Genomic DNA, 60,948 nt, shown 5'->3' with positions numbered 1-60,948 from the left:
TTCTCTTAAATAAATAATTTTCTGCACATAAGCAGTTATCTCATTCAGAAATTCAAAATAAAATATTGACAAAATACTCATATATTACAAGTTACTGGAATAAGTTAAGAGAGAGAAATATCTTCTATAATTAATACTGATATGAGCAAAGTCTGAGGTACTGTCACCAAAGAGTCGAGGAGCCAATTTGCAATCTGCCAAACATGCCAGTAATAGTGAAATGTTTGTACTGTAATGCAAATTAGTTAAGTAGTGTCAAAAAGTTCATGTTTCAAAGCTGCCTGTCGATCGCATATGTCGAAGTCATTAGAAACTGGAGTGTTTACATTCGATTACACTGAAATTGTATGTATTTAATGTTCCTTTTCTTTATATATAATTATAATAACACAGACTGTATAGCACTGGGACAGATGTTTGAATCCAGACACTCTCTTCCTGAGCCACCTGATGTAATAAGCACCCATTTACAGTAATAGCTATTTCCAAACTCATGTCCAGAAAGTACAATTCCACCGCAGAAAGCACCTTAGGAGCCTGCTTGCACCTATTTCTGATAAAAGTGTGTGTTCTTGGGAGGCGGAGGTTGATGTTTGAAGAAAAAAAAGTGTAGGAAACAGGGACGTATGAGGGGCCTCATCTAGGAAAAGGTGGAAGATGGGATGGTGAGCCAGCGCCTGAGGAGGATCGATGAAGCGGTGATTGGTTGGGTGACATTCGTGGGCTCAACTCGCCAGTCTGCAGTCGCCAGAGCAGCTCCTCATTAGTGCGACTTAATCGCTTCTTCTCGTTACTCTCCTTTTCCACATATTCCTGCAGGTTAGCATTGTCTTCTGACAGTTGCCTGAGAGGATAAACAGAATTATAAACTATTATATTTATTATAATTTACAATTTATATACTTATAAACATAACTAAAATTATCCTTGAGCTAATATTTTTTCTAATTCGTAAGAGGTGTAAAAACCTGGACACTGCAAGGTTAAGGTCTATCCTGGCTTTAAGGTCCTCATTCTGCTGCTGTAGAACCTGAACTCGCTCCTCTAACATGACATTCTTCTGGGCCTGGTAAAAGAATACACAGTTAGCTTTTCATACATTCAGTCCTTTAGACATTGACATGTAAAGCCACTTGAATTGTGCACTAAGGCTTCAATTCACTAAGATCCCAAATAAAGTGCAAAATTGTACAGTCCCCTTCACAATTATTGGCACCCCTTGTAAAGGCGAGTTTCAAAGGTTACAAGAAATTCACATTTTAGTTACTTAGCTTAATCACAAACTCAAACAACCTTTAATTAGAGTAAATTTGTATTCAATCAAATTATTCTCCAGCCCACCCAAGGAGGATGTAGGTCCTTGCCGAGGCTGGTTCCTCTCGAGGTTTCTTCCTGTAATTTTAAAGGAGTTTTTCCTCACCACTGTTGCCCTTGGCTTGCTCAATTGGGTTGTCTGCTCTGTTGGTTCTAGATGCTGTAAAATTGCTTTGAGACAATGTCTATTGTAAAAATTGCTATACAAATCTATTTGACTTTACTTAACTTGACTGGGAAAAAATCTCCTATAAAAAAATCTCTAATCCCTCATTGAAAAATAACTGGTTTTTTTTACCAAAATCACATGTCACAAATATTAATACCCTTGCATTTAATACTTTGGACTTTTACTCTGCCATTTTATAAGGATAGAGAATACAGAGCAGGGACTAGCTCACCCCACATGTTTTATTGGGTTTAGATGAGGAGACTAAGATGGCTATGGCAGAAGCTTGATTTTCTGTTTAGTAAACCATTTTTGTGTTGATATGGACTGTTGTGTGTTGATATGGATGTTTTGGATCACTGCCCTGCTTGAAAATCTACTGATGATTAACTTCTAGTTTCTTGGCAGAGGCAGGCAGAATTTAATTTAAAATGTCAATTTTAACCTTTTTTTCAATAATTTAGATTTCTCCATAAGGATTTTTTTTACAAATCAAAGCATAAATATTGACAGCCTATTTCTGATATAGCCTGCACCTTAAAAAATAATAGAAAATCAAGTTTCTATCAATTTTCTGTTCCATACAATAACAGACAATAAAACAACATCTAATTTATGAAATGAATATTTTTTTTATAATGATAAGTGTTCATATAGGCAACCTATCAGGCATACGACTGTGATTTTGTATCTCACATAAATTCTGGTCTGCTACTTACTTCAAAACCTGTAGTTCAATTCCAAACTTCATACAATTTTACTCATTTAAAACAAAATCTAGTTTGTCTACAGACTCCATTTGTTATAGCCGTGCAATCTAATTCCCTTTCACCCTGTTTTTGCACTGACCAGTTTCTCCAGCTCGGATATCTTCACTTCTTGTTGGTGAATCTGCTGATTCTTCATTTCTACAACCTCTTTGAGACTCTTTAGATCCTCCTCTATGTGCTGATATGGGGCCAAAGCTTCCTGGATAAAAATAAGCACAAATATACATACACAACAATGTGTTAAATATGAAAACTACACATCACAGAAGACTTTTTAATACAATTATAATGTCACAGACAAGTCCTATATACGTATAAGTGAAGGTCAGTACCACAGTCTGTTCATCTGTACTTCTGCGTAGTGCCTCTTCAAATCGCTTAGCTCGATCTCGCAGACTGCGGTTCTGAAACGTCAGAGTGTCTACCTGATCCTGAACACACCACAACAATTATTATTACTACAGACATCTAAAAGAAAAGGTGAGGTAGTATATGTTATTTTCCTTTTTTTACCTGCAGTGACAGTCTAAGTTTCTCAAAATCTTCCTCCAGGGATTTCTTTTGCTGTTCATGTGCCATCTTTAAGTCTGCCAGAACAGCCACAAGTATTCAATTATTACGCTATTTTAATTATTATAATAAGGGTAAGTAACCCCTTTTATTTAATATTACTTACAATGCATATATTCATATTACATTTACACATATAATGCCTTTTAACTTTGCACTTAGAAATATCAACAAAATGTGTGTGTAAAGAAGGATATGCCTAAAATACACAAGTACTGTAATAGGAAAAAAAATATTTATCAACATTATTAAAAATGTCTTTATGCTAAGGTTACAAAACATACTGTATATCAGGTGTCAGGTACTAATTCTGCAAATAAAGAAAATGTAAACATTCTCATCCAAATTGCACATGCTTTTGCATCTGTCTTCCATAAAAAATGTATGGTGCGTCATAAAGCGTCATAAACACGCTTGTGCCAAACACGCTTGTGTCCCAGATTTTTTGAGTGTGTTGCAGTCAAATGGCAAATTAACAAATAGAATTGAAATAAAGCTTCAAGTAAATTAACAAATCTAAGATTTAAATGTCTGAACTTTTCTGAAAATTGGGTTTGTATTTCCCAAAAAAAAATTAAAAAAAATTGTGAAGATCCAGTAGATCGGAAGTACAATTTATATTTTTTAGTCATGTAATTTTGGAAGTTCTTCTGGAGAATTCTTATCGTACAATACACTGCAGCTGTTTCCTCATAAAAGTAGCATTTTTAGCAAATAGCCACAATTTCATTAATGGTGAATTTGGTACCAGGCACAGTGGTAAATTATGCTAGCCCACAACCTCTGGGATCCAGGGTTAAAATCCCTAGCAATGCTGTCGGACAATCTGGCGTCTACAAACAGACATGATTGGCTGTGTCTGAAGGGGGGATGGCCCTGTGATAGATTGGCTATGTATTTAGGGCGTTTTACTGCAATGCACCCAGTGATACTGGGAAAACCGGGACCAGAATAAAGCGGTGGTAAAACATAAAGATGAATAAATAAATGTATTTGGTAACAAAAAACTATTTACTATTTGTTATTCAGGAAATTGCAAAGCATTCAAGCTTTCTAGTGTTACCTGGTGTGGAATTCACATTTACACAGTTTATGCTTCTGTTTAAGAACCTGTCTCATTTATTCCACATTCCATATTACAGCTCATGATTTGTCTAACGATCTCATGGTCAGTCGCCACATACTTTTGATCGTACTGCATATGAGTTAAAGTTCTCGCTCATTACAGGCATTGAGTCTGGTATTTGGAAAAGTGACAACCTAAAGTGCTTAACTATGTCCGAAAAAACTTAGTTTGTAAATATAAATCAGGCTTTAGAAGGGACTCACTCTTGACCGTTCTAGCATGCTCGTCCAGTAGAGTGGCCAACGTGGCGTTATGAGCTGCCTCCATTTCCTGTATGGCAGCCTCATGGTTTTCACTCATTTCCTCCACCTGAAAGAGCACATAAATATGACACTTGACAAAAAATGAGGATTTGTAATGCTTGTCCGGCTGAAAAGCAGCGCTAAATTGTAAGGCGAGTCTCTCTCAGGGTGTATTGTAGGTGCTTGGGGGGATCGGATTTGAACATTTCCAAAAATTCTAAAGTTTTAAATGTATCAAAATTATTTTTAATATGCAAATTGAGTCAAACCAGATGGTTTATAATATCTAGACTTCTGTATCTTCCCCTCCACAGCGGAGGAGCTGAGCTCTGGTGAGCCTTTGACCCTTCCAACTTTACAGTCTGTCATTCTTGATGTATAAAAATGCTGATCTTGCTTACTTGACATTGATTTTGGATTAAGTAGGCAGACGGAAAAAATCTTAAGTGAGTTTAGTGGTGCAAATCCATTACTGGTTTACAGAGATGTAAAAAATAAAGGCTGATGATTCATCTGTTACCAAATTCTCAACAGAAAGGTGCGTGCATATGTGGTGTGCACCAAGAGAATAGTTTTAGCTTGAATAATTGACCCCTACAGATCCTTAGGTGGGTTCCAAATGGGTACAGATACTTGGAATGGGGTGGTCCACTTTGTTTTTGTCCAACCATCTGATCACTACAAGTAAAAAAGTCAGTGCTAATAAGCGAGGTACCATTTACAGGGGGTAAAGGCTTGATAAATAGTTTAATAGGTAAGAATAAGATGACGATCATATTCTAAAGCTTTTACAATCAACAGATCTGTGTTAGCACTCCCCACAAACATCATAAAAACCAAATCTTTTGGAAGACTGGTATTCAAAATATATGCATCTCAGTTCCTACTGTTAAAAATGTCAGAATTAGCCAGTAAAAATTTTAATAGCATTAGCTTGGAGGGGAAAGAATTTGTTAAATAACTGCTGTATTAGTTTCTGACCTGCTGTTGGTGCTGGGAGCGGAGCTGCTGTAGCTGATTGCTCTGCTGTTGCTGCAGACGTTCTGTTTCCTTCTGCTGCTCTTCTGTCAGTCTCTTCTCCAGATCCTGCAGATCCTTCTGCTGTTTCTCCTTAAGCTCCTTCAACTGCTGCTCAAAACTGCGCTCCAACTCGGCCTTCTCACCCAGCAGTTGCTTCCATCGACCCACACTGTCCACTGCACAAATTGATAGACATGGAGAGAGGGAAGTGGTAGCTTAGTGGTTAAGATACTGATCCAGTGATTGGAGAGTCGCTGGTTTAAGCACCAGCGCTAGGGTGACAATTTTGGGCTCCTGAGCAATGTTCTTAACTCTTAACTGCGTGCATTGTATTTAATCTCTGTTAATAAAAGTGTCAGCTAAATGCCATAAATGAAAGAAGTTAAAACAGTGAAATGTACAATAAGTTGAAGTCTAGTTACAGGGTTACAACTCAGTATGACCACGTCTAGCTACATCACCAGTGGGTTGATTTTCTGTATCAGTCTGCATAATTACAATGGTTAGCAGAATATATTAATTAAATCCAGATCAGTAAAACTAATAAATTCAACAACAAACTGCATGTCCTCTTTTTTTCTATTTATTTATGCATATTCTCCCATTTTTCTCCCAATTTAGTGTAGTCAATTTGTCTTCGGCTGCTGGGGGATCCCTGATTGCATTTGAGGAGGGTATATTGCTGCTCACGCCTCCTCCGACCTGCACGCAGCCCCAGCAGACCCCTTCTTTTCGCCCATGCAGTCTGCACAGACGCCTCTCTATCTGCTAATCAGGGTCCTTACACAGCGTTTGAAGACCCCACCCACATAGTCCAGCCATCCTGCCCTAGCAGACACGGTGGCCAATCAGTATCTGCTGCAGGCACTGCCAATTATGCCCGCTATGGCGCCCAGCCGGCCGGTGGCAATGGCGAGTTTCAAGCCGAGGAGTTCAAAATCTCGGAGCTCGTGTGCTAGCAAAATATCCCATTGCGCCATCTGGGAGCCGCATGTCCTCTTTTTAAAGAACACAGAGCAGCGTGTTTCACTTAAATTCATAAAAATATAATAATTGTTAGTATGGAACACTAGTAGCATTGTTAGTATGGAACACTCTGCCTTTACTGCATTGTACTTATAGTTAATGCCCAGTGCATTGTTTACTGGAAAGCCCAGTGGTGTATCATGGTTCCAGAGGATCTGGCTTTCAATCCTCACCTCTGTTTAATATATTTGAGGAATTACCAATTTTCTCTCTGTGTCAGCTTGGTTTTCTCTCAAGTCCCAAAAACATGCAGAGGGTTAATTTAATCATTTTAAATTTCCTCACAATGTCAGTAAATGTGTGAATATGTGTTGCTCCAGGATGGATTGGCACCCTGTCCAAGATGTATTCCTGCCTTGTTCACAGTTCATTTCAGGTAGTGCCAGAGTAGTGCTGAACTTGCAGTTCATACAAATGAATAAATGAATGAACACAGGTTACATATATTTGATTACCCTACATAATTTCTAAATTAATCTGTAATAATGTCTCGTGAAATCAACCCATACTACAATTTTGTTTAACATTTTAAAAACAGAGACAGTTTCCTGTGTAGCATATAGGTGTTTATTTTTTTTGTAATAGATGCTTGACATATTGGCAGCATGCTAGCATTTCTAATGCAGTACCTGATAAGGGAAAGTGAACAGGATGAGTCAGATCAGTCTCAGCACCACTTACCCACTTCATCTCTGATTCTGGAAAGCTCCAGGGACAACTCCCTCTCCTTCAACACACCATCCTCACTCTGCAATACACATGCATACGTCATGAACACAAAATAATTTTTATTTTGCTTTAAATAGAATAAGGGAATCACAAAAGTTTTATTGGACAAAGCACCAGGATGGAAAAACCTCTGGCTAAACAGATTTTTGAGATAGATGAAAATTTTAGAACAGACACCAATGTGTATATTATAATGTAAGCTTTGCAGGTAAGAAAACAATTAGGTCACAGTAAGTTCACAGTATTTCATACAGTTCAGTTTTAAGTTTTGTATAAAGTGAAACTGTCTTCTCCTTTTGGTAAGCAAAAGAACAAAACACACAATGCAGTGCTATTTATTTTAACTTGAAACCTTCATACTTCACCAATCTGCAAAAACAAAAAATGTCTCAACAACTCCGTACTGTTGCACACCTTGTGACTTGTTTGCAGGAATAATGGGATAAATGAACACCTGAAACACTTCATTGCTTGGTATCATCAGTGCCAAAATGTTGTGAGAATAAATAACAACATTACAAAGGGGTAAAAACTTTACTGTACCAACTTTTTTGGAATGTGTTGCAGGCCTGAAATTCAAGAATGGTTGTATATTAACACATTAAATTACGCTGACTAAAGAAAATATGAAATATCTTGGGTTCATACTGTCTGCAATGAAATAAAAGTCAAAGTAAATGTAAGAAACATTAATAATATACAAATTAATGATATACTGTAACATTTATTAGAGATATCTATTAGATCTAAGATGTAACATGTCCAGAGATATCTATTAGACGCACATTAGTATGTTTTAAGTCAACAGGTTTTCTGTTGTTTTTTCTTGACAAGGAAAAGCAAAAATTGTCTTAAAATGGTAATTAGATTTACGCTGCATATGAAGTAGACAGATTTGATTAAATATATTGGTTTTTTTAAGCATGGTTGTACATGCATTTCTCATTTAAGGAAAATCTTTACAGTTCTTTGTGATCAAACATCAGTGTGATTTGATATTTCCTTTTTTTAATTCTATATTGTTGAATTTGCTATTTCTAAGTGTGAGGTTAATCAATGTTCTCATCCAATCAGATCTCACCCATATATGCTGAGACTTGTAGTTCTCTGGGGAACACTATTCTCATGAGAATATTGTCTTGTACCTCACCTAATATCATTTCCTGTCAAGGAACATGTGTATCTTCCATTGTGGGGACCACTTCAAGGACACGACCCCTGTCTTTTACTCCATACATACATCCAGTCCCATAAAAGGATTACACCAGGGTCTGTCCACAATAATGAATCAATTACAATAAAGTGATGGCAGGGAATATGATTATGCTGCAGGTTTGTTGAAAAATGTATGACTTTATGTCTCTTTTTGTTTGAGTTCAATTTTGAATTCCATTAGAAAACATTTGGACTCATTTGGTTTGGTGTAGCTGTGTTTTTGGACTATAATTTTAATCACTTGTGTATCAAACCACATATTACATTTGCATACCCACAAGTATTTAAAATAGTACATATAAAATACCTCTGCTGATGAAATAATTAAATACACAGTATATTTACATTAGGGCTGGTCAATGTAACGATATATCCTATCTGACAACGTTTTTACAGATGGAGATCTTTCTATACTGTTTAGAGATTACAGATACAGTATATGGTCAATATAGTTTGGCTAAGACTCTTTCCTGTTTTAGCACATTAAGAGTCCTTGTGCATGGAGCAAGGTCTATAAAAATTATTTGACAAGGTTGATGTGGAGAAACTCCAGTGGCCCAAACAAAGCCCTGACCTCAACCGCAATAAATTAAATTGGTGATTACATTGGTGCGTGACCTTACATATAGTTTTGGAATAGGATGTCTAACAAGCTTACTGTCAGGTCTTCACAAACCTTTGGCTGTACTGTTTGCAATGTCACAGATTACACTACTGTTCTTAAAAAGACTAGACAAAACAGTTTTACAACTGCTTTACAATTTCTTTGTGAAAGAGATCAGGAAATGTGTTCCTAGTGCATAGAAACAATTTAAACAAGTTTTCAATTAAACCCCACACTTGATCTGTCATTTTTTTTTAAATGCCAAAACACAATAAGTAAAATGGAAACAGTGGTTTATATAAATAGAAAAAAATGTGTCATGAATGTCTCTAATTAAGACAAATAACATCTTAAAGATTAGTATGATGTGCATTATTCACAATTTTCATTAGATTACTATATTCTGATATGTATATACATACACATATGAGCCAAAACACTAGAACTTCCCCAAAAGTGTGCATGGGATGCCTATTTTATAACAACTGTTAAACAATATGTTGGGTTAATGGTGTTTAAATGTAGTACATGTCTTGAATGCAGCAGCTTTGGGCAGCATAAGTGACTTTGATAAGAACCAAGTCGTTATGGCCAGACAAAGCATTTATTAACTGGTGTACACTAAAATAAAAAGGTTTTGGCTATACTGTGTTGTGTAGCCCATAATAGTTATATAATTACAATATTGTATTAAGTACAGCAACAGAAAACAAACATGCTGGTCATAAAATAAAATCCATGAATTAAAAATACAGGGTTTCTTTTTACTCTAACCAGTTATATTTCTTTGATATTAGATTAATCGGGTACACAAGTACCAGACTTTTGGATTGTGCAGCTTTTAATTAGGTAACATTCAAAATTCTTCTGAAAAGTTCTATAAAAACTATAAGACTGACATATACAATACATGCCTAGTCAAAGATGATTTCTTTTTTATTTGAGTCATTGTAAAGACATACATCACAAATGTAAAACATTTTGTCTCTTTACAAAATCAGCAAAATTAAATCTGCTCTTTTTAATGAAAAAGAAATAATGTAAAAAAATCCAGTAATGATTAGTCGTGTACCAATGTGTAAATGGTTCATTACAATAACAGTATGCTGTTAGGAATAAGTTCTAGTAATAAAACAATATGCATTTGCTGTTTGAAGGTAAACATGGGGCGTGACTCTGGCCATAGACATGTTTTAAAGCCATCCACACAGACACACACACATAATTAAATTTCCACAGTCTAGGCTTCTACTCATTTAGTGCCAGATAACCTATAAATAGGAATGCATTAACCTTTGTTTTCATTTCTAATACAATAACATTTCTGAACCGTAACTGTCATTTTTAATCAAGTCTTTGCTAGCAACTTATAGAAAACGTTAGAACCATAATGGATATGCTTGGTCAAGTTTTGCCTGCCAATGAGACATATATTTGCAACATAAAATACAGTACATTAATAAATGGGATGGGGTAAATATGGCAAATCTGACACTACACTACACTTATCTTGTAAGCATTTGATACCAGTACCAGCCTATTATACTCAGCATCCCCTCGGTTAATTGCTATATAAAGCTAATACAACAAACACCAGTACACACAAACACATGTACACACACCCTACTTGAGAGTGCAGCTAAGGCTGCAAGTGCTCTACCCGTATCTTGTAAGCATCCAGACAGCAGAAAGGGGGTTGGGAGTCAGAGCAAGAGAATGTAGCCAGCTTGACCCATGCTAACACAGAGAATAAAAGAGAAAAGGTGGGGAGAGGGCAGCAGCAAGAGAAAGAGAAAGCAAACATCCTTACCTCATCCCTGGCATCATAGCACGGCAGCCACAGCAAGAGCTACAGGCAAACGCCTGGGTCTCAGGCTCTTCTACAACCCCCTGCCTCCCTCCCTCTAACCCTCTGTCACTTTTCTCTCACTCTCTCATTCATTCCTCTCTCACTCCATCATCCTCACTGTGTCTCATCCAGCACGGTGCACAAGGTCTCGTCAGTCTCTTGGACAAATCAAGCCCGAAGAGCGGAAGTGGATATAAAAGGGGGGAGGGATGAAGACATGGGAGGGTGTGATCGATAAATGGCTAGCTTAGCACCAAGCTCGGCCTGATTCAACAGGGTCCACGGGGAAATCAGACACATACAAGCCATCAATTAAAACACAATGGGAAAGCAACGAGGCTGGGCTCAGGATCACAATAGAATTAAAGAGTTATGTCATTCAACCACAGTTCACTAATTCTCAGAATTAAACTTGTCATTATACAAAACCGCTTCTATAAAATATATAATAAAATATAAAGTGAAAAGCAAACACATCCAGCAAAACATTAATGGAAATATTTGAAATTTAGTATAAGGCATCAGTGGTTAATAAATATTTCACAACACTCTTATTGTAGGAAAGAATAATCTAGTGTATGACTGATGAAGGGTGGCACGGTGGCGCAGTGGGTAGCACTGTTACCTCACAGTAAGACAGGCCTGGGTTCGATCTGTGTGGAGTTTGCATGTTCTCCCTGTGCCCGTGTGGGTTTCTTACAGGATGTCCAGTTTCCCCCCACAAATCCAAAGAAATGCAGTCAAGCCAATTTGAGCTACAAAAATAGCTGTTAAGTGTGTGTTTCTGGCATGTGATGAACTGGCAACCTCTCCAGGATGTTTCCTGCCTTTTGGCCAATAGATTAGACCCACTGCAACCCTGACCAGGACAAAGCAGTGGTAAAACAGACAATGAATGAATGAAAGAACAATATGAGGTAAGCAGAAGTGGAAAAGATCGTGAAAGTATACTGTTATTTTATATCTCAAGTTGTTGTTTATAAATATAACTAATTTTGAGCTACTAATTTCAGCATCATAAAAAAATTAAGAGCTTGGACCAATGCAACTGACATTTATAGTATTTGTTGTTTAATGTATTTACTCAAAAATCCTGGAACTTAGATTTTAGATATTAGATGCAATTTTTTACTTATTATCTGTAATGCATTTCTAATAGCACTTTATAACCATGCAGCACATGTCTCAGTGAGTGGTAAGATGAACACCAGTGTGTATCTGAAGGGTGTTACCTTTTTGCAGAAGTGCTGAGTGGTGATGGCCAGGACAACCGTACAGAGGGAGTTCTTTCCCAGTTGAGTCTGTAAGGAAATTATCTGCTTGGCCTGATCATCACAACGTTCTCTGAGCCGCTGAACCGCCAGGCGCTCACGCTCCGCATCTGCCCACTCCATCCGGCCACCAAGACGTGCCACGCATGACTTTTGACGTACTGACAAAGACAGACATACACATTTAGTAAATTTACTATAATCACAGTAATATTTACATGTACTGCATTTAGCGGATGCTTTAATCCAAAATGACTTACACTTCTGACTAAATATAATGTTAATAATTGGAGGTTAAGGACTTTGCTCAGGGGTCAAACAGTGGCAGCTTGGCAATGTTGTGGCTTGAACTTCTGATTAACAGTCCATTATTATAACCAACATTATAAACTAATACTGCATTATTAAAGCAATTACATTATTGATTGAATTTGCAGTGTAAAATATCACTTGATAATTGCTAACACAAAATATGTTTTTGCTTTTCTCTTACAGTTAGCATACATAGCATACAGATACAGCTACGGCTAGCATAACTTACTGATGTGCCACCTGAGCACTGCAAAATGAATAAATAACTATATAAAGGAACAAAATACCACAGAACTAGACAGCCAAATGAATTCTTGTAATAGGTATAATAATAAATGTAAGCACATTTTTATATTTACAATAAAAAATGATAGTTCATAAATATGACATTTACTTGTGTCAAATGTAATATGGTAGTTGGGAATATTGTTGACAAATGTGTCATATGTGTTAAGATAAATAGGGTTGAGATATGCAGCAGTAGGGTGGGACGTGTGTTGGGGTATGTGAGCATGAAATGTGGACATTGCTGGAGCAGGTAGGGACAAAGTAGGGACAACTTGACCTCACTGAACAGTTTCCCAAATGTATAAACGCTTTTTCATTACTGTCTGTGGCTGTTGGTGGGTGTGTGATATGACTAAACCAACACTGCTGTGCGTAAGCCTTACACACACGGCCAGGCACGCACTCACATACTCTCTCTCTCTCTCTCTCTCTTGAATACACACACTAATGATGATGTGATACACACAGATCAACTTGCAGTAATATGACCAAAGCAAATCAATAAAACTATGTCTTACACATACATCACTTCATAATATGACACACTCCTAAGCACGTTAGTACCTATTAAACTTGATGTCTGATTTGTATAGATTTTCTGTACAGTTGTTTTCTGTCTCATTTCTATGTTTTTTGTTAAATAACACAATCATTTATATGAATAATTGTTATTGTGTGTCCACAAATTTACACTTACAAAAAAACCACAAACCTAAACGACACGCAGAACAATTGCTTGTTGGATACTTTAAGGTTTTCATACACAACGTCACACACAAGCCTATAATTACCTTATGAACTGTTAAACAATGGCTGGAGTGACATGAAGCACACTGCTACTGAGCTTTAAGAAGTGGAAACAAATCCTACAGAGTGATCTTGGTTTGGTGGCTGTCAGGAGGACGAATAATAATTTGTTTATTATTTACCCACTGTACATGCAATATAGTGGATAATACTGTGTGCTAATAGTCACTTCTTCAAAAAAAAAAATTGCTATGATAACCCAGTCAGCTATGCAGTGAGTAATGAGATATCAACTGTGTGGCTGGGAGTGGTAATCATAATACTGCATGCAAGCACACAAATATCTACACACACTCACACTTGAATAATATACTCACCAGGGGACTGAGGTTTGGGCGAGACCACTGCAAATCTCTTAGGAGAGGAAAGAGGAGGTTGAGTGACATTTCCATCTCTCTGGAGCTCCTTTCTAGATGCTAGAACAGAAAAACATTAACACACTACTCAGCTACTGATGCTGTATATATCTCTTTGACTTCCATGTGTTCATCTGAAGCAACTAACAGTTGAGCTGATAATTTAAGGGTTAAATGCATGCATCAAGGATCCAACAAAGGTAGTTCGATAAATCCAAATTTATTGGCCCTGTGCCTTTTCAACTGGGCCACAGCTTTCCAGATTTGCCCAAAATTGGTCCAATTCCACCAGAAAAAAATACAAGGCACAAGGCAGGTATACCCTGGACAGGACACCAATCCATTGCAGGGCTTCAGTGATTTCTATTTTAATAAGTAATGCTGATTTTGCGGTTACAATACATTACTGTTTCTAGCTATAAGTGGCATAAGCAGAGTCACCATAGGGCCCCATTAGAATGCAGGGTTTTACCCTGTTCATTTTAAAAGGGATGGTGAGTCCATGGTAGATTTGTCCTCCCAAAAAAGGTTAAATCTTTAGCGACTTGGTAGACTTTAATAGCTGCACCAACAAGTGCTTTTTTACTTTTATTTAAGTTAATCTCTTCTGTCTTTTTTTTCTTTTGTCAGTACCAGGCAATGTGTCATTTTTTTTTATTTGTAGTAACTCTCATTTTGTAATAATAATAAATTTGATAGAAAACACACCTGTCCGAGTCAAAGTGCACTTAGGTATAGGTTGGAAATACACTCCCCAGTCAGGTCTCCAGTCAATTGCAGGATATTAAACATTCACTTAATTATTTAAACTTGGTTTAATACCCCTATTACATTGTACTTTGCTGTACTTATGACGCTAGAACACTAAGTCACCACTAGATGGAGCAGTTGTACTAAACTATTTAAATCAAATGCAAGCATTTCAGCAACCGTACTGTAAAGTCTATGTTCTTGCTTATTTCACCACCAGATGGCGCTGAGTAGCTTTCCACACCCGTTTAGGGGACAGTTGGGGATTCCGGCGTCAAACCAAGCACAGGCAAGGACGGATTAAGGATAGTCTGGGCCCCTTGGCAAAGAGTTGCCCAGGACCCCCCCCCCCCCACCCCGCGCCCCCCCCCCCTCTCCAAAAACATAAATAAATTAATACATTAAACAACCTATCAATAACTAACCCTAACACAAGAATCTATTTTATATAAGTTTCTTTCTACTCTTCTTTCTTGCAAAGTCATCCACTAATTCATCAAAATTAAGCTGTCTGACCAAATCTGATTCAATGGCCAGAAGTGACAGTGAGTTCAGGCGGTTTTGGCGCATCCTAATCCTGAGTTCATTCTTAATACGAGCCAGTTTTGAGAATGAACACTCCCCTTCACAATTTGTGATAGGCACAGTCAAAAAAAGTCTAAGTGCTATGTAGACATTTGGAAAGGTTGACTGTAAATTCAAATTTATCATGGTTTTGAGCATTTTACTAGGACATTTTTCTTTTTCTGTTATGAATGATTTGTATTGTATCAATTCATCTGCCAGGCTCATGTTCAGAGCTGAAGGATATGCTGCAGCGAGTGAGTTAGCCGTTTAAAGTAAGCTCACTGTTGGACATATTGTCAGGCATGAAAAGAACATCAAATAGCTCAGTTAAGTGTGTGTATGCATTCAAACGGTGGTTGAGACAGGACACAAGTTTGTCAATGACAACATTGAAATGCTACACCTGGCTCTGCACTATCATCAGACATAATTTTGTGTTTCTTTGTACGCTGGAGGTCATGCCTGTACTCTTGGGAGACAGCAGTGGTGACATTTAAAGCTGCCCCTTCAAACACCTCAAAGTTATCTCTCTGTGCTGCCACAAAGTCTCGTAAAGACAAGAGAAGTTGTGTAGCTGTACATATGTCAATATCATGCTTCTGCAGCTGCAGGCTTGTGGCTTGGAACCTCTGTAGTATTGTGTCCCAGAAGTATGCCATGAAGGCCATCTCCAACGTGTCCAATTTGTCACAGAGTGCAGAGGCTTCACTTCGAGTTACACATTTCTCCTCCATATCTTTAGACATATCATTCAATGCCTCTCTCAGTTGTGCATAATATTTCCAAAGAGCCTTAGTTGACTCAGCTCGTGCGCTCCATCGAGTACCTGACAGTGATTTCAGTGTGAGTTTGATATCAGTATCACGGAAAACCTTTCCCCACCTGTGTGTAGATGATGCACAAAATGTGTACATTGCCTGTACAAAGTCAAAAAAACGTCCAGCTTCTGGGCTACTGTCAACAGCATTGACACCAACTAAATTCAGTGAATGTGCTGCACAGCGGACATAACAAATCAAAGGGTTTCTTTGTTTAAGATGAGCTTGGACTCCATTGTACTTTCCCGACATGTTACTTGCATTATCATATGACTGGCCCCTACAGTTGGATAAGTCTAGGCCCAGATTCTCCACCATAGCAACGACACACTCTGCCAAACTGTCCCCACTATGGTTTTCAATAGGCTCAAAAGCTAGAAAACGCTCAACTACATGTCCGTCATTATTAACAAACCTGAAAATAAAAGTAAGTTGGTCCACATGAGCAAGGTCTGGAGTGGAGTCAACTATAACAGAGAAGTATTTTGGCTAGGGCCCAAAAGCATGGCTAGGGGCCCCAAAAGCATGGCTAGGGCCCCCAAGAGGCCCTGGGGTCAAAGTCCATAATAGTCAGAGAATACTTAAAATGGAGGGCCCTCGGAAATAAAAATATATTGTATCATAAATGTTGATAGGCATCGCAAAATGTTTTGGGCCGGGGCCCCCCGGAGCCCCCTGACCTCAAGGGCCCCTGGGCGCTGGCTCCACTGGCCCGGTCAGTAATCCAGCCATGAGCACAGGTGCTGTACAATACGGCTCACTTGTCATTGTAAACAACCACTAAATGTAGGCTGGCGAATTTGGATTAAAAAAATGTACCTTCCTATTATTGTGAATAGAAAAGCGGCACCAGATATTGGAGCTGTGCTTTATTTACACTACCTTTTTTGCCAGCATTGCAGCAATCCTACTGTGAAGTTCACTTATTTCACCACCAGATGGCGCTGAGTAGCTTTCCACACCCGTTTAGAAAACAGTTGGGGATTCCTGCGTCAAGGTACATGTGCTGTACAGTACAGGTCACTTGTCAGTGGAAACAATCACTAAATGTGGGATCGCGGATTTGGATTGAAAAAATGTACCTTCCTATTATTGTGAATGAAAAAGCGTCACCAGATATTGGAGCTGTGCTTTATTAACACTACCTTTTTTGCCAGCATTGCAGCAACCCTACTGTAAACTTTATGTTCTTACTTGTTTTGCCACCAGATGGCGCTGAGTAGCTTTCCACACCCGTTTAGGAAACAGTTGGAGATTTCTGTGTCAAACCAGGTACAGGTGCTGTACAGTACTGGTCACTTGTCAATGTAAACAACCATTAAATGTAGGCTCCTGAATTTGGATTTAAAAAACGTTTTCCTATTATTGTGAAATGGAAAAGCAGCATAAGACTTTGAGACTGTGCTTTATTTATACTCGCTTTTGCACTGTCCCAAAAGAGTCGTTGCTGCCGAGAGAGATTTTCATGTTAACCAGATTGAAGCTACATCTGGTCCAAATGATTATACAAGTGAAATCTGGTGAACCTTCTGGTTATGCTTGGTTGGTATGAAAACCTTCAGAGACACCAGACATTTAAGAAGCTTTTGGCATACCTGGTTTAAAATAATCAACTATATGTTTAGGGTGGCCAGCCGTTTAAAGTAAGCTCACTGTTGGACATATTGTCAGGCATGAAAAGAACATCAAATAGCTCAGTTAAGTGTGTGTATGCATTCAAACGGTGGTTGAGACAGGACACAAGTTTGTCAATGACAACATTGAAATGCTACACCTGGCTCTGCACTATCATCAGACATAATTTTGTGTTTCTTTGTACGCTGGAGGTCATGCCTGTACTCTTGGGAGACAGCAGTGGTGACATTTAAAGCTGCCCCTTCAAACACCTCAAAGTTATCTCTCTGTGCTGCCACAAAGTCTCGTAAAGACAAGAGAAGTTGTGTAGCTGTACATATGTCAATATCATGCTTCTGCAGCTGCAGGCTTGTGGCTTGGAACCTCTGTAGTATTGTGTCCCAGAAGTATGCCATGAAGGCCATCTCCAACGTGTCCAATTTGTCACAGAGTGCAGAGGCTTCACTTCGAGTTACACATTTCTCCTCCATATCTTTAGACATATCATTCAATGCCTCTCTCAGTTGTGCATAATATTTCCAAAGAGCCTTAGTTGACTCAGCTCGTGCGCTCCATCGAGTACCTGACAGTTATTTCAGTGTGAGTTTGATATCAGTATCACGGAAAACCTTTCCCCACCTGTGTGTAGATGATGCACAAAATGTGTACATTGCCTGTACAAAGTCAAAAAAACGTCCAGCTTCTGGGCTACTGTCAACAGCATTGACACCAACTAAATTCAGTGAATGTGCTGCACAGCGGACATAACAAATCAAAGGGTTTCTTTGTTTAAGATGAGCTTGGACTCCATTGTACTTTCCCGACATGTTACTTGCATTATCATATGACTGGCCCCTACAGTTGGATAAGTCTAGGCCCAGATTCTCCACCATAGCAACGACACACTCTGCCAAACTGTCCCCACTATGGTTTTCAATAGGCTCAAAAGCTAGAAAACGCTCAACTACATGTCCGTCATTATTAACAAACCTGAAAATAAAAGTAAGTTGGTCCACATGAGCAAGGTCTGGAGTGGAGTCAACTATAACAGGGAAGTATTTTGGCTAGGGCCCAAAAGCATGGCTAGGGGCCCCAAAAGCATGGCTAGGGCCCCCAAGAGGCCCTGGGGTCAAAGTCCCTAATAGTCAGAGAATACTTAAAATGGAGGGCCCTCGGAAATAAAAATATATTGTATCGTAAATGTTGATAGGCATCGCAAAATGTTTTGGGCCGGGGCCCCCCGGAGCCCCCTGACCTCAAGGGCCCCTGGGCGCTGGCTCCACTGGCCCGGTCAGTAATCCAGCCATGAGCACAGGTGCTGTACAATACGGCTCACTTGTCATTGTAAACAACCACTAAATGTAGGCTGGCGAATTTGGATTAAAAAAATGTACCTTCCTATTATTGTGAATAGAAAAGCGGCACCAGATATTGGAGCTGTGCTTTATTTACACTACCTTTTTTGCCAGCATTGCAGCAATCCTACTGTGAAGTTCACTTATTTCACCACCAGATGGCGCTGAGTAGCTTTCCACACCCGTTTAGAAAACAGTTGGGGATTCCTGCGTCAAGGTACATGTGCTGTACAGTACAGGTCACTTGTCAGTGGAAACAATCACTAAATGTGGGATCGCGGATTTGGATTGAAAAAATGTACCTTCCTATTATTGTGAATGAAAAAGCGTCACCAGATATTGGAGCTGTGCTTTATTAACACTACCTTTTTTGCCAGCATTGCAGCAATCCTACTGTAAACTTTATGTTCTTACTTGTTTTGCCACCAGATGGCGCTGAGTAGCTTTCCACACCCGTTTAGGAAACAGTTGGAGATTTCTGTGTCAAACCAGGTACAGGTGCTGTACAGTACTGGTCACTTGTCAATGTAAACAACCATTAAATGTAGGCTCCTGAATTTGGATTTAAAAAACGTTTTCCTATTATTGTGAAATGGAAAAGCAGCATAAGACTTTGAGACTGTGCTTTATTTATACTCGCTTTTGCACTGTCCCAAAAGAGTCGTTGCTGCTGAGAGAGATTTTCATGTTAACCAGATTGAAGCTACATCTGGTCCAAATTATTATACAAGTGAAATCTGGTGAACCTTCTGGTTATGCTTGGTTGGTATGAAAACCTGCAGAGACACCAGACATTTAAGAAGGTTTTGGCATACCTGGTTTAAAATAATCAACTATATGTTTAGGGTGGCCAGCCGTCCGGCTTTAGGTCTGACAGTCCGGTTTTTCAGCTGCCAATCCTCCGCCCATGCAACAATAGGACGGACACTTAAAAATCTAGTCTGTGATTGGGTGGCTCAATTTTGCCCGCTCGCTTTGTCAATTAGTCAGCTCTCATGCTCAGGAACGCTGTGAAAATGCCAAATATATCAAAGGTAGACACAACATTTGGTGAGTAAAACAGTAATTTGTTATAGAATTCTTGCTTAAATTGGTCAAAAACTCTGTTATATGGGTTATGGTTTCATTCTGTGTGTTGCAGTATCATGTCCCCCTGTTCCTGGTATGACGTCCTCCTTTTGGGGGTGTAATGTCCTCCTTTTTGTAACTATGAATGTGGCCACCCTATATATGTTACATATTCCAACATATATTATCAGAATAAACAGAAATAGCTTTTAAAAAAGTGTTTTGTAGTTTTTTGTGGTTAGTGGTTTTTCACTTTAGCATGAGCAATAAAGCCCAGACTTACTATGTTAGTAACCAGTGTTACTTTATGCCATCTTTTCAATATAATTACTAAAACGAGTACCAATGCAGAATCTTTTCCAACACTACATAGTGACTGAATTCAAGCAATTCTCCATGACAAAAAATACATGTATTATTGTTCCAAAATGAGATCCTATGTTTCAGACAAGTAGATGTGTAACAATCTCTCCTGAATGTAAAAATTACCAAGCTAAGTTAAGCACTGTGAACAAATATATATATATAAATACAGTATATATATATATATATATATATATACAGTGTATCACAAAAGTGAGTACACCCCTCACATTTCTGCAGATATTTAAGTATATCTTTTCATGGGACAACACTGACAAAATGACACTTTGACACAATGAAAAGTAGTCTGTGTGCAGCTTATATAACAGTGTAAATTTATTCTTCCCTCAAAATAACTCAATATACAGCCATTAATGTCTAAACCACCGGCAACAAAAGTGAGTACACCCCTTAGTGAAAGTTCCTAAAGTGTCAATATTTTGTGTGGCCACCATTATTTCCCAGAACTGCCTTAACTCTCCTGGGCATGGAGTTTACCAGAGCTTCACAGGTTGCCACTGGAATGCTTTTCCACTCCTCCATGACGACATCACGGAGCTGGCGGATATTCGAGACTTTGCGCTCCTCCACCTTCCGCTTGAGGATGCCCCAAAGATGTTCTATTGGGTTTAGGTCTGGAGACATGCTTGGCCAGTTCATCACCTTTACCCTCAGCCTCTTCAATAAAGCAGTGGTCGTCTTAGAGGTGTGTTTGGGGTCATTATCATGCTGGAACACTGCCCTGCGACCCAGTTTCCAGAGGGAGGGGATCATGCTCTGCTTCAGTATTTCACAGTACATATTGGAGTTCATGTGTCCCTCAATGAAATGTAACTCCCCAACACCTGCTGCACTCATGCAGCCCCAGACCATGGCATTCCCACCACCATGCTTGACTGTAGGCATGACACACTTATCTTTGTACTCCTCACCTGATTGCCGCCACACATGCTTGAGACCATCTGAACCAAACAAATTAATCTTGGTCTCATCAGACCATAGGACATGGTTTCAGTAATCCATGTCCTTTGTTGACATGTCTTCAGCAAACTGTTTGCGGGCTTTCTTGTGTAGAGACTTCAGAAGAGGCTTCCTTCTGGGGTAACAGCCATGCAGACCAATTTGATGTAGTGTGCGGCGTATGGTCTGAGCACTGACAGGCTGACCCCCCACCTTTTCAATCTCTGCAGCAATGCTGACAGCACTCCTGCGCCTATCTTTCAAAGACAGCAGTTGGATGTGACGCTGAGCACGTGCACTCAGCTTCTTTGGACGACCAACACGAGGTCTTTTCTGAGTGGACCCTGCTCTTTTAAAACGCTGGATGATCTTGGCCACTGTGCTGCAGCTCAGTTTCAGGGTGTTGGCAATCTTCTTGTAGCCTTGGCCATCTTCATGTAGTGCAACAATTCGTCTTTTAAGATCCTCAGAGAGTTCTTTGCCATGAGGTACCATGTTGGAACTTTCAGTGACCAGTATGAGAGAGTGTGAGAGCTGTACTACTAAATTGAACACACCTGCTCCCTATGCACACCTGAGACCTAGTAACACTAACAAATCACATGACATTTTGGAGGGAAAATGAGAAGCAGTGCTCAATTTGGACATTTAGGGGTGTAGTCTCTTAGGGGTGTACTCACTTTTGTTGCCGGTGGTTTAGACATTAATGGCTGTATATTGAGTTATTTTGAGGGAAGAATAAATTTACACTGTTATATAAGCTGCACACAGACTACTTTTCATTGTGTCAAAGTGTCATTTTGTCAGTGTTGTCCCAGGAAAAGATATACTTAAATATCTGCAGAAATGTGAGGGGTGTACTCACTTTTGTGATACACTGTATATATATATATGTGTGTGTGTGTGTGTGTGTGTGTGTGTGTGTGTGTGTGTGTGTGTGTGTGTATGTATATAGTGATGACACATCATAACAGCTGTAGAGAAATGATGACGAATAGGAGGAAGCAGTCTGGAATGGAACAAGACAGATCGAAGCAAAAAGTCCATATGTCTGCACACCATACATTCTTAAAATTTTATAGCTGACTGCTTAACATTGTGTAAGAATGACACCTGCACAAAATGCCCTGTAGACCAAATATATGCACTTACAGCAAGGCATTACAGACAGGACTTAAATTACAGGCCTCAGTGCTAACAAGATAGCTGTCCAGTAGCTTGTAAAAGAAGGGTCACACAGAGTGCCTCTTGAGTGCTGTTTTAATCAGGCAGTGTGAAGTGTGAATTCTACCATGAGAATGGCATGTTTAGCACCAAACCACTCCAACTGACACATGCCAGCTGTGTGATTAACTTAACACAGCCAGCCACAGCAAAGAACAGAGGGTGGAAAACCACTTTTCATGGCCCTTACACTCCAGTGCACCTGGGTTTATGTCTAGCTTTGACATGTTTTGTTCCTCATGACAATTCCACCTGTGCTAGTCATGTTTTCTAGGTTTGTCTGATTTCTGATGGATCTGAATATGCCAAGTCGTATTGATGGCAATAAAATAAAATTTTCTTTTGTTTTTTACTTGAGCCTTTGTTTACATCATGTTTTGTTTAATGATTTAAAAATCTAAGTAATTCAGTGTTACAAATATTTAATAACAAAGCCAATCTAAATAAGAGAAATTTCCACAGCAAATAGTAGATAAACCAAAATAGCTGACCAAGTAATTTGGTCAGAGCACATTCAGATAACTATAATGATAACCTACACTTACATGTGAGGAAGTCTTCTTTTGGAGAGTCCCTTTGAAAAACAAAAGTCAAAAGTGGTACAAAGTATCCCAGTAAAGTAAACATTTTAAAATCAATCTTCCCTCATCCATCAAGAAAGATGGAAGTGTCACTTAGCATCAGCTCTTTGTTACCTCCTTCACTGTACCAAGTTCACTCAGTGCCAGCAGTTGTGCTGGATGCTCCAGTTAATATCAAGGTTCATGTAAAAGAAGGTAAAAGATCTTCCTACATGTCAGAAACTTTACAAGTGCAATTATGTTACACTACAGGCAGTTCGCAGTGGCTCTGTCCATGAACTAGACCATGTCGAAAAGCAAAAGTAGTAAAAGGCTTGGGCAGCTCGGGTGTGGACAACAGCTGCCATTTTATTTCTTGGCTCCATTTGTGCCTACTGGGCTCAACATCAGCCAAAAATGCTACACATACACATTTAAATAACAAGCAGACGAGTAGTAGGTATGTCAGGAGGGTCATAAAAGTCCATAATGCTGGGAGGAGTCGCTTCTGACCATACAGCTGTCTAAGGGACAAATGTATCCTTACTATAGTATCACACAAGCTTGAACTTCTCCCAACGACATGTGCCAGGGGTGACAAATTCTAGAGATGAAGAACTCCAATAATGCTCAGCTTTAAATTACAGAACACAGTAGAGTGTGTGTAGAGTTTGTGTTTGGTGTGTTCATGTTGTGTCTGTGTGGGTTTTTTAAAATTTCTTAAACATGCTAATAAATAAAAACAATACATCTAAGCTGGGGAGGCACAGGTTTGATTCTTGGCTCCTGTAACTAGGGCATGTTTCCTATGTGTCTGACTAGATTGGCTTTAGATGCTCAGGTTTCTTTCCAACTTACAAGAACACGCAGAAGACAGGTTTGATATTCTACAAAATCCCTAAGTGTAAATAAGTGATACATGTCACATGATGTAAAAGATGTAATTCATCAGACCATGTTCCATGGTCCAGTTCTCACATGAACGTTCTATCATAGCCTGCATAATTTTTCTGCTGCCTATACTAGCTTTTGAATAACCCTGTTGCTGGGTCACTGATTGTCTTTCTGTTGATTTCTTTTGGTAGGGACTAACCACTTGGTTTCTTTTGGCCGGGAACACCCCAGAGGACCTGCCGTTTCAGACATGCTTTGACCCAATTATTTAAAATCACAATTCAGCATCTGTCAGTCTCTTAGATCCTTACACTGGCCCATTTTTTCTGCTTTCAACACATCAACTTTAAGAACTGACTATTAACTTGCTGCCTAATATGTGGTTTTAATGTTGTGCTTGATGTCTGAATAATCATCAGCATTATCATCATCATAAGTGTTATTCATAAACCACAAAACAAGGGTGCATCATTTAGAAACAGTAGTTCAAAAATAGAGGCTCAGTGACTGATCCAAATTCTAAGTTAAAAAAATTCCTATGGCTCTTTTATCCTTTCTTACTAAACAATCTGTGTTCTCCTTTATAACCCTGCTAGCTGCTGGAGCAATTCGAATACAATTATGCCTCTAATCCTTCCTTCTGAGGAAGAAATTACTGAGAGAAGAACAAAACACTTAGAGATTAATGATGGGCATATTTCCCTAGCAACAGCAAGCTGGAAGTGAGCAAACGAAGAGGGTGAAATCAAATCTGACAAAATATGAGGGACTGATCAGCCCCACAAGTCCCCGGAGAGAATTAAAGACAAACCGTGTGTTAAAGACAAAATGTATCTTCCCTTCTGCTTCCTGCCATTAAAAAGGCAAAGTGGCAGAATATCGCTGACCAGACAGACTGCTAACACTCTCTAATGTGTCCACGGTTTAACACCACTATGCTTTTTTATCTACATTTCATTTCTTTTATGACCCTATTCCATCTTTCTGTTCACCCACCCCCCAAGTAGATACAGTTGGACAAATGTGTTCATCACTAAAAATGTATTTTGATACACTATCCTGGTCAGTAAGGAGAAAGTGAACAGTGAAAATTAAAAGCTTAAAAGAAATTACACAGCGACCATAAATACAAACATAAAGAGGACAAAAATGAGCTCAGCTCAGTACAAATCCTATACATTCACACAAACACATTCTTTCCCCTTCTATACACGTGACAATTCCTTCAAACAAAACTACTACTACACTTTTTAAACTGTTGCCACAAAGCTGAATACATAATATGAAATGTATATATTTGATTTTATACACCTGTTAGCAATAGGTGGGGATAAAACACCTAAACTCAATAATTAGAAGGCTGTCCTCTTACTTTTGGCCATCTACTGAAACAACAGGATGTAGGATGCAGATATTATGTCTTTCCAGTAGAACTGTAATCAGTTTTAGAGACCATTTCCAAAACCATACACACACATTTCTCATAACTTTGGATTAAAGAATAGAACTATAAGCAGTACGTAAAGGTTATGACCTCTCTAATACAATTTTCTGTCATTCAAGCAATCACATTAGCATAACATAATCAGTATTGGTCTGTTCCCATCCATCACAAGTTTTACTGAATTATCTCTGGGTGTTGCTAGTGTACTATTATCGCTAAATGCTTTTAGGTGACTAATAGAAGCCCAAGAACCAGCTTGACCAAGTACAGACTCATTGCATAGAACTAGTGCATAGAAATAGATGGAACTATCCTGGCTGCCTGGCTGCCTAGAAAGCAAATCTGTCAGCAGCAACAACAACAGAATACACCTGAAACACCTTGGCAGAACACAAAAACCACAACAACTCACCTGCCATTGTAAAAGGACAGCAAGTGACCACATACACATTGATAAACCTCATTGCTAGTGTTTTACTGTTTCTATAGATTATAGTATTTTTCTTCTTACTTTCTGCCTCTTTTTGCTTTTTCTTCTTACCTTGTACAGAATCACTCACTGTTATTACCTTATTCTGTTTCATTATATGGGTCTTAAGGATCTATATTTTGCAACTTAAGCTTTGACAGTGCATATGTACCATTGTTTAACATGCCACATACATGAAACAAACAGAAACTCTGACCAGAGACAAGAATAGAATCTAGGTCCCCACAATCCATAATGTGGTGTGGCACCTAAATACCAGGATCACCACTGGTGCCACCCTATTTCAAATGTAGGCACATAAGAGAAAATACATATAGCTAAAAAATAACAGTAACAGTGTACCACGTTGCCATCGTTGCCCAAGCAAATGCTTCAAGTCCCATCTAAAATAAATTAGAGTACTGTGATGGCTCATTAAGTAAATAATGAGAGTGATGAACCTTAACTCATTTCTGTGTTTAATGAGGTTGCTTTAAATCTGTTTACCAACTGATATTTTATCTGCAGTAATAAGGCATAATAACTCCATTTAATCCTAAGTCTTTTAAAAGGAACACACTATTATGATGAGTAAAAATTTTAAGGACAATAATTTTAACAGAATTACCTGTACTGAGAAAAGAACAAAAAAGTAACATATTCAAACCTTACAAACAAAAACATCAAGTAGTGCTGTTGAAACATAACTTCGGTGAACACTTTTGAGTAAGTATCAATCCAATAATCTTTTCAGAAATAGGTCTACTTTGTCAGAAAGTCAACTGGATTTGGAATTGGATTAGTTCCCAACCTACTGGTCCTGTATTACAAATTCGGTTAATTTTTCTGTGCATGTGTCCAAAAAAAACTATATTTGGAGTTTTGCATTAAGCTTAGGGGCGTCTTATTTAGGTCATTTGCTTTAGAAGAATAAATCAAGGCAGGGGAGGTTGAAATGAAAGATCACTTCAGATCATAGTCTAATAATATATACATGAAAAAAGGGAGTTTACCATTTGGGGGTCGACCATCATTGGAATAGCTGCTGGATGTGGAGGACACACTGGCACTGCGGACAAAACCAAAAGCAGTGAGGCGAGCAGCTGGTAGGTGCGAGAAGCCTGGTGGGCATAGGCCAGACTGACCAGATTTTGGCAGGAAAGACTTGGGAGCCACCTCTTGTAGTGGCTTTTTCAGGTCACCTGCTAAAAAATGATAAATTATTTTGTGTAGATTTCCATAAATACATGTGTATTGAATGTTTACATTTAGGCATTTGGCAGATGCTTTTATTCGAAGCAACTAATAATTCATAAGATACAATTTAAACAACTTGGGGTCTTGCTTAAAAGCCCAAGAACAGTTGCTTGGCAGTGGTGGGCATTTTAATAGCAATCACATCTGATTGCGTACAGTATTCACCAGTTTTGTCAACCAGCACTGTGTCAGTGTGAAAAGACTTTTGTATGGGTGTGCATTTCCAAGATAGTAGAGCTGACTAACCAGTGGGTTCCTGACAGTAGTAGGCAGGTTGCACCACAGAAGCTGAGTGGCTTAGTGGGGAAATTGATCTCTGGGCTGGCATCATCATCCTGTTTCTGGTTGTTGGTTGCCTTGTTACAGCTCCAAGGCCAAGCTGAGGTTTTAGGGCTCTAGGTGAACGATAGACACCAGCTATTTCATAGGCACCAACCTGGACACTTTTTCCCACCTAGAAAAAGTCAAATATGTCCATAAATCCAGCCAGCATGCCACAGAGTAAACATGATACATTGAACAACTGTGAAATGTTAATGAAATAATCATTTTAAAAATGATTGAGTCTTTCATTCTCACCTCTTTTAAATACGTATCTCGAAGCTCTTCATGGAAACTTTCAGACTTCCCCACCATTTTGTGAGGGACAGTTTGACTTGAAGGTCTAATTCCAGAAACCATTACAGGAGATGGATTATAACATCCAGACTTCTGTGTCTCCTGCCCAAACTTGTCATATGGGCCAGTATAGGAGCTCAGCTCTGGTGAGCCTCTGGACCTTCCAACTTTCTGATCTGTTGTTGTTGATGTGCTACTGCTTGGTGTAATCCTGAAAGGCAAAGTAGATGCTTCATATGGACTCTCCGTTGTATGTGGTTTAACCGGAGAGCTTCTTCGAACGTAGGTTATGATCTTTGGACGGATGTTTTTAGGCTTTTGAGGGGAGGAAGACTTCAATGATTCAGTTTCAGTAGATGGCTGTTGAGGAGGAATAGGTTTTGGGATGCCACTACTGAAATAGCTTTTACTTGGTGGCTTAAGTCCACTAGTAAACCTCTGCGGAGAACCTGAAGGGTCATGGGCTGGATTTTTTGTGCTGATAGTCCGGGCTGGTGAAGAAGGTGATTGTCTTCTTGGGGAGCCAGTGTGGTTGGAAGATGGAGGAGTAGCAGGGCGTGGTGAACTGCACCACGGTGCCCGTCCTTCTATGCTGGATGGGCTGGCATTGCGAGTTCTTTCCAAAAATGCCTGTTTTTGGTAAAGCCTGGCTTCAGAGACGGCACACTGACTGGGAGTTTCTGTTGAGTCCGGTGTTGAGGATTTGAGAACTGAATCTGAAGATGCCTCCCTTTGGAACTGGTTACCTTTCAACTCTTCACTGACATCTTGTGCAATCTTGTTGTGCATGTCATCAGACTTTTGCTGTGGTGTAATAGTTTTTGCATCTGGAAGCTCATGTTCTTCTCTAATTAAAATCTGGTGCCCCTGAGCAGCATCCACAAGATGCCCTGCATTGTCTTTGCTGGCATATTCTAAATCATTGTGCTCGTCTTTACTGTTTTTAAAGCTGCCGTTACAATTTGTTACAGTGTTTTTTAACTGATCAGGCATTTGAACAGGTTGGGTTTCTTGTGCTTCTAAAATAGGTTCCTCAGAGGAGGTATTGTTAAGGTTGAGATCAACATGAGTTCCATCAGTGTGAGGAAAATGTTTGCTCTTATCAGAGCTAGTCAAACAGGACTGAGAAGCAAGGCTAGACATTGTGGAGTAACAGGAAACAAATACATCATTTTCAGAGCTGTTCTCAGTCTTAGACACACATGCCTCAGTGTCTTTGTTGATAACTTTAAAAGTGGTTGTTTCTTGGACCCTTTTCTCAGGTTTGGAGACTTTATTCTTTAGACCTTTTTCAACACCAATCTCAGCTTGAAGAATTTTGTTGGTTCCTGGAATGGCTCTTTCTTGTTTTACATTACTGTCTCCGGATTCCACAAGGTATGCTTCCAGTTCCTGGCATTCCAACATCTCAAACTCTGCCAGTTCTGGGTCATCATACTGAGAGTCTGTGCCCCAGATAATGACCTTGTCCTGTTCCTCAATCTGAGAAATCTGAAAAGACAACAGAGTACCAGTGTCCTCCAGGGTTCTAGAATCTTTGCTGTGGACCTTATTTCCATTGGTATCTCCATTCAAGGAATCTTCAATGCACCTGTTGTTGTTTTTTATTTCCTCATGTCCATGCTGAACATTAGATCCAACAGATTCATCAAGCTTGTCGCTCATGTTTATGTTTGATCGAGAATCTGAGTCTCTAGGTTCTCATGTTTGTCATATTTATTTTAGCATAATTTCTTTTCAAAGTCTTGCTTTTGCAGCTTTACAGGCTTGAGATTAAAAACATTTGTGCATCTTTTATGAAGAAGATGGAATCATTCCACTAGAGGGACACCAGGAGACTTGCTGGAAAGACAGGAAAGACAGGACATTACAGAAAGAAATGCCAAGGTTTTAGTAATTGTTACTTAAAACACTAAATTATTTTAAAACATTGACCTATATTAAAGTGCTATGGAAAAATGACCAATATGTCTACATTTACATGGAGATTTTTGCTTTGGCATTGCTGTGTGGTCCACCAAGGCATCATTCTCATTTAAAGAAATGGCGTCAATGTTTGCTAAATATGTTAATGCTAACCATATTCATTCTAGCTTATTGTTAAAGGAAATCCAGTGCCTATCCTAAATTGAGCACCAATTGATTGCGGGGCATCACACTTACCTATTTACCTACTCATATATACAGTGGGGTCAAAAAGTATTTAGTCAGCCACTGATTGTGCAGGTTCTCCTACTTAGAAAGATGAGAGAGGTCTGTAATTTCATCATAGGTACACTTCAACTATGAGAGACAAAATGAGAAAAAAAAATCCAGGAAATCACATTGTAGGATTTTTAAAGAATTTATTTGTAAATAAGTATTTGGTCAATAACAAACAAGCAAGATTTCTGGCTCTCACAGACCTGTAACTTATTCTTTAAGAAGCTCTTCTGTCCTCCACTCGTTACCTGTATTAATGGCACCTGTTTGACATCGTTATCTGTATAAAAGACACCTGTCCACAGCTTCAAACAGTCAGACTCCAAACTCAACCATGGCCAAGACCAAAGAGCTGTCGAAGGACACCAGGAAGAAAACTGTAGACCTGCACCAGGCTGGGAAGAGTGAATCTACAATAGGCAAGCAGGTTGGTGTGAATAAATCAACTGTGGGAGCAATTGTAAGAAAATGGAAGACATACAAGACCATTGATAATCTCCCTTGGGGTCAAGATCTCATCCCGTGGGGTCAAAATAATCATGAGAACGGTGAGCAAAAATCCCAGAACTACACGGAGGGACCTGATGAATGACCTGCAGAGAGCTGGGACCAAAGTACCAAGGCTACCATCAGTAACACACTACGTCGAGAGGGACTCAAATCCTGCAGTGCCAGGCCTGTCCCCCTGCTTAAGCCAGTACATGTCCAGGCCCGTCTGAAGTTTGCCAGAGAGCTTATGGATGATCCAGAAGAGGATTGGGAGAATATCATGTGGTCAGATGAAACCAAAATGGAACTTTTTGGTAAAAACTCAACTCGTCGTGTTTGGAGGAAGAAGAATGCTGAGTAAACACCATACCTACTGTGAAGCATGGGGGTGGAAACATCATGCTTTGGGGCTGTTTTTCTGCAAAGGGGACAGGACGACTGATCCGTGTTAAGGGAAGAATGAACGGGGCCATGTATCGTGAGATTTTAATCCAAAACCTCCTTCCATCAGTGAGAGCATTGAAGATGGAACGTGGCTGGGTCTTCCAGCATGACAATGATCCCAAACACACCGCTCGGGCAAACATCACTGCTCTAGAGGAGATCTGCATGGAGGAATGGGCCAAAATACCAGCTACAGTGTGTGCAAACCTGGTGAAGACTTACAAGAAACGTTTGACCTCTGTCATTGCCAACAAAGGTCATGTTACAAAGTATTGAGTTGAACTTTTGTTATTGACCAAATACTTATTTTCCACCATAATTTACAAATAAATTCTTTAAAAATCCTACAATGTGATTTCCTGGATTTTTTTTTCTCATTTTGTCTCTCATAGTTGAAGTGTACCTATGATGAAAATTACAGACCTCTCTCATCTTTCTAAGTAGGAGAACCTGCACAATCAGTGGCTGACTAAATACTTTTTGACCCCACTGTATCTACTGGTAATTTAGAGTAGCCAATCCACTGACATCTATTTAGGATGTGCCAGTAGCATTTGAGCATGCTTACACAGTAACTAGGGGATGCATTCAAATTTGCACTGCTGGAGCAGCAATACCAGCTTTGCCACCATAGCCTTTATCTTACCAATTGTACATCTATTTTTTTTAATTTTAAGAAAATTAAAGAATTTTACCATCATCCATACACTTGACTACTCTAAATTTTCCATAAAAGAGAGTAAATAAGCAGGTGATGGTGTGGTGCCAATGGGGCAGTGTCCTTGGTGTATTCCAGCCTTTTGCCCAATGTTTCCGGTAGGCTATGGACACAGTGTGATCCATAGTGACCATATAGACAGTGTATACCCAGAGTATGTTATTTATACAGAGCAACAGAGGGGCTGCCGTCAGTCATTGTATTCCCAATGTTTCGTTTATAGGGCAGCTGTAGCTTACAAAACAATCACGAATGTAGGTACCAGATAGGTGTACCTAATAAAGTCATTGTTAATTGTATGTGTCTGTTAATATTTTAAAAGATGCTTACGGCATGTTAAGTGTGTTGGGTTTTATTATAAAATTTTAAGCTGACTGGACTGAATAATTATTTTTTAAATAAATGTGATGTTATCTATATAACTTTTTTTTTTATTATCTTTTAGACATGTTTATTCCAGATTGTATAAATAGATAGTGACAGGTATCAGAGAATGCAGAACACAAAACAGCAGTCAAGCAAAAATAGTTGCACCATCAGCAGTAGTACTGAGAGGGTAATCAATAAGCACTACCCAGCGTAGCTTCTTCTCTGTCACAGATTTTGAAGGGCATCCTGTGGAATGAAACTAAACACTAAGTAAATACTGCTCTTACCAATAACGAGGAATTAAATTAAGTAAACTACCCTCAAATAAATGGTAGGGATGTCCTCACATCAACCGATAAGACTTTCTACTGAAAGAAGTTAAAAGCAAAGCAAAAACAATTTTTTCCTCCCTTTTCCTCCCAATCTAACTGCATACAAATACCCATTTTCCTTTAATGCTGTAGACCCCTACCCTGTCTTAGGTGGGCTGTACCTAACACACCCCCTCCCAGTAGCCAACCACTTCTTTTCACCTGCATGAAGCGAGTTCACACAGGGATCAGTGTAGTGTATGGGTGTATGAAGAGTCACACACTGATCTCCATTATGTCCATCATTATTTATTAGTATGAGGAGTGATGATAGAGGCAATTCCTGTACACTCAGCTTTCTCAACTCATTAAATATTAACATAGGTAAAAGTCACTAAAGCAAATTTCTTATGAGCTTTTTGTCCAGGCAGAAAATATATATGAATAAGCAGGAAAAGTTTGGTCATAATGACCATGCCAGGTCACGGGTGAATTCGTTCATTAATATGTCTTATCCTTTGATCAGAGACACAATGTAAAGGACCTATAAACAAAGACAAGATCATTAAATTCAACTGTTTTTTTCTGACATTAAAGCAGTCCCAGCAAACTAGACAAAGGGCTAAAGAATACAGCATGAATACTGTAAAAAAAAGTGGGTGGCATGAAGGCACAGTGGGTAGTGTTGGTGCAACACAGTCGCTGGTGACCATCTATGCAGATTCTGGCATTTACTTTTAGAAGGATTAGAGATAATGATTTGGTTTACTTATAGCTGAGATTATTAATTATGGCTGTCCATATCTCATTACCTCACGTAAGTAGTCTCTAAATAAACCCATAAAAACATGCCTGCACATTACACATTTCATTACATGCTAAATGCCAAAATTATCACAGCCAAAAGTATGTGAACATACTCATGTTGTTTTCTAATAGGTGAAATTAACTTATAGTAACCCTCACTTAAATGTAAAAAAACAAGCCTCTATAGACAGTAGGAACCTTTTTAAATGGTCAGATCCCTAATTTTAACCATACTAGAGCTGCCCTAAACAACAAAGGAGGAATGACCATGAGCAACAACATCTTAGCCAAACTCAGTAGAGCACAAAACCTTGCAGAGCCTAAAGCTTAACAATATAGTGCAAAAATATAGTGCAAAAATGCCTGTGTCACTATAACATTCCTAACTAATCCCAGAACCAGCTTTCCCACACAAGTCCAAATTCACTATGCACAGTGCCATGCACTAGCTGGAGTGGTGTAAAGTCCACCATAATTGGACTCTGAGGCCATTAAAATTTGTGTTCTAACATCATTAATCACACCTCCTCAGCTCAGTGCAGAGCATCACATGCACACACATACTGTACCTAGGGCCAATTTAAAGCAACCAATCCACATTGCAATAAGGGTGCCTTCCTTAGTGGTGCAGCTGCTAGAGTGGTTGCCACTTAGCCTCATGGGTCCTGAGGACTTGGGTTTGATTCTCATCTTTGGTTTCTTTTGGTTACACTGGGTCCTTACCACATTATATTGTTTGTTTGTTTATTAGAATTTTAACGTCATGTTTTTACACTTTGGTTACATTCACATCCACGGCCCATGAGCTCCTAGTTACGCCACTGCCTAGTGGTTAAGATACTGGACTAGTAATCAGAAGGTTGCCGGCTCAAACCCCACCACTGCCAGGTTGCCACTGTTGGGCCCTTGAGCAAGACCCTTAATCCCCAATTGCTTAGACTGTATACTGTAAGTCGCTTCAGATACAATCGTCCAGGGTGCCTTTGCATGCCTTGCACCCAAAGACCAGGATACAGAGGTAAATGAACTACAATTACATGATGGTTACAATGGAAGCAACCAGGGCTTGGAATGCAGGTACGACCCCACCAGTGCGACAGAGACCATGACTTCAGCTCCTGCGTCGTCACACTGTTATGTAAGCGCAAAAGCCCTTGGAATCAGTAGGAAAAAATGCACACACACACACACACACACACACACACACACAAACACGATGCAGCGGCATACCTAATGACAGTCACACATATAGAGATCTTATTTTTCAGTATAATGAAATTGCCCACCAGACCTCCCAGCTCTCGTTCACCAAATCACTACCTTGTTCCAAACAACATGCAGTGCACCAGGTTGCAACGCAGCGTGTTTTATTTCACTGCATTACATCAGAACGCCATGCTGCAGGTGACCGGTCGTACCTGATTCACACAGCCAGCATCAGTGACAAAAAATATACCAGCACCAATCCGAATATCCGTCAGCAGAGATGTTTACTCACTCAGCATCACGATGAGAGATACGGTGAATAAAATGCAGTGCACCAGGTTGCAGTTGCACTGAAACAGAATGACATGCTGCAGGTAAAGCAGGTCATTAATTCACGCTCAGTACACAGCACACACGATGTTCGTACCTGATTCATATGTCCAGCATCAGTAAGGAAATAGCACCACTAATCCATCCATATGCCCGTTAGCAGAGATGTTTACTCTGCATCCTCAGCACCACACACAGAGAGAGAGAGAGAGAGAGAGAGAGAGAGAGAGAGAGAGAGAGATGGCTGAGAGACAGATGATGCTAACAGCGACATCTAGTGGTCACCTGTCTACTAGGCATCGGAATCTCAATGAATCACAGGGCAGACCAGGTTGTTGGGCAGCCAGAGTAGCTTTATTTATTTATTTATTAAAATGTTTTACGCCGTGTTTGCAGGAAAGGTTGGTAATTCTCATATTTTATTTTATAGTCCGTATCAAGTGTTGTTGGGCCTGTGGTAGCCTAGTGGGTAGGGCTTTGGGCTATCAACCGGAAGATTGGCGGTTCAAATCCTGGCTCTGCTATGTAGCCACTGTTGGGTCCTTGAGCAAGGCCCTTAACCCTGTCTGCTCCAGGGGCGCCATACGATGGCTGACCCTGCGCTCTGACCCCAGCTTCCAACACCAGCTGGGATATGCGAAGAAAGAATTTCATTGTACTGTACATCTGTATATGTATATATGACAAATAAAGGATATCTTTCTTTCTTTCTTTCTTTCTTTCTTGTTCCTGTTGTTCCAAAAACCTGAAGACTGTTTTCATTTTGGCTTGATTAAAGATTTTTCTCATAGTCTTATGTATTGCTATAGAATAGATTGTCGTTGCTGTAGGTATTTAGGACATTCAGTTAGTATATGTTTAATTGAAATGGGTATATGGCCAGTATCACAGTAGAGTGTGTTAACTGTGTGTGTCCAATGTAGCATCTGGTATAATTTATTTTATTTATTAGGATTTTAACATCATGTTTTACGCACTTTGGCTACATTCATGACAGAAATGGTAGTCACTCATTACACAAAATTCATCAGCTCACAAGTCCAATGTCAAGCACAGTCGGGGGCAATTTTTTGGGAATCGCCAATGTCTTTGGACTGTGGGAGGAAACTGGAGCTCCTGGAGGAAACCCACGCAGACATGGGGAGAACATGCAAACCACACAGAAAGGACCTGGACCGCCCCCCCCCCTGGGAATCGAACCCAGGACCTTCTTGCTGTGAGCCACCATGCTGCTCGCATCTGGTATAAACCACCAGATCAATGTTTTTCTTGCTGTGTTTTTATTTTGGGGGAAAATGTCCAGACATATCTCAAAGTTTATTTCCGGGTTGTGTGTTCCATTCTATTTGCGACAAATTTGTTTATGTAGGCAGATATTAGTTGTTTGGTATCTGATGGGGGAAGTTTACAGTCTATGGTTTGTTCTCCGGTTGTGCTTTTTGCTAATCAGTCTGCCTTTTTATTGCCAGCAATGCTGCAGTGTCCCGGAATCCAGCAAAGTCTTATGTCCAAATCCATACTAGTCAGTTCCTGGTCAGTTTATGGTCAGGTGGTGGGGTAACAGTGTTCCCATTGCTTGTATGCAGGACCTTGAGTCAGTACATATCAGTGCCCTGGAAAGGCATTCAAAATCAATGTAATTCAGTGCAATTGATCAATGCTATAGCATCTGATACGGATACTGAACTTTGGTTCAAACTGAAGATTTTAATACTGCAGGCTGCAGGATAAGATAATAATCACCTGTCAATAATGGTCGTCAAATAAAATTTTTGCTTATTAGCTCACTAGTTTAGCACAATGATCCACTTCTGTATCAAGGTTTGATATTTAAGTGTCAGTTAAAATATCAAGAATGGAACGGAAGAACAGAATTCATCCAAACAAGATTTCATAAGAACATGAATAATTTATTTTTAAAAAAAGAAATATGATAAACAGTTCATTTACAGGTGGCATAGTACAGAACAAATTGTAGTTTTAAACACACTGCAATTCTAATGATGTTTTCAGCAACAGTTCATTTTGGATTTTCTTGAGTAGTGTTTGATTTGCATGGAAGCCCACAATGTAAAGTAACAAACACACTTAAAACGGATTTTGACAGACTGACCTAATTAAACATTTCTTTAACTATTTCAACATTTGTTCACATGAAAGTTTTTCTGGAGGATAAAAAAGTAACTAAAATTTTATTTTCCCTTTGTGATAGCAGTACTGTTAAAAGTTAAAAATATTGATAAAACATGACACATTGACCAGTTAAAACTGCCCTTTTTTAGAACATAATGTAACAATTACAGTATAACTGCATGAATAATGATTTATTACAACTTGGGCTCTGGTTTGATTTTTGATGTAAAAATTTACTTTTAAAATTTTGACAAATACAATCTAAAATATCCCACTATTGGTGGTCAGTGGCACAGTGGTAAATTATGCTAGCCCTTTATGGCTGGAAATCAGGGCAGGTTGAGCATCTACATACAAACATGATTGGCTGTGTCTGTTGGGAGGTTGGCAGAAGCCCAGCACTGAATTGGAGTCCTGTTCAAGGTGTGTTACACCATTGCGCCCAGTGATTACAGGTAAGCTGGACCCACCACAGCCCTGACCAGTGGTAAAAACATAAAAATGGAATAAAAAAATAAAAAAATCATCTTACTGTCCCTTATCTACTCTTGCTTACTGTCCCTTATCTACCCAGACCCTGAACATGTACCAGCGTTCGTGAGGCGCTAGACTATCCCACGGATTAAAAGGCGCCGTTTCCACTTTGACTTGACAGCTGTTGTGATTGAGTGAATCTAAAGCTGGTAGAGCATCAGTAATATGATTGTATTGCCTCATTTAGGCTCAATGATTTTTAAATTCAGAAATTCTGACAAAATAATGTGATTTTGCAAAACCAAAAGCATCTGTATTTACGTCATTGTGTACATAAAGGGTTGGTTTCACAGACAGGGATTAAGCCTAGTCCTAGACTACACAGCATTTTAAATAGAGATTCTCCATTTAAAGCAAAATGTAGTCCTGGACTAGCCTTAATCCCTGTCTAGAAAACCTACCCAAAATGTCTAAATCTACTCAAATTTATAGACATACTCCTAAAAGCGGCGGCATGTAAAACACTCCTAGGAACAAGCTACATTCTTCAAAAAGACCAACACAGGCTTTTACCTAGCTCTAAATAACAACAGGGCAGCATAAATAATTGAATTACTCAAACCAAAATGAGCACATATAAATATATACACACAATCTACCCAAAAAGGCACTGCTGTATATTGTGAAATATTATTTAATGATAAAGATTTACTTTAATGCTTCTTCAGTGGAGACTTATCTCTCATGCCTGTTTTTAATGCTTCTCAGAAGGTCCTCTATCTGACAAATGACCTTCCTAAGTTTCAGATAAAGCAGCATGTACTGCAAAACTATTTTAATTTTGATTTTTAATCCAAAACTCAGTCTAATCTTAAAAATGTGTTGTTGTTGGGCTTTTCTAATAGTGCAATTACTCCTTTATATACACAAGCAAAATGGCTATTTACACAATCAAGCATTCACATAAAAAAATGTAAAAATCAGCAACACAGCTTTTTCACAACCCATTTTCACTTAAATAAGTTAAACCTTGACATTTTGGCAAAATAATTTAAAAGGTTTTTTTGGCTGATTGCAAAACATCTCTTTAACTTGTACTCGTCTTCATGAGTACTGATGAAAAGGTATCAAATTGGCAACTAACCTCCACATTCATCATTACTGCTGACAGTAAATATGACAATAAATAGTACTGGATTTGTTAATGCTGTAAACCTGGCATCCCAACACGAAGATTGCTGAACAGGCTAAATTAGCCCAATGTTTTCACTTCAAGTCAATCCACTTGTACGACTAAATAAGGGTTTAAAATGCACTTAAGCATTCTTAAGAGTCATTCTCCTCTTCTTTTTCATGTACTTGCTCCTCTACAACATGATTAGAGAGGAATGCCTCTTTCTCCGGTGTAGAAGGTCCATCTGTTTTACTGAGTGGTCCGTCTCTATTAAAAGAGACATAATCTTCAGTGGTGTTCCTGTCCGATTCTGTGCTGTTTCTGATCCCATAGGTGAAGTAAATGAAGAAGCCTGGGGGGAAAAATGAAATGGACTTAAAAGCGTGCTTTGTACTCATTCACTCAAAAAGCATTTGTGAGGTCAGTCACCAATATTGTACTGACAGGCCTGACTGGCCAGTTTGAATCCACTGCTCTTTGAAGGCCACACACCAAACCATGTTCTTTGGTCATGTATACTCCATTTGGAACTGTATATCCAATGGCTGCTGCTATGCATATTTGCACCTTAATACAATGTAAACAACTTAAAAATAACTTAATGCTGCTTTATTCTTAAACTGCACAATTTTTTCTGCACCTTAAACAACTGCTATGTGCCTCTTTTTACTACCTCAGTTTACTTATTTCTATTTTTACTCATTGTACATAAGTTTTTATAGTTTAAGTTTATACTTAAAAAGTTTTTATACAAAGTTTTTATTCTGTTAGTTTAATTTTGTTTATGTATAATACTTATTGATGTTTGGAGGACGTACAAAGTAAGAAATATTGTAGTATGGGCTGTACTATAAGTTTATTAGGTGCATCAGTGTTGTTGGGATTTTTAACACTTCAGTGACACGGTATAATTGTTGCATTAACAGTACATTTGAATGAATCTGAATGAGTGAGACATGTTGACTTATTTAAGACACAAATAACACTGTTATTTGTGCTCTGGCCCCTTACCGATTCGACCCAGTGGCGAAACCTACAGCAGGTTGTTGTCGCTGAACCGCTGGATGTCTAAATGGTGCTCAGAAAACTGCATCGATTTTGTAGATAACTGGTCCACCTTTGAGGGAAGGCCTGGTCTTTTGAAGCGGGATGGTGTCCACCCCACGTGGGAGGGTGCTGCTCGCATTTCTTGCAGCATAGGTGACAGGCTTTACCACCGCGTTAGTGTAGCGGCAGATAGTGTTAAATGACTATCCAGAGCCAAGACCAGGCAGCAGACTAACAGGCCTAACCGACTGTCTGCGAGTCGCCATCGGACGTCACCCGGAATCCTTAGGTCACAAACCATTGAGACTGTGTCTGTTTACCGTGGCAGGTGTAAGCCAAAACAAAATCAAAAAGTATGTCATAATAACTTAATTAAAATTAATCTAAATGAGCATCATGAAAACCCTAGTAAAGTTAAACTAAAGTTAGGACTTCTAAACATCAGGTCACTTGCATGCAAAACAGTAATTGTAAATGAAATAATTACAGATAATTGTCTTAGTGCCCTGTGTTTAACCGAGACCTGGGCTAGACCTGATGAGTATCTAGGTTTAAATGAAGCATCTCCTCCGGGTTACAGTTATGAACATAAGCCACGTCTTAGCGGTCGTGGTGGAGGAATAGCCGCAATTTATGATAAAGACATAGGTCTTACTGTAAAATCAACTCCCATAACAAACTCGTTTGAAGTTCTTATCTCTGACATAACCAATAAATGTTCATCTGATAAAAATAGTATGTTTAAACTGGTTACTGTTTATCGACCCCCTGGTCCTTACTCAGAATTTCTTAACGAATTTGCCGATTTTCTTTCTAAATTAGTCTTATCAACTAAGAAAGCTCTAATTGTTGGTGACTTTAATATTCATTATGAGGATAAGTGTAATCCACTCAAAATTGCGTTTGATTCTATTTTAGAATCCTTAGGCATCACCCAAAATGTAACAGGACCCACTCACCGCTGTAAACATACCTTAGATTTAATACTTACTTATGGTATAAACATAGACAACCTGGAAATTATACCACAGAATGACTTAATCTCTGATCACTCCCTACTAATATATGAAGTGTCCCTGTCCAATAATATACAGCAACCAAATCGTTTTAAATGTAAGCGCACTATTACATCTGCAACTGCAGCAGCGTTCATAAACTGCCTACCAGAATTACCAAATATATCAGCATCAGAACCTAAAGAACTAGATCAGGCAACTCAAAACCTAGAGACCGTACTGCGCACAACCTTAGATAACGTAGCCCCACTCAAAACTAAACTGATTAGGGAGAAAAAACTTGCTCCATGGTACAATGACCACACATGCGCACTTAAACAAGCAGCACGGAAATTAGAACGTAAGTGGCGTCACACTACACTGGAGGTGTATAAGATTGCTTGGAAAGATGCTCTAACTGAGTATAAACATGCACTTATAAAAGCTAAATCTGTATATTATTCATCCCTAATAGAGAAAAATAAAAACAATCCTAGATTCCTTTTTGAGACAGTGTCCAAATTAACTAAAAACGTCAATGAAACTGAATCTAATATACCGCCTGACTGTACCAGTGATGATTTTTTAAAATTCTTTAATGACAAGATAGAAAAAATACGACTTCAGAGTCAGAGTGTGTCACTTGCCAATGTTAAGTATGGACTCACTCCGAGCAGCATTGGTGATAATAGTAACGAGTTAATCCAACTAAATTCCTTTAATCCAATCTCCCAAAATGAACTAACTGTGTTGATTAAATCATCGAAGTCATCATCGTGTATACTCGATCCTGTTCCAACTCATTTACTTAAAGATTTACTCCCAGCTATTGTAGAGCCCCTGCTTACATTAATCAATGCATCCCTTAGCCTTGGGTATGTACCTAAATTGTTTAAAAGTGCTGTTATTAAACCCCTGATTAAAAAACCTAATCTTGATCCACATGTTTTATCTAATTATAGGCCAATTTCAAACCTTCCTTTTGTCTCAAAGATATTAGAAAAAGTCGTTTCCAAACAGCTATGTTCTTATTTGAATGAAAATTGTATTCATGAAAAATTTCAATCAGGATTTAGACCCAACCATAGTACCGAAACCGCATTAATTAGAGTAGTTAACGAGTTGTTAATGTCTTCTGATAATGGATGTGTCTCTTTTCTTGTTCTATTAGATCTTAGTGCAGCGTTTGATACGGTCGATCATAACATTTTACTGGAGAGGCTAGAAAATACAGTAGGTGTTAAAGGACTCGCACTCTCTTGGTTTCAATCATATTTGACTGACCGCTCTCAATTCGTTTATGTAAATAATAAATGCTCAGAAACTACAAAAGTAAAGTGTGGTGTTCCACAGGGGTCGGTACTTGGACCGCTATTATTTACACTCTATATGCTTCCACTAGGTGAAATTATTCATAAACATGGCATAAACTTTCACTGCTATGCAGATGACACACAGCTGTATATATCAGCCAAACCAAATGATACTGACACAATCAGTAAGATAGAAGATTGTGTAAACGACATAAAAAACTGGATGTCGTGTAATTTTCTTTTACTTAATTCAGATAAAACTGAGGTTTTACTTGTTGGCTCTAAAGCTGCAAGAGACAAGTTGTCTAACCTGGTGCTAAACTTAAACACGTTCTCTGTTACTCCCAGCCCAGATGTAAAAAACTTAGGTGTCACAATAGATTCAGATCTCTCCTTTGATACACACATTAATAATATTACTAGAGTTGCTTTCTATCATTTGCGTAATATCTCTAAAATAAGAAATATACTATCTGTTAATGACGCCGAAAAACTGATCCATGCGTTTATAACTTCTCGGTTAGATTATTGTAATGCTCTTCTAACTGGATGCTCTGGTAGATCCTTAAACAAACTCCAGTTAGTTCAAAATGCAGCAGCTCGAGTGCTAACTAGAACTAAAAAATTTGATCATATCACTCCTGTTCTATCATCTCTACACTGGCTGCCAGTTAAATTTCGCATTGATTACAAAATACTTTTACTAACCTATAAAGCGCTACATGGTCTGGCTCCACAGTATCTGAGTGAGCTTATTAATCACTACAGCCCAGCACGTCCACTTCGTTCACAAGATGCAGGGTTACTTATAGTTCCTAAAATTAAAAAGACCAAAGCTGGTGGAAGAGCATTTTCTTACAAAGCTCCACAACTTTGGAATAATCTTCCTGCCTCTGTTCGGTATTCGGACACAGTCTCAATGTTTAAGTCTAAACTGAAAACATATTTATTTTCTCAGGCTTTTGATTAATATAGACAAAGGCGCAGAGCTTGGGGGTTCTTGGTCATAGAAACTTGTGGTGATCAGGGATGTTGGGTCGCTGTCGTTCTGCCTCTCTTGTCCAATCACTCTGGTTTGGGTAGGAGAGGTGGGCGCTGATGTCCTGTGAAAGCCTTCATGACCTTGTTACCTGCTCGCTCTCCCTTTTAGTTATGCTGTAATAATTAGGGCTGCCGGAGTCTAAAACTCTCTGTAAAACTGTTTGTCAACTAGCATTGTACATTATTAACTACATTCTCTGTTGTTTTACCCCGAGGGCATTCTGATGGAAACCTGTTTACCCGCCGAGGTTAAGGATTAAAGTCGAGACTGCCGGGACAACGATGCTGCTCCTGTCAGATGTGACGGGTCTGGAGTAATTGCAACGGCAAGAAATCACTACAGACTTTATTGAAGACTAGAGCGGATAACAACTCTATTATTATTTAATTGTTTATTTATCTATTTATTACCACTGTATGACTTTTAGATCATTCAATTCTGTGTTTGTATGATTTGTGTAAATCGTGTATTTATTTAAAGTATCCTCCAGACCACCCAAGAAGGATGGGCCCTGTTGAGTCTGGTTCCTCTCAAGGTTTCTTCCTGTAATTTTCAGGGAGTTTTTCCTTGCCACAGTCGCCCTCGGCTTGCTCAACAGGGGTTTTTGTATCTGTTGGTCCTGGATTTTGTAAAGTTGCTTTGAGACAATGTATATTGTAAAAAGCGCTATATAAATAAACTTGACTTGACTTGACTTGACAAATATAAGAGTAATAAAGTTACCGATCAACATCCAGATGGCAAAACGAAACCAGGTTCCTTTATCCAGCTGCATCATCAAGTAGACATTAATAAACATGCTAAGCACAGGCAGGAAGGGCAGAAGAGGAACCTGAAACAACACACACGACAATAAATGTCTTCCTGTATTCGTTGCAAAGCCTTTTTAAGAATGCACCTCAGCAATTGGCTGCATTATATTTTGCTGGGGGAGTTTTGTGACATGGGACATTCAGACTGTGACTAATTTAATTTAAGTGACCTGTATCTGCATATCAATATTTTTAGAATGGAATGTCCACAACTTCATGGTGTCCACATCCGACTGGCCATAGTCATCTCAGTGTATATCAAACACTTGTATAATTGTATGGGAACCCAAATTCGGCTTATTATTTACTTCTACTGTATCCCCTATATTGTAAACAGCAAAGGTCTTACCTTGAAGGAGAGCTTGGTTTTGCTCTCTGGCTGCCGCCAGATTAGGAGGGTGAGAAGAAGGCACATAACAAATAGCACACACAGCACATAAAGAGACCAGGCTTGAAATGCACCCTGTACAGCTACAACACAAAACAAACAAACCAGAACACCTGCAGAGAGAGAGAGAGAAGAAAGAAAAATGAGAGAAAAATAGAAACCTACACATTGAAACCTCACCTACATTTAATGCAACTAATAAACACTACATATTTTATTACTGTCTCCTTTTATGGCCTACATAGGATTCAGTTATAATGGCTTTTACAGAATATGTAGTGCACTATGTGGACTAGCTGACGTTATTTATGATTCACTTTGCTGGGTCATGGAGCTAACATATCTGTTTTTATTGCATATGTTTAGGAAATTTTATTACTACATACAGTACTAATACAGTAGATGTGAAAGTAGATAATGCTTATTACCCCATATGCAAACTTTAAAAACACTATGTATGTATAATATGTACCCCGTCAGTGCTCATTTGTTTCAGTGGGGGTTGGCTGAACCGGCTAGCCATTGGAAGGTGCACTTGTCAGTGAGCTCTCAGTGCCAATCCCAAGCCCAGACATAAGTAGGGTTGAGTCTGGAAGGGCATCTGGCATAAAACGGTAACAGTTTAGGTATTTAGACCAGAATGATCTGCTGTGGTGGACCTTTACAGGGGAGCATCCAAAAATAAATAAATAACTAGTATACTATTATACTACAAAAGAATGTCAAGGCAATTCATTTCCATAGCTTCCATAACTTCTTTTCTAACATTATTTTTTGGCGTTAGTGTTTGGGACAATGATCGTTCTAGTTACGCTTCGCCACCTAAATAAGCTTACTTAACACCAGGATTATAGACTAGAAGTTACACAAAGCACCCTGAATTTCATATCTTTTAACAGAATGCAGTCTGGTGGACTGCATAAATTACTGGGGTGGGGCACATTAGGCTGTTATTTTGTTTTATAACCTTGCTCAACAGGAACAGTGTTTTTAAAATTCTTCCTTGTGGCTGTTTAAATTTTATGAATTTGCTTACAGTAAAGAACATTGATGAGGAGACAGATTGCAGCAGAATGGAATGGTTTTATTTCAAATAATATAGTTAATATAGAATTTAACTGTATGGAATGGAACTGAAGACACTGATTAGAAAATGTAACCCTATATTATATTTTCTGGGTTCTGTCGGTAGTAAGTGCCTGCTACTGACATTTTTTATTTGACTTTTTTCCTTTACACCCCATATAGACAATGGTTTTTGGTATTTATTATATATTAATATATAAACTAAATAATTAATCAGAAAAATATTGCTTAAATGATTAATTCATACTGTAGGATTGCAACTAAATACCAAGTTTAAATTTCACCTGCATTTATAGAACAAGAAATTCATGGCTACTGCATGCAAACAGAACGGCAGCATCTGAACACTTTAAAAGTGGAATGTTAATGCTTTGTTGGTTCGTGCCTGTATTACACTGACCTATTACACTGGTGCAAATGTTGACAGTAAATCCAGACAGATGTGAAGGCTCTGTGTTTTTAGGGAAAAGCAGGTTGCCGAGTGTTCTATTTTCTTGAGATTTAGTAAGAAAGGCTGAACTGCCCTCGCTGATGGAGTCGGGCTCGGCATCCTCCCGAGAGGCAGCAATCTGATACTGCACTGTCACGCTGGGCTGCTCCGGCTGGTACCTGAATAAAACACAAACACACATACAAAACAGGATGGATGAATTTATTTAATGACACCAATCTAGGACCTTTAACAATTTCTAGCCAAGGGTCAGTTTAATCTCACAACTTACCTTAAAACTAAGACACAGGCAGCCACTAGGGTGTATGCCAACAGCGTCCCGATGGACATGAGGTCCACCAGATCCTTCAGGTCGAACAAGAAAGCCATTAAAGCTGCAAATAACAAAGCTCAGGTCATATATTTTAGTACTACTATTTTAATCTGGATCATCATGTAAACGACAAATCAACAAAAATATTAACATTTTACTGTAATGTCAAGCATCAAAGGAAACCAATAAATCATGTACTAAAAATGCTTTCCCTTGCCACTACAATATTTTATCTGCTGGACTGTTCAAGAAGTCACATGGCTGTCCATATGCGTTACGGCTCTCTGTGAGAATTGAAAACTGGCGGATGATAAGAAGTAGCCGCAGATTGAAGGGGCGCATTTGCGGGGGCATCTGCAAGGGTTTTGCAAGCAGCAGCAAATTTACAATTGGGGATTGGAATTAATTAGATTGTGAGATAAAAGGAGGGGATCCAGAAAAAAAAAACTTTAAAACTGAAGAAAGATTTTATTTTGTTCATGACGGCTGGCATGCCAAGTTTTTAGACCCTCACAGCTGTTAGCGAGTGCATGTTTTTTTTAAAGTCCATGTATACAGGAACATTACCACAAAAACTATGGAATCTCTTATCAGACAGGAATACAAAAATAAAGCTGGCACACATCTAACAACTCCGCTTTGCCCTTTTCTCCTCTGAGCTTATCAGACAACAACCCAGCTGCCAAGGTAGAGACAGTGGGCGTCGTCTTCTCACTGAGGTGAGACAGGAAAAAGCAAAGCAGGCCAGCGTACGACAAAGAAAAGATAACGTGCGGCAGTGTAAGTATGTGGCCCAGCAGACTGAGATGATTTAAAGGGGATTAAGGGAGTCACCAGGTAATTCAGTCAACACGTTTTAATCAGCCTAGGATCAAATAGCACCAGAAAAATGTAAACGTCTTTAAAGCATGGTGAGGGTTTATTAAGAAAGCATGGGAAGAAACAAAAAGCATGCTTGAAAGAGTCTGGTCCAGCAAGATCTCTACAACAAACCAGTCTGTTAGTGTTTCTCACCTGCCACAATGCCTGAGGTCAGAGTTGCCATTACAGGTGTTTTGGATTTAGCGTTGACTTTTGCCAGGAACTTAAAGAGCAGGCCATCCTCTGCCATGGCCCATATTACTCTGGGCATTGGAAACATGGAGCCGAGTAAACTAGCAGGGAGAGACAGAGAGACATGTGGTCATGACACATAAGAGTATTCAGTTCATTTATATTAAACAAAGCATTATGAATACATACAAGCACTAGTGGGGTGAACATGTGGTCATACATACAGGTTCCTACTACCTTTAATTCATTGTTAACCCTGTTAGCATTTGTTAACCATAACATTCATGGTTTGTGAAAAACAGCAAGTCGGGGTTTTGGGGGGAATAAGAATGCTAACAAGTCTAATTTGTCTGTAAATGCAAATTCAGAACATAGATACTAAAATCTATATAGTCAGTATAGTGTATATAGTCAAATATAATCTGGACAGTTAAAAATGCCACTGCTAAAAATTAGTTGGACAAACAGCTAAAAATAGACCTGAGCTGAAGACACTAACTACTCACAGAATGCTGGTTATTAAATTGTTGCGCACACATTTCTGAATCAAAAATTAAATAACACCATCTTGTATGACTAGCCAGTAACTGCTTTAGCAATGATCTATTTACAACGAACAATAACACCACATTATGGCAATTACCTGGTGGAGAGAGCACACAGTGAGCCGACAGCCACGGCGTATGTAGCTCCGTCCCAGCCCACATGTTTAAACGCCACAGGCAAAGGGCTGTTTGGATCCAGCATATAATAGGGCATCATTACGGTAAGAGCTGCAGACACGCCAAAGTAGGCCACAAAGCAGATGAGGAGTGAAGCCACGATGCCAATAGGGATCGCCCGCTGTGGGTTCTTTACCTCTTCTCCTACAGAATGAGAACAGCAAGATCGAAAATCATTCAGTGCGTACACAAACGTTTTGGGCTAATCAATAACAGGACTAAAAGACATATGGTTGATGATCTGTAAAACATTTAAAATATGTTCTTTATAATGCAACATAATTTGGTACTTGAAAATTCGTTTTTTAATCAGTGCTTAAGAATCAGTTGCAGATAACTGTCATGCTTTTGGAATAAGTTACATTATTATATACAATTGGGTATTGCGTTATGTTTGAGGGTATGATAACTCTGCTCTTATTGCAGATTAGCAAAACAAAAACTTCTAAAATGCTCTATTTTTGTTCCTTTTTAAATCCAATCCAGTCCAATCTACCTAAAGTCCAATCTACCTCTGTCTACTGCAGGTATGTGTTAGTTTACAAAGTTAAACAATTAGGCAAAGCAAAAACTAACAATATTGCCTACAAATCCACCAAATTAAAACAAGACATACATTTTTAAAATGCACCCAACTTGATTCAATTTAATCTTTTAACTGCTCTCCAATTTAGCCAGAAACTGTACTTCAATTTAGCCAAATTACACAAAAAAAACCCATCCGCCTGCACCGCACTGATGCCAGAAATCCCCACAGTAACACTGTAGGCAAGAAAAGTGAAACTACACCAAGTATTCTAGTGAACTGTTTTATGACAATTACCCTCTCACATTTATGTACATGATATGTCAAGTCAGTCAACATCACACTTACTCATTAAATGCAGTAAATCAGCATGAATAACTGATCAGTTTTAGCCGATATTGATAAATGCCAGTACACACTACAACAGAACCTGGGAAACAGGGTACAAAGAGAATGTGTTTAACAGAGACTGCTCCACAAAGGACGCAAGTGGGGGCATGGTAGTTATGAGTCCCTACACACAGCAGGTAAGAACAAGTTCATATAAAATAAAATCCAAGCTCACAGTGCCTGTGTGTAACCAGAGATATTCGTCCTCACCTGTGGTAGCAATACAGTCAAATCCAACAAAGGCATAAAAGCAGGTAGCAGCCCCAGAGAGAACTCCACTGATACCAAACGGCATGAAGCCTCCGTCTCCAAGGCTGCTCGGTGAAATGAATGGCCGGGATTCACTGAAAAGACACGAGAAAAAAAAAACTTAATGCATTAAATATTTCAATGTAACATCTGACAGATATATGAGGTGACATCCAGATCTTAAACTTACTTTCCTCTTAAGCTAGCATTCAAGATCTCTCCAGGATTCAGGTTCCAGTTTTTAAGGCTTCCCTTAATCAGACCCGAGATAATGACAAACATCAACACCAACACATTCACACAGGTGAACACTTTAGTCACCATCGCTGACTCCTTCACACCAAATGCCAGCAGTCCTTAAAATGAGAAAAACAACAACCTCATTAAAACTAAGCACTGTGTGTTTTGTTCAGGCTTGTGTGTCTGCACAGTAAATGAATCTTACCAGTTAGGATGAGGATGAGGATTACAGCAAATATATCCGGGTACTCTGCTAAAATTCCTGGGGCGTTGATGCTCATGTGTTTCTTACAGAAGGTCTCAATTTGTTGCCCTATGAGCTCATCAAATGTGGCGGTCCATGCTCGAGCTACACTGGACGTCCCTAAAAAAGATACACCAGGAAGATGTTAAGGGCAAGGCAGTCAAGATGACACTTAAGCTCAGAGACCAAACAAAAAATTTTTGCTTGGTCTAATGTTTTTTTAATTACACTGAAAAATGCAGATGGTATAGCCAGAACTTGGCATAAACTGCATTAATCCACTTTCTAAGTGTCAACGATTAACATGTTTGAAGGTGTAATTATGAGGGGAATGTCTTTTTGACACACATAGCACATCTCAAAAACATAGCACATCATCCTATGCCTCATTTTATGTCCTAAACTGACCATATTGTAACGATTACTTTTTCAGTTCATTTTTAGTTCCCTATTGTACCACCATGGTTTCTTAACTCATCTCTATTCTGGCAAATAAGAGCTGCAGACTATCATTCTCCCTCTCTGACACACCAGTTGCCGACTGCTTATCACCAACCAGCGGGGGGCTCCCAACTACAAGCATTTTAGCATAATATGTTTAATGTCACTCTGTCCTCAATCATGCCAGTGCCCAGACCACTTAAGAGTTTCACTATCTATCACAGTGGCAGTGAGTAGAAACTCTGACCTTCCTTCCCTGTGTGCTAGCATGTTAGACCTCTGCACCAAAAAATTTGGTCACTATTGGGATGTCACCTTTGCAATTCTGTAGTTATATGTACCTATGGACCAAATTTTTTAAGAAATGGAACCAACATTGAACATAGTGTTTCTAATAATAAGGCCAACAAGTATATACAACTATATATGATTTTATAACAAAAAACTGTTGCTTCATGCTATGTTCTGAAGCATTTTGTTCTTATTAAACAATAGCACACAAACTAAAGAAAAATAAAAATTTTGAAGAGAAAATGCACATCAGATACTCAGTGTGCACTAAAGTGTGTGGCATAGGCTTGTAGGACATCTCAGTTCAAAACCATGGACTAATTTATGCCCATTTATTCCAAAGAGCAGTGTAAGGTGTGCAGAAGGTAACAAGACAAATGCATTTATTTATATTTTCCTAAATGACATTATTAACGGTTCAAACACTGTAATTAACCACATTTCATTTATCACAACAAACTGAGTTCACAGGGAGCGAGTAACTCAGAATTCAAAGAGATTCTCATAATGCCACGCCCCCCGGTCAGGCACTCGCGACCCCCCAGACAAGTACTCGCCCCACAGGTTGAAAACCCCTGTTCTAGACCTTCATCAGTTGTCACAGGACGCTGCCCACGGGGCGCTGTTGGCTGGATATTTTTGGTTGGTGGACTATTCTCAGTCCAGCAGGGACAGTGAGGTGTTTAAAAACTCCATCAGCGCTGCTGTGTCTTATCCACTCATACCAGCACAACACACACTAACACACCACCACCATGTCAGTGTCACTGCAGTGCTGAGAATGAGCCAAATAATACCTGCTCTGTGGGGGTCCTGACCATTGAAGAACAGCATGAAAGAGGGCTAACAAAGCATGCAGAGAAACAGATGGACTACAGTCAGTAATTGTAGAACTACAAAGTGCTCCTATATGGTAAGTGGAGCTGATAAAATGGACAGTGAGTGTAGAAACAAGGAGGTGGTTTTTATTTGTTATGGCTGATCTGTGTATATACACTGGGTTTGAATAGTGCACAACAGAACAGTGTAACAGTATCAAAAACAGTTATTGAACATATAGCATACATTTATTTAGAAACCATGTTTTCTCACCTATAACGTATGATAGAATGAGGTTCCAGCCAGTGATGAAGGCCCACAACTCTCCTACAGTCACATAGCTGTAAAGATATGCTGATCCTGTCCTGGGCACTCGCGCTCCAAACTCAGCATAGCACAGTCCAGCCATAACAGAAGCCAAAGCTGCAATCAGAAATGACAGCACGATGGCTGGGCCGGCGTTTTCTCGTGCCACAGCGCCAGCAAGCACATACACACCAGCTCCGAGCGTGCTCCCCACACCCAGTGCCACTAGGTCAAATGTGTTAAGACATCGGGACAGTCGAGACTCCTCTGTACTGCAGTCCACTGCCTTCACTCGGAGTAGCTTCTTGCCAAAGCTTTTGAGTGTGGCTAGGCCCATGATGCTTCACACACCCAAAGAGCTCTTCCCGGCAGGTTCAGTGACCTAAAATTAATAAAAAAATAAAGACAACTCAGAAAGGGTATTACAATGGATAAAAAAAAAAGACACTACATACAGAAACATGTATTTGGCCAGTGGCACCACCAAGACTCAAATTTGGGTCTTGGACTACTGCTGTCACTGAAAGATGCTTTATAAAGCTTTTGCATTGCACTTACCAAGGCTGGAAATTACCTGTGATAACTGAATAGAAAAAAATGCTGAAAGAAACACCGACAACTTTAAACCCACTTGCCACTTCCTTGCGAGCTTCAAAACCACTACAAACATTTGACACAACAAAACAAACCATTTATGAAACCACAGCAAGAGCAAAATGAGCAATCACAAACCCAAGCCTTGCATCACTGGGTTCAATTCTCATGTACAAATAAATACCAGGGAGGGAAGGAGTTTCTACTATGTTGGTCAGTGAATTAAACACGTCAGCAGAAATGTTTGTTGCTACTACCCCAATTATAACCATAAATAGAACACAGTGGATCACATGGTATTGTGACCCCAGCAGCTATCATGTAAATATATACACCAATCAACCATAACATTAAAACCACCTCCTTGTTTCTACACTCACTGCAGTGACACTGACATGGTGGTGGTGTGTTAGCGTGTGTTGTGCTGGTATGAGTGGATCAGAGTTTTTAAAACACCTTACTGTCACTGCCGGACTGAGAATAGTCCACCAACCAAAAATATCCAGCCAACAACGTCCCGTAGGCAGTGTCTTTTGACCACTGATGAAGGTCTAGAAGATGACTTACTTAAACAGCAGCAATAGATGAGCAATCATTCCTGACTTTACATCTACAAGGTGGACCAACTAGGTAGGAGTGTCTAATACAGTGGACAGTGAGTAAACACGGTATTTAAAAACTCCATCAGCAGTGCTGTGTCTAATCCACTTATACCAGCACAACACACACTAACACACCACCACCATGTCAGTGTCACTGCAGTGCTGAGAATCATCCACCACCTAAATAATACCTGCTCTGTGGTGGTCCTGTGGGGGTCCTGACCATTAAAGGACAGGGGGAAAGTAGGCTAAAACAGTATGTAGAGAAATAGATGGACTACAGTCAGTAACTAAAAAGCTAAAAAGTGCTTCTATATGATAAGTGGAGCTGATAAAATTGACAGTGAGTGTAGAAACAAGGAGGTAGTTTTAATGTTATGGCTGATAAGTGTATTTAGTATTGCGTATGCTAAATATTGAGAAATTTAAATACAGAATTGGATTGTTATCAGCAAATACATCTGGCGTACTATTTGGCATTTTCAGTTGTAGTTTTTTATTGGGCGTCATAAAAATGTAACATGCCTACTGATATTTATATGAAATCATTGAATCCTGGGTAAACCAACTGTCTAGTGCAGGTAAATGATTAAGGCACGACAGGCAGGTGCTGAAAATGCCACTCCCTAACAAGGTAAGTAAATGACTGAACTATACTCAGGGTGTTGTACACAGAATGTTTTACAAATTAATCTTCTGTATAAAGGAACATGACTTCAGAGGAATGTGACAGGAGTAGGTTAAAGTATCAGAAAACAAAGACCAGCCTGCATGAAACAAAATAGCAAAAACACCTGACACTAAAAAGCAGTTTTCTGAAAGATCTACATATTGTCCAGTCAGTAACGGTTCAATCTGCCTACTGATTAACAGTAATCCTCACCCTGTTTATTCTAGAACAGACCTGGGCATCGTCCGGCCCGCGAGACATCTCAAACCGGCCCGCATGAGGTCCGTGGCAATTAAAAATCAGACGTAAATAAATGTACATCACACATACAATATAACAGGGTTGTTTTTGACGGGAGCGCGTGTCTTTAAATTTCTTTAAGTTTCGTTTTACGTGTGTGCGAGTGTATCGGGCTTCACTGTAATGTGTCGGCGAACAGAACTGAGTGTGATTTACGGTCGAGTTTTTAACAAGATGTGAACTTCTGAAGTATTTATTTACTGAAGTCAGATGTAAAGCTGGGTAAGGATCACAATTTAGGCTCTAAATCGCTTTTGCGGTACCAAACAGAGAAATACAAGAACATGAACGATGCAGAGCGTCACACCTGAAGCTTCACTAACTAAACTGCAAAAGCAACAAGGACTTTTTATAATGTTTAACACATCCAGAACTGAAGCAGTCAGGACCAGCTTTGTGATTTAAAAAATAATATCCAACAATAACAAAGGACTGAAAAACAGCAAATGAGGTCATTAGACTCCAAACAAAATAGTGTAAAGTTTAAAAACCTGCACATTTTGTTCACATTTGTTTTTGAAAAATTAGTTGATTAAATAGTGAAATAACGTTGATGTTTTTACTCTGCCTACTTCTTCTGATTGTATCGTCTAAACAGTAACAGATTATCAGAACTGTACAATTTACTGCTTTTTATAAAGAGATAAAATTAAGATTGAGCAGAATTAAGTTCACCTTATTGGTCCGGCCCTCCACAACAGTCCCAGTTTCTTATGTGGCCCCTTGGAAAATTTCATTGCCCACCCCTGTTCTAGAACCATCTCTAATTATTTAATTCACCTGACTAGAAAGCTAATTCAGCAGTATATATCACATCAAACAGCTATCAATCAGAGTGTTATCCTGACATCTATGGAAACTATTTTAAAAAGCCAGCTTCCAGCATGCTACACCCGGTGTTACACAACACACACACTGGCATGCATTGCGTCATCATGCCAAAAAAAGACAGGACAGGAAGAGTCTGAGAATCCATTAATTTCACTGTTGTGGAAGCAACTCATCTGGTTCGAAGCAGTAGTAAAAATAAATAAATGTACATCTGTGGGCGAGGACCGAACCAAGCCCCATTCTCAACCAATCACAGTGTGGAGGCACAAGCCGAAGAGCTAATAATTTAGAAAGGCAGTCACATGGAGGACATGCTGTCAGTGTTGTTAGTTTATTTAAATATAATTTAGGTTTGTTACTTTTATTGTGATTTTGGACATTTATATTAGCTTTAGTTCTTTTAAGAAATTTAGTTTTTTACATTCTTTAAGTTTCAGTAGGTGCAGCAGTTAAAAGTTGTAAATCTGTCATCAGTCTGTGTTTTAGATGAATGCATGAATAAATACTGCGCTTTGTGTTACTGAACCAAGTAAAACACGACAAGATGTCATTTACAGTCAAACTAAAAATTGCATAATCAGGCTAAAACACTGAAGCTGTATTTAAAAACATGCAGGTGACGCATGGTATATATTTTTATAAAGCTTCTATTTAGTAGTTTTGAAGGGAATATTTTGGGGTATGTTCATATACTTTTGTAGGACTACCACACCATTCTGTCTATGTTGTATAGAATGCTGGACTGACGGTAGTTAGGCAGCATAAAGACTTGAGTGATTGTTATGGCCAGACGACTACATTGTAAAATCTCTAAAACAGCAAGGAGTGCTCACAGGTAACAATGGTAGCAAACCACAAACCAAGGGCAGGTAGTTGGGCAGCCAAGACTCATTGATGTCAGAGGACATAAAGGTTGTAGCATCTTGTATGGACTGACAGAAGAGCAGACAATTTTAATTGGCATGTTAATGAGTAGCTGGTTAACCATTACTGTCAAGGAAGTCCCTGATCAGTTAAAGCTGTCAGTTAAATAGATGTCATAAATTCAGCTGATGTCTGACTAAAACTGAAAATGAAGATACAGTGGGAGTTCAGACTGTTAGTTTAAGACTTACATTTACATGTGCAGCATCAGCTAAGTGTTCAAACACATTCAGACAAATCACTGCCATTCATCTCTAAATAAAAAAAACTTTTTAAGCATTTGTATTATTGAAATTTGACACCAGAACTATTAAACATTAAAATCACAACCAGAAGCTGTTTTGTCTTAGTGAGGTCTGACTGCATGTTAAACTATGCACATGTGGATCTGTGTGTGACACAGATTTTACAAATATTTTGTGGATATTTTGCATCATCTTCCAGCCATAGGGTGTAGATGCTGACAGTGGTCAGTGAAAGGGAAACATCCAAGTCTCAGTAATGCCAGAGAACAAAAAAGGCTATCGCATCTGAAACAAGCCAAGAGAGTGGCTACTTTTTTTTAAACCTGTGATGGAAGGTTGTCACAACACACATTGCATTAAACTCATCTGCACAGTCGCAGACCAGTCAAAGCTTTCATGCTTGCCTCAGTTTCTTCACAAAAGCATCAGAACATTTGAGCAATTAAACTGTCAAATCGTCAGATGAATCCCATTTTCTATTAGATCAATGGACATCCAGACATGTGTACACTGTTTACCCATGAAAGACACAGCAACATGAGGCATAGTTAGACAATCCACTTCTCAATGTACAAGACTCAATGTACAACCTGCTATATACAGGGGTTGGACAAAATAACTGAAACACCTGTCATTTTAGTGTGGGAGGTTTCATGGCTAAATTGGACCAGTCTGGTGGCCAATCTTCATTAATTGCACATTGCACCAGTAAGAGCAGAGTGTGAAGGTTCAATTAGCAGGGTAAGAGCACAGTTTTGCTCAAAATATTGCAATGCACACAACATTATGGGTGACATACCAGAGTTCAAAAGAGGACAAATTGTTGGTGCACGTCTTGCTGGCGCATCTGTGACCAAGACAGCAAGTCTTTGTGATGTATCAAGAGCCACGGTATCCAGGGTAATGTCAGCATACCACCAAGAAGGACAAACCACATCCAACAGGATTAACTGTGGACGCAAGAGGAAGCTGTCTGAAAGGGATGTTCGGGTGCTAACCCGGATTGTATCCAAAAAACATAAAACCACGGCTGCCCAAATCACGGCAGAATTAAATGTGCACCTCAACTCTCCTGTTTCCACCAGAACTGTCCGTCGGGAGCTCCACAGGGTCAATATACACGGCCGGGCTGCTATAGCCAAACCTTTGGTCACTCGTGCCAATGCCAAACGTCGGTTTCAATGGTGCAAGGAGCACAAATCTTGGGCTGTGGACAATGTGAAACATGTATTGTTCTCTGATGAGTCCACCTTTACTGTTTTCCCCACATCCGGGAGAGTTACAGGTGTGGAGAAGCCCCAAAGAAGCGTACCACCCAGACTGTTGCATGCCCAGAGTGAAGCATGGGGGTGGATCAGTGATGGTTTGGGCTGCCATATCATGGCATTCCCTTGGCCCAATACTTGTGCTAGATGGGCGCGTCACTGCCAAGGACTACCGAACCATTCTGGAGGACCATGTGCATCCAATGGCGGTGCCGTGTATCGTGGTCACGTGGTTCATGTAACCCTCCAATAGTTCCAAACAAACCCGGCGCGGTCATGTTCTCATATGGGACAGGCAGCAGTAAATGAAATATTAAACGGCAAATAATAAACATTTGTACAATTTCTGGGTATTTTTAACTGCGTTTACATTTACTGCATCTGCTTTAATGTCAATTTGGTATATAAAGTGGAAGATTGATGTTTATAATGACTTGTTAATAGGTCGTTCTTGTTAACACACAGTACATTATATTAGCATACATTACATAATGCGATATCATTAAGTAGTAGAGACAATATACAGTACACAGATTAAAGTGTTTTTATGTTTTGTTTTTTACATAAACTAATCTCCCTTCACTTTCCTGAGGATTCATAATAATAATCATTTTGGCTAAACACTAAGTCATGTGCTGGATTCATAAGGTTTACCTGCACTGAATGAACAGATTGATAAACACACTACCGTACCTTTAACCTTATAGTGCAGGTACATGAAATAGCATTCATTCATCTCTTATTTCATGAGTGATTAATAATTGATTCCTACATGTAATACATTAATGAATTCATTATGAATATGCACAAATTCATTTTGTCTAATGTAAGTGGTGGACAAGGTACACAAACCATGCAGTTGAGGTAAAGTAGAGATATCCAAGGTAACATATTACTCCAGTAAAAGTAGTAGTAAAAGTAAAAATACTCTTTACCTCCACTAAAGTACTAAACTAAATTTACCTTCAAATGTACTTAAGTATGAAAGTAAAAGTAGCATGATTTATTGTGGTTCTAATGTTTTATGATCATTTCTGTAACAAGACTCTTGATTAATCACCTCATTTTAGGTGAAAAGACTCGTGTGTCATTAATTAAGCTTAACTGACTGAGCTAAATTCAGTTATACCTATTAATTAAGATAAACATGTAGTGCTGAGCAAATGCTAAACAATAACAGTATTAAGTATATTAATGACATTAAATTCATTTTTTTTTTTTAAACAAAGCAACATACAGCTAAAAATGCTTGATAAGTAGTGGAAATGAATGGGGCTCTATGGGTTGTTTGGAACTATACAGAGCTCCACAACCCGGAAGCTGCGCAGAAAAAATGTCCCGCCCCCTTTCCAACGGTTTTCTATGGGAGTGTCGCCACTCTGTTCTCTCTACCGCTCTGGTCCTTGCCTTTACCAGCACAGCGACCCTGACCAGCGGTTCAAACTAATTAAAGTCAATGAAAGTTGTTCAAGTTATAGCATGATAAGAAGGTTTAAAATAAGTTTCATATATTCATTCATTTCAGGAAGAAGCAGCCATATCAGTATTATCAAGGCTCTTCTCTGTTCTAGCGCCCAAGTGGTGGAATGAACTTCCTCTGTCTGTTCGAACATCTGAGTCTCTTGCTGTCTTTAAAAAGCGATTAAAAACCCACCTCTTTACTAAGCACTTAAGCTGACTTGTACTTATTTACTAACATCTTGTTCCATCCTTTTCCATTTCCCCAAAAAAAACAAAAAACACTTTGGTTCTAACAGGTTTGAGCAGATTTGGGTTCTTCGACTGTTGTTTACCTAAACTTGAGAAATGAAATGTTCACTTTGGAAGCACTTCTGTAAGTCGCTCTGGATAAGAGCGTCTGCTAAATGCTGAAAATGTAAATGAAAATGTAAATGTAAATGCAATGTGGTGAGTTCGCCATTGAAACACAGACAAGGCGCTTTAGCACGTGCCATACAGCCGGTCTAGTGTTAACAAGCATTTCGAATTAAACACAGATTTAAAAATAAATACTTCTATTATTTAATTACTTATTTTACTTGGTTTTTGCTTTGTATTTCTTGCCCAAACAATTCATTCTATTCTTTGCGGAAATTAATGAATAAATGATGCAATGTTTTGTCTAGCTTCGAATAAAAGTACATCTAGTTACATATAAGGAAAGGCACGCGGAGACACTTTTAGCATCTGAAAGATATCTTGAATTTTACCCTGCAAACGTGGCAGTTCTCTAAAAAAAAAGAAAAGAAAAGAAAAATAGAAATAAAAGAAGGAATATGAGTTCACTGAAAGTAGTGTAAGCAGAGAGCTCTGATCACCAGGTCTTGCATCAGCTCCTAAAATGTTCTCTACTACAGGACCCATGCACGTGTACGGCACACCAATTCACATTCATTCAACATCCTACATATTGGTTCTAAAATAGAAATGCAAAGTAAACGCTTTTACCTCAGTCAGTACAATGAGTTGAAATTAGGTGGTATTAGCAGACGGGTCAGATAACAAGACGATAAAAGGCGACTGAAGCCTGTAAGAAGGCGCTGTAGTAGAGTGATGACGTCACGGGGTGGGCAGCGATAAGAGCTAAACCGAACAGAAATCATCTTAAAAAAACAACCCACAGATCTAAACCAAACTAAACCCTGTGGAGAAAAAGTGCTACAAAATCAGAGAAAAAAAATCAGTAGGATCTTTTGTAACATTCAAAATGTGGAAGGATCTCAGGCATTGTAAAAGCCTTCCCACTTCCTAGGGAGCACAGACTTCTCCTTTTTTATTTCATTGCCATCTATTACCTATCCTGGTCAGGGTCGCAGTCGCTTTGGTGGTCGCAATGCAGTAACATTCAGGACAGGACGCCTGTATATAAATATGTCTGTATATAGACATTCGAACCCCGAATCTATAAGCTATAATGGGCTGATGTAATTCACCGCGTCTGTTTACATACCAGCCACATGGTCTAGTCCAAAATAGGCCCAGAGAGCGTGGCGGAGCTAGCAAATGCTTTATACGTGTTTAAACAATACACAATAGAAATACCTGCTAATAAAAAAACCTGAATAATTACAAATGTAAAATATTTATTTGTTTGGATTTTAACGTCATATTTTACACATTTTGGTTACATTCATGGCAGAAACGGTAGTTACTCCTACACAAGACTTGCATGTCTTTGTATCGTGGGAGGAAACCCACGCAGACACAGGAAGAACATGCAAACTCCACCCAGAAAGAACCCGGACCACCCCACTTTTGGATGCTGTGGCATATCACCGCGTTGTTGTGGATGCTGGGTGAATAAATATGTAATTTTTTAATGGTGACCGAATATATTTGTCCTGGTTCATTTAAATAAAAAAAAATAGATGCTAATCTGTTCACATTTATAAGCACAAAGTCAAACGAGCACTTATTAGTGAGCGATATGTTGCTCATCTTAGATAAAACTGTCTAATCTAATAAAACATTCTTGTGTCAGATAGACTTTACTGCGCGCGATTTGTTATGTTTTTGCGTTTAAGTTTGATTTTACACCTCAACAAATTGTCCAGCCATGTGAGTAGCATGCAAAATGCTTTTGCATAACACACTTCTTGTAAACTCTCAGAAATGTAAATACCAAGAACTAAAACATTTCTTGTTGCTGAGGTAAACCTTTTTTTTTTTTGGATCTTAAGCGTATACATTTTTACATAACAAATGTCCAACAGTATATTATACACCTTTAAAAAAGCTAAAGGGATTATTTAATCTTTGTTTTGTTTTGTAGTTTTGGTCTATATTTTAAAAATGAAAAGTATTTTTTGTGCCAGTTAACAAACTAGACAACTAAATTAGTTGTAATGAATACATAGGGGGTTTTGTAAATTAACATCCAAATATTAAAATAGTACTGTATTAAAATAGATATATTTCTTCGTTGCATGGTGCCCATGTATGTGTAGCCCACATTAATAGTAGTAGTTGTAGTAGTAGTGGTAGTAATAGAACAGGGGTGTCAAACTCATTTTCACCGAGGGCCACATCAGCATTATTGTGGCCCTCAAAGGGCCGATTGTAACGTATCCTGCTGTGATTGCAGTCTGTTGTTTTTCTTGGAGGCCGAATTCTGCATTTATATTGTCCTACTTTACCACAGACACGGCCTCATAACACAAGAGACGCACCGGTTTCTCTTCCTGAAGCACAAACTTGTTTTCATTTTCATTAAATTTCCTCCTTATGCTTAATTTTCTTACTTATCTTCTTGTACATTTTAGGATCATGTGTAAATATGTGTAACATCATCTACTGGTGGGATGTGTCACTTTGCAGGTCACAAAATCAGCATGCATTTTGAAAGATGCAGTTTATTTAGGATTTTACAGTGTATTTTAAGACAATCATTCTGCCCTCACTAATAGTTTATCCCCCTTGCTCAGCTAGACAGACAGACAGACAGACAGACAGACAGACAGACAGACAGACAGACAGACAGCTCTCTTCAGAATACAGTCGGTT

The 60,948-nt window shown here is 39.0% G+C and overlaps 2 protein-coding genes across 2 annotated transcripts; both read right to left on the bottom strand.

Annotated features, from left to right (window-relative positions):
- Positions 1 to 367: 367 nt before the first annotated feature.
- mtus2b (microtubule associated tumor suppressor candidate 2b) lies at positions 368 to 31,817 on the bottom strand. Its single transcript, XM_063017355.1, has 14 exons — positions 31,813 to 31,817; positions 27,591 to 29,322; positions 27,258 to 27,465; positions 26,768 to 26,956; positions 13,630 to 13,728; positions 11,867 to 12,066; positions 6,919 to 6,985; positions 5,173 to 5,387; positions 4,153 to 4,258; positions 2,767 to 2,840; positions 2,586 to 2,684; positions 2,333 to 2,452; positions 969 to 1,066; positions 368 to 844 (listed from the first exon to the last, which is right to left on the bottom strand). The coding sequence occupies exons 1-14, from the start codon at positions 31,815 to 31,817 to the stop codon at positions 637 to 639; spliced, it is 3,420 nt and encodes a 1,139-aa protein (XP_062873425.1). The 3' UTR covers positions 368 to 636.
- Positions 31,818 to 38,387: 6,570 nt separating this feature from the next.
- Positions 38,388 to 59,031, bottom strand: slc7a1b (solute carrier family 7 member 1b). Its single transcript, XM_063016323.1, has 12 exons — positions 58,894 to 59,031; positions 50,982 to 51,396; positions 49,119 to 49,277; positions 48,864 to 49,029; positions 48,635 to 48,768; positions 47,430 to 47,652; positions 46,748 to 46,887; positions 45,692 to 45,794; positions 45,370 to 45,578; positions 43,845 to 43,996; positions 43,407 to 43,515; positions 38,388 to 38,638 (listed from the first exon to the last, which is right to left on the bottom strand). Exons 2-12 carry the CDS (start codon positions 51,349 to 51,351, stop codon positions 38,439 to 38,441), a joined length of 1,965 nt encoding a protein of 654 aa, XP_062872393.1. The 5' UTR covers positions 51,352 to 51,396; positions 58,894 to 59,031; the 3' UTR covers positions 38,388 to 38,438.
- Positions 59,032 to 60,948: the final 1,917 nt, after the last annotated feature.

This window comes from Trichomycterus rosablanca, chromosome 20 (genome assembly GCF_030014385.1).
Source record: "Trichomycterus rosablanca isolate fTriRos1 chromosome 20, fTriRos1.hap1, whole genome shotgun sequence".
NCBI classification, from domain to species: domain Eukaryota; kingdom Metazoa; phylum Chordata; class Actinopteri; order Siluriformes; family Trichomycteridae; genus Trichomycterus; species Trichomycterus rosablanca.
Note: the sequence above shows the minus strand (reverse complement) of the source record. Positions and strands in the feature narration are given on the sequence as shown.

Bases quoted from the DNA above. Each gene is read 5' to 3' on its own strand.
- mtus2b (XM_063017355.1), bottom strand. The intron at 13,729-26,767 runs GTAAACTCCCTT...TTTCTGTTCTAG, and splicing joins TGATGGTCGACCCCCAAATG to CATCTAGAAAGGAGCTCCAG. The intron at 2,685-2,766 runs GTAAAAAAAGGA...TGGTGTGTTCAG, and splicing joins AACTTAGACTGTCACTGCAG to GATCAGGTAGACACTCTGAC.
- slc7a1b (XM_063016323.1), bottom strand. From the start codon at position 51,351: ATGGGCCTAGCCACACTCAAAAGCTTTGGCAAGAAGCTACTCCGAGTG. The intron at 48,769-48,863 runs GTAAGTTTAAGA...GTGTCTTTTCAG, and splicing joins AATGCTAGCTTAAGAGGAAA to TGAATCCCGGCCATTCATTT. The intron at 43,516-43,844 runs GTAAGACCTTTG...GTGTTGTTTCAG, and splicing joins AAACCAAGCTCTCCTTCAAG to GTTCCTCTTCTGCCCTTCCT.